This window comes from Chenopodium album, chromosome 1, assembly GCF_948465745.1.
Source record: "Chenopodium album chromosome 1, dcCheAlbu1.1, whole genome shotgun sequence".
Lineage (NCBI taxonomy): Eukaryota > Viridiplantae > Streptophyta > Magnoliopsida > Caryophyllales > Amaranthaceae > Chenopodium > Chenopodium album.
Window position 1 is genome coordinate 91,056,287 of NC_137834.1, and position 60,948 is coordinate 91,117,234.

General features: G+C 35.5%; 6 protein-coding genes, 1 non-coding gene and 1 pseudogene across 7 annotated transcripts; 2 read left to right on the forward strand and 6 right to left on the reverse strand.

Moving 5' to 3' along the window:
- Positions 1–1,270: 1,270 nt before the first annotated feature.
- LOC145626889 (L-ascorbate oxidase homolog) lies at positions 1,271–4,208 on the reverse strand. Its single transcript, XM_081679356.1, has 7 exons — positions 4,022–4,208; positions 3,831–3,940; positions 3,479–3,749; positions 2,838–3,283; positions 2,172–2,537; positions 2,004–2,082; positions 1,271–1,723 (listed from the first exon to the last, which is right to left on the reverse strand). Exons 1-7 carry the CDS (start codon positions 4,160–4,162, stop codon positions 1,526–1,528), a joined length of 1,611 nt encoding a protein of 536 aa, XP_081535482.1. The 5' UTR covers positions 4,163–4,208; the 3' UTR covers positions 1,271–1,525.
- Positions 4,209–13,692: 9,484 nt separating this feature from the next.
- LOC145626900 (L-ascorbate oxidase homolog) lies at positions 13,693–16,308 on the reverse strand. The gene is made up of 7 exons (XM_081679360.1): positions 16,162–16,308; positions 15,959–16,068; positions 15,263–15,533; positions 14,718–15,172; positions 14,230–14,595; positions 14,065–14,143; positions 13,693–13,958 (listed from the first exon to the last, which is right to left on the reverse strand). Exons 1-7 carry the CDS (start codon positions 16,306–16,308, stop codon positions 13,764–13,766), a joined length of 1,623 nt encoding a protein of 540 aa, XP_081535486.1. The 3' UTR covers positions 13,693–13,763.
- Positions 16,309–18,114: 1,806 nt separating this feature from the next.
- On the reverse strand, positions 18,115–22,057 carry LOC145563374 (protein SKU5 SIMILAR 14-like). The gene is made up of 9 exons (XM_081623822.1): positions 21,904–22,057; positions 21,576–21,734; positions 21,376–21,485; positions 20,302–20,572; positions 19,891–19,990; positions 19,434–19,779; positions 18,869–19,234; positions 18,697–18,775; positions 18,115–18,557 (listed from the first exon to the last, which is right to left on the reverse strand). The coding sequence occupies exons 2-9, from the start codon at positions 21,720–21,722 to the stop codon at positions 18,354–18,356; spliced, it is 1,623 nt and encodes a 540-aa protein (XP_081479948.1). The 5' UTR covers positions 21,723–21,734; positions 21,904–22,057; the 3' UTR covers positions 18,115–18,353.
- A 7,677-nt stretch (positions 22,058–29,734) lies between these two features.
- On the forward strand, positions 29,735–29,806 carry TRNAW-CCA (transfer RNA tryptophan (anticodon CCA)). Its single transcript has one exon. It is a non-coding gene; the product is annotated as a tRNA-Trp (tRNA).
- Positions 29,807–30,235: 429 nt separating this feature from the next.
- LOC145563384 (bifunctional riboflavin biosynthesis protein RIBA 1, chloroplastic-like) lies at positions 30,236–42,028 on the reverse strand. The gene is made up of 8 exons (XM_081623833.1): positions 41,897–42,028; positions 40,126–40,368; positions 39,505–39,672; positions 38,715–39,031; positions 31,892–32,021; positions 31,505–31,801; positions 30,901–31,117; positions 30,236–30,488 (listed from the first exon to the last, which is right to left on the reverse strand). The coding sequence occupies exons 2-8, from the start codon at positions 40,297–40,299 to the stop codon at positions 30,481–30,483; spliced, it is 1,311 nt and encodes a 436-aa protein (XP_081479959.1). The 5' UTR covers positions 40,300–40,368; positions 41,897–42,028; the 3' UTR covers positions 30,236–30,480.
- LOC145638812 (pentatricopeptide repeat-containing protein At4g37170 pseudogene) lies at positions 42,026–44,323 on the reverse strand (annotated as a pseudogene).
- Positions 44,324–45,059: 736 nt separating this feature from the next.
- On the reverse strand, positions 45,060–51,618 carry LOC145563395 (serine/threonine-protein kinase SRK2I-like). The gene is made up of 9 exons (XM_081623844.1): positions 51,140–51,618; positions 49,152–49,226; positions 48,961–49,062; positions 48,827–48,880; positions 48,600–48,692; positions 48,253–48,345; positions 46,273–46,377; positions 46,087–46,185; positions 45,060–45,891 (listed from the first exon to the last, which is right to left on the reverse strand). Exons 1-9 carry the CDS (start codon positions 51,323–51,325, stop codon positions 45,607–45,609), a joined length of 1,092 nt encoding a protein of 363 aa, XP_081479970.1. The 5' UTR covers positions 51,326–51,618; the 3' UTR covers positions 45,060–45,606.
- A 4,041-nt stretch (positions 51,619–55,659) lies between these two features.
- LOC145626911 (uncharacterized) lies at positions 55,660–60,577 on the forward strand. The gene is made up of 6 exons (XM_081679367.1): positions 55,660–56,165; positions 58,121–58,235; positions 58,339–58,501; positions 59,386–59,433; positions 59,732–59,895; positions 60,190–60,577. The coding sequence occupies exons 1-6, from the start codon at positions 55,807–55,809 to the stop codon at positions 60,307–60,309; spliced, it is 969 nt and encodes a 322-aa protein (XP_081535493.1). The 5' UTR covers positions 55,660–55,806; the 3' UTR covers positions 60,310–60,577.
- Positions 60,578–60,948: the final 371 nt, after the last annotated feature.

The following is a 60,948-nucleotide window of genomic DNA, read 5'->3' on the forward strand; positions in this document are numbered from 1 at the left end:
CGAACCCGAATCGAACTCGAGAATGACCCGACCTAATTATAATCTGCAAATTATTGACTTGAATCGAACCCGACTCAAACCCGAGAATGACCTGACCTGATTCTATCCCGCAAATTATTGACTTGAATCAAACCCGAGAATTACCCTAACCCGTTTTAACCCAAATTAAACTTGTCCTATTGTTCACTCTACCCGAATATAACCCCTCCTGTTATTAACCCGATCCAAACCCGACTCAAACCCGGTAAGATATATGACCCGACTCAAGCATGACCCAACCCAAACCCGACCTGCATAGGTTATGGAATTAATCAGAATTGACCCAACCCGAGTTGACCCGACCCACTCTTACCCGACCCAAACCTGACCCGTTTACCCGAATTGACAGCTCTATTAACGTCTATTGGAGTAGTATTTAATTGTGCTAATTTAGTACCAATTCAATACCAAAAATCTTCTTTATTAATACAAACAAACACAAAATAAGCTCTATCAGTAGCAATATACGTCTTTGTTGGTATTAAAATGGTACAATCTAAGCGTAATTCAATACAATAGATGTTATTAGAGTCAACGAAGACTCAAGCTATTAGAGGCTGAAAAGTTCTCATACAACAAAAATTTATCATGAATTCGTGGTAGTTTGCTATCATCTCCTAATTCCTTTACAAATAAAAGCAGTGGCAAAAATAATAAGCTTTGTTAGAAGTTATTTTATTATTTTTTTTTTTTTAACAAAGAGCTTTGTTAGAAGTTAGAACCAATAGATTGTTACTCTTGAGAGGTGTAAGTAAAAAGTTTTTGTGGTCTATTTATGTAATTAAAAAAAAAAATAAATTGTGGTTCGTTGATCTTTTGGGTTTATTTTTGTTCTGTACTTTCATGTTACAACTTGGGCTTTTTTGAATGGATTAGAAAGCAACACATACTGGGTCATTATATGCAGTAGAAAATAGATAGGTTGGGCTCATATTACATAATTGGACCAGCATTAAAGTGTGTTGTTGAGCCTATGAACAACCCACATGTGAGCATTCTCTTGTCCCATACTAAAACACTAAAGGGGGAGTGTAGTAGTAATGGAATCCTACATTGAAAGAATTCAAGAGTTATCATCACAATATAATGCTAAAGGGCTACTCCCCTCATTACCATATGGTTTTGAGGTGGAACCTCCTTAGTCTTATAAAGTGATGGATTTGCACTCTTTCGTGACGGGTGCGGCCCAAACCCGTAATTAACATATGCTTTCTGATCATCTTGCTTTAATAAGAAAAATACCTCAATATATTTATTATAATTTATAATTTTGGATTGAGATATATGATCAAGGTACAGTTGAATTTCTTTTCTTATCCCTCCTTATAAGCTTGTTTCCCCCTCTTTTTTTGGACAGTCATACCCTTGTGACTGATTTTTCCTTTTTTGGGAAAATAAATACCCCCACAATAGGTTAATATAAAATCAAGAAAAAAAAAAAATGAAATGAGTACAATACAAGAAAACTACAATATATAAACTAAATCTATAAATTAGCAGCCTTTCCACACTTGAGAGCATTTGGAGGGATGTCACTCTCTGTAAACAGACTTTTTTCATCGTTCCATACCCTGATATACACTTCCTGTCCCAAGTACTGCCTGTGCCATATTGCTGACCTTAAATTCCACATTCCTTTGTTGTCCAAAGATACTAATATTGCTGTCCATGAATTTCGATACACCTACAATCGAAAAATAAACACTTTTAATCACATCGAAGATAAAATACTTTATGTTTAAACTAATAAGCATATCACAATCATAATTGAACGCGCGATCAACTTGTTTGACTTGTTACATAGGCAGTTAAATACTACCATTGTTGCAAGTTATGTACAACAATTAGACATTTTTCCTCTCTATTTTATGTCAAATCGTTACATATAAACTGTATCGTAGGTAGTATAAATTGACACGAAATTTTTGTTTGTTATAGTAATACTAGTATAACTTTAAGTTTACCTGGACGGTGCTCCTCCAAACAGCATCAACCATATTGTATTTTCTTCTAACATCTGGACTCCATGTACCCGCACCAAATCTGAAATTAAATATGATCCTTGTATTAGAATCAAGAATTTCAACCTAATCAAACTTTAATTTAAGCATGGTAGATGGATAGAAGCTTACGCGACAACAAAGAAGTTATGGCCATCAAGATGCCAAGATTGGGTGTCCGTCTCATTGTTTTGAAAGATGATTTCTGCAAAATCATGTAGTTCTGTCCCATAAACCGTGGTGCCGGAGATCATAGGCCCTGGTGTTGGTTGATCTCTACTCGTGTTAAGGTCGAAAACACCGGGAATACCGTAATAGTCAGCAAGTTTTAGTGGTGTATCCGGGTTTACGTAGGAAACATTGTTGACCCCATAACGTAACTTGCCATTGACCTCTCCAACAGAATTTTCCAAAACAATTGTCTTAGTTACTTGGATTCCTCCATAACGGTAAGATCCTTGAGGGTTAGGCCTTGCAGCATTAGCTGTCAGATTCCATCTATATCAAAGAGAAAAACGGTCATAAGGTTAAGCTAGACTATGATTAATGAGAATGCCCCAATTTCTCATGGTGAGAAACAAATTTTGTTTCTCACATGACATTTTCGTAAATAAACCAACAAGTTTATTTAACTTTATTCAGCTGTGGAGCCCACAATAATGAAAAAGTTGTTGATTTATTCCCGAAAATACCCCCATGAGAAACATACAGGGAATTTCCCATGATTAATATGACCTTGAATTTTTACGATCATATATCCAGAGAGTCACAAAAAGCAATGATGGAAACAAGATTTACCTGAAAGTTCTGGCTTGCTTCATGGACCAATGAACTTGATAAGTAGGGCCAACGGGTAAAGGATGAGAAGGGCCTATATCTGAACCATTGTAATGAAGTATGGCAGTGGCGTCTATAGACGTTCTGTCAAAACGAGTTGATGCGACTATGTAGTAGTCCTTGGCCGAGCCATGGAGGGTAACCAAGAAAGCTAAAGATTGGCCTGGATGAACATCGAGTGACTCGTAGATTTCTTGGAGAACATGAGAACCCTCAATCTCAACAAGCTTCATCATATGCCCCTGAATCCTAATATTGATGGATGCCATTGTCCCTACGTTTGCCACTCGAAACAAGTAAGTTTTCCCTGCTTCACCACTGAAAACCGTGTTGCTTGGATCACCATTAATAAGCAAGCCATCTGGCATGGGCATATTTTCTCCATTGTCCAGCTTTTTTTGGAGTTCCTGTGTCAAATCATATATGCATTGAAACCGTGAGTCGATATTGAAACCGTAACATACATCTATACAAGAAAACAAATCTTTCCTAGATGAAATTTGCATTATGAAATAATCTAGTAACACTCTTTTATATATACACAAAATTGTTCTTAATTTGCTACATTTTTACTTAGTGTGACTGTGACTATGTTTACGAACCTTGTGATCAGTCTTGTACCAGTCTCCAACAAGGAGGGTGAATGCGGCTGCTGGCTCAGTGTACGGGAGGGCAATGACAGACCTTTTATTAATAATGAAAGCACCAAAACCTCCGGCCAATCGATGCAGCTCCGTGGAAGGGAAGTACATATAGGTACCAATTTGATCCTTGGCTTGCATCGTGTAGGTCCAGTTTGAGTGTGGAGGGATAGGACAGTTGGTTCCGAGTACACCGTCTTGCCATGACACCTTCCTTTGCCAAACCCCATTCCTATAACCAAGGAAGAAACCGTTAGTATATATGTAATAATAGCAAATTACAAACCTACTAAAAGGAATTGATGATACTAACCATGTCATGAGAAATGGCTCATCCAAACTATTTCTTATAGAAATAATGACATTATCATTGGTGTCACATTCAATTGTTGGACCAGGAAATTGGCCATTTATTAGAATACCCTGCATTTTGATGAAGAAAATTAGTATGAAAAATTACTTTGATTAAGCTTGTTTACAATGTTGTTATGAAACCAACCCTACCCTTTGAGGAAGTCCAAGAGGTGATATTGTTCCGTATGTTACTTCCCAATCATAATATCTGTAAGGACTTTCTGCATCAACTCCGAAAATACTTGACAAGGCTAAAATTCCGACGAAATACAAGAACGTTATACGTCCCATTGTACGAGGATTAATTACTTAATCCAACCTGCGTAGACAAAGTGAAAAAAACACAACTATTAGACTACCATCCCTGTATTGAAAAGAAAATTCATTACTTGACTTTTTTTTGCAAAAAAACTACTTCAATTTCTCTTTTAAATTATGATTATCATACATTACTATGTAACAGCTAATTATGAACAGAATGTGCGAAGTATAATGTAAGTATAAACACGCACACTCAAGCATTACATGTACGTCTAGCAACTGCGTAAAGCATCTAACTAGAGTAAAATATAGGTGATGAAATGTACGCAAATTTATCCAACACTCAATTTAAACACCATGATGCAAAAGAGCTATACATACATTACCTAGTTACAGGAGAGAAAAAACTCGATCCCCCGACTCGTAAACGAAAGAAACGAGAAAGAAGAATTATAAATGAAGTACGAGTACAAGTGTGTGTGTTTCCCAGAACCCATCTTAAATATAAAAATTATGACAAGGTGGAGTCAAAATGGACGTGTTTGGGATCTATTGCGGCGCACTTCATGGTAAACAAGGCTTATACCTATACTACAATTCCCGCTTTTTTGCTTGGAGTGTTCTTTACTTTGTATTTTTTAATGTTACATTTTTTTTTATCAATTTTCAAAATAATATACTTTAATTAGTTTCTTCAAGTTGTAGTTTGAACTTTTTTGTTTATTACTACAACTTGAAGCGAAGCGTCGGTGATGCAAAGGAAGGAGTTAGAGAATGAAGAAGACGATGTATGCGAAAGCAACGGAGCTGAGGACGGATCTTTGAATTTAATTAAGGATTTTAATTTCAATTTCCATGAAATATTTGATTAATTTAACTAAAAACAGAGGGAGGTTTTAGTGGATCCAGTTTATAAGTACAAAAACAAGGCTTATAATTTGGTCTTCCTTCTTTTATTCTTTCTGATTCTGAAATTGTAGGGTTTCGAGCCATTTTTCTACTCTGTACACACTCTGTGTTCATCAGAGTTTGAAACATAACAGAGTGATTTTCCCGCCATTATTTGCGGTCAACGCTTCTTTTGATTTCATGTTTAGTTACCTTTTTCATATGTTGAGTATTTTAGTCAACTAGATCCAATTTTACACTCGAGTTTTGCTATACCAATTAGGTGACGTTGTGCAATAGTGACTATTACTTTTAGATCTTTCAATCGTTTAAGAGTGGATATTTTAACAAAACTCATGTGACATGAGAATTTAGTTTGATTGATATTGATTATTCCTAAAATAAATCTATCTAGAATTTTAATTTTTGCCCTTTTTCCAAGATGAATCAAAGCTTCATCCTCCACCCCCATTGAACTTATGCTTAACCATTAAAATGGTGACATTTCTTTAATCTGTATACAACTATACAAGGTATACTTTACGCCATTTTACAATTTAATATGCTAGCCCTACACCGATAGCAATATCAATACCTTAAATTAACGAATAGGTTTATTTGATGGTTGGAATCTAAAAATTAGTTTATATTACATCATCAAACATGGGAGTCTTCTGAACTTAAGAGTGGATGTAATATAGATCTTTCATAGTTATCGTGTAATTGTGTTCTTGTTATGTAGTAGACTCTTAATATTATGTCAATGATCAACTCAACTAAAAATTCATTCCCGAAAATTAGAGTCTTAATGGTTAATTTGTAATCGGTTAGAGATTCACAATACTTCTTCTCCCAAGGGTACATCATAGAGTATACTTCAAACTTCACCTATATATCCTTCAAGTTTATTTAATTAGGTGATTTATCATATTGCACAGATTCACAAACTATTGAGTTTTAAATACAATCTCCATTATAATGATTTGACTTTCTACATACATTAATTATGAACATTTGACATTAGTCATTTGAAGCACCTCTGCGCCACGTGATGACTGATGAGTAGTAAAGTCACTCATGTGTGATAGTGTGAATTGAAACCAATTAATTTCCAAATAGAAAATAAAATAGTAAAATACCAAGTACTCCCTATATCACAAATTTCACCAAGTCAACTCACAAATTATCATCTTGGTAATCAAGTCAGTTTCTCTTTACCTACAACCTCAGGTTTTAATTAGCATACACACAGTATCAGTTAATCTATTATTGGATCTGTTCAAATGTACATTATCGATATATGGAGTTATCAATATACGTAGAGTTGTTAATTCGGGTAAATGGGTCGGGTAAGAGAGGGTCGGATCAATTCAGATTAATTCCATAACCTATGCGGGTCGGGTTTGGGTCGGGTCATGCTTTAGTCGGGTCATACTTCTTATCGGGTTTGGGTCGGGTTACATTCGGGTCGGGTGAATAATAGGTTGGGTTTAATTCGGGTTTTCACGGGTTAGGTTAATTCTCGGGTTCGAGTCTGGTTCGGTTCAAGCCAATAATTTGCGGGTTAGAATCAGGACGGGTCATTCTCGGGTTTGAGTCGGGTTCGGTTCAAGTTAATAATTTGCGGATTATAATCAAGTCGGGTCATTTTCAAGTCGGGCCATTCTCGAGTTCAAGTCGGGTTCAGTTCAAGTCAATAATTTGCGGGTTATAATCAGGTTAGGTCATTTTCAAGTCGGGTCATTCTCGGGTTTGAGTCAGGTTCGGCTCAAGTCAATAATTTGCGGATTATAATTAGGTCGGGTCATTTTCAAGTCGGGCCATTCTTGGGTTCAAGTCGGGTTCGGTTCAAGTCAATAATTTACGGGTTATAATCAGGTTGGGTCATTTCCAAGTCGGGTCATTCTCGGATTCAAGTCGGGTTTTGTTCAAGTCAATCATTTGCAGGTTACAATCAGGCCGGGTCATTTCCAAGTTAGGTCATTTCGGGTTCAACTAACAATAAATAGATAATTATCATTTTATCAAGTTAATTATTTCCTTTGACTATAATATATATGGCAATATACTAGGAAACTATAGTGTATAATTTAGGAAGATAATTATCTCCTTTGACCATACAACAAATATATACTATATTTAACTCTTAAATTTGAGGATGATGCTCCTTTCTTTTGCATGCCTAGACCGACTTGGTCTCCCAAGACAAAATGCTTTGATCAACAATAATAAGGTGGTCTAATTGCATTTAAGGTGATTTGAAATCAAGTCTGGAACAATTTGGGTTGAATTTGGGTCAGGTCAATAACAAGTCGGGTTGATTTCAGGTCAGGTTTATAACAGGTTGTGTTAATTAAATTCAGGTCGAGTTAGGAACGGGTCGGGTTGAATTTAGATCAAATTCGTAACAAATTAGGTTAAATTCGGGTTTTGACGGGTTAAAATGAGTTTTGGTCAATTTCGGTTCAAGTCGGGTTCGGTGCAAGTTAATTAAATTGGCCGTAGTAAATCGGTAAATCGGTGCAAGTTGTAAACCGGTAAATTGGTCGTTTAAAAGCAAATTGAATGGTTTCACACACCAATTAGAATCCCGGAGGGTATTAGGGACCATGGTAAACATTTCGGAAATTTTTATTTTCGGGGAGAAAAAAAGTCAAAAAATTCTAAAATTAAAGGCTAATATCCACGCTTTTTGAGAAATTTTGGAGGTTTCAGGGCCCGGTGTAGAAAAGTATTAATATTTTAGAGGATAAATCTAGGGGTCATATAATGCCGTTTGGAACCATATATGATCATTAAATGTTGTCATAAATGTTCGTAGTAGGCTTGAATTAATGAAATCCGTGCAAGTTGTAAATCAGTAATTAAATTGGTCATTTAAAGGCAAATTGGATGGTTCTACCAACCCAATTGGAATCCCGGAGGGTATAAGTGACCATGAAAAACATTTTCGCAATTTTTATTTCCGGGCGAAGAAAAAGTCAAAAAATTCCAAAATTGAAGACTAATATCCACGCTTTTTGAGAAATTTTTGAGTTTTCGGGGCCCGGTGTCGAAAAGTCTTGAAATTTAAAGGGATACATCTCGGGGTCATATAATGCTGTTTGGAACCATATATGATCATTATTTGTTGTCATAAATGTTTGTGGTAGGATTGAGTTAATGAAATCGGTTCGGGTTGTAAACCGGTAAATTGGTCGTTTAAAGGCAAATTGGATGGTTCCACCCACCCAATGGGAATCCCGGACAGTATTAGAGACCATGGTAAACATTTCGGAAATTTTTATTTTCGGGCGAAAAAAAGTCAAAAATTTCAAAATTGAAGTCTAATATCCACGCTTTTTAAGAAATTTTGGAGGCTTCGAGGTCCGTTGTCGAAAAGTCTTGAAATTTGGAGGAATACATTTCGGGGTAATATAATGTCGTTTGGAACTATATATGATCATTATTTGTTTTCATAAATGTTCGTGGTAGGCTTGAGTTAATGAAATCGGTGCAAATTGTAAACCGGTAAATTGACTGTTTAAAGGCAAATTGGATGGTTCCACCCAGCCAATTGGACCCCCGGAGGGTATTAGGGACCATGGTAAATATTTTGGCAATTTTTATTTCCGTGCGAAAAATGTCAAAAAATTCCAAAATTGAAGTTAATATCTTGTATTTATCGAAATTTTGAAGGTTTCGGGACTTGATGTCGAAAAGCCTTGAAATTTAAGGGAATACATCTTGGTGTCATATAATTTCGTTTGGAACCATATATGATTATTATATATTGTCATAAATGTTAGTTCGTGGTAGGCTTGAGTTAATGAAATCGGTGCAAGTTGTAAATCGTTAAATTTGTCTTTAAAGACAAATAAGATGGTTCCACCCACCTAGGGGTGCTTATCGAGCGAGTCGATCACGAGCTGAGGGGTGCTCGACTCAACTCAAAAACTTTTTACATGTGCTTAACTCGTGCTCGCTAAAATTTCGAGCAAATAAAACCTGCTCGACTCGTGCTCGTTAAAGTTTCGAGTCGAGTCGAGTAGCTCACGATCTGCTCATTAAAATTTTTGTCCTTCTATTATTATATGCCTTTATTTATTTTTTGTTCAATTTATATTGTTTTATACAGATATTATTAAAGATTTACTCTTTCTTTTCTTATGATATAAACTAAGACTTGATATGTATCAAATTTGCTTAAAAATACTAACTTTGTTTGTAAATTTTATATTAATAATATATTATCGAGTTGATCACGAGCTTATCGAGTCGAATTTAAGCTTGCTCAACTCATGCTCGTTAACATCCCGAGTCGAGTCGAGCTAACTCGAGTCGAGCTTTGACCGAGTCGAGTACGAGTTGCTCACGATCTGCTCAACTCAATTAGCACCCGGAGGATATTACGGATCATAGTAAATATTTCGTCAATTTTTAATTCTAGGCGAAAAAAGTAAAAAAATTCCTAAATTGAAGGCTAATATCCACGCTTTTTGAGAAAATTTTGGAGGTTTCTGGGCCCGTTGTCAAAAATCTTTAAGATTTTAGGGAATACATCTCGGGGTCATATAATGCCGTTTGGAACCATATATGATCATTATATAATGTCATGAATGTTCGTGTTAGGCTTGAATTAATGAAATCGGTGCAAGTTGTAAATCGGTAAATTGGTCGTTTGAAGGCAAATTGGATGGTTCCAACTACCCAATTAGACTATGGGAGGGTATAATGGATCATGGTAAACATTTCGGCAATTTTTTATTTCCTAGCGAAAAAAAGTCAAAAAATTAAAAAATTGAAGGCGAATATCTACGTTTTTTGAGAAATTTGGAGTCTTCGGAGCCCGGTATCTTGAAATTCTAAGGAATACATCTAGGGGTCATATAATTTCGTTTGGAACCATATATGGTCATCATTTGTTGTCATAAATGTTCGTATTAGGCTTGAGTTAATGAAATCGGTGCAAGTTGTGAACCGGTAAATTGGTCGTTTAAAGGCAAATTGGATGGTTCCACCCACCCAATTGGACTCCCGAGGAGTGTTAGTGACCATGGTAAACATTTCAGCAATTTTGATTTTCTTGCGGAAAAAAGTCAAAAAATTCAAAAATTAAAGGCTAATATCCATGTTTTTTTAGAAATTTCGAAGGTTTCGGGGCCGGTGTCGAAAAGAAATGAGATTTTAGGGGATACATCTCGGGGTCATATAATGTCGTTTGGAACCATAAATGATCATTATATGTTATCATTAATGTTTATGGTAAGCTTGAATTAATGAAATCGGTGCAAGTTGTAATCCGCTAAATTGGCCATTTAAAGACAAATTGGATGGTTCCACTCACCCAATTGGACTCTCGGAGGGTATCAGAGACCATATTAAACATTTTGGCAAGTTTTATTTCTGTTCTTAGAAAAGTAAAAAAAATTCCAAAATTGAAGGCTAATATCCACGCTTTTTGAGAAATTTTTTAGGTTCTGGGGCCAGGTGTCGAAAAGGCTTGAGATTTTAAGAGATACATCTCAGGGTCATATAATGCCGTTTGGAACCAAATATGATCATTATATTTTTTCATAAATGTACGTGGTAGGTTTGAATTAAGGAAATCGGTGCAAGTTGTAAATCGGTAAATTGGCCGTTTAAAGGCAAATTAGATGGTTCCACCCACCCAATTCAGCTCACAAAGGGTATTAGGGACCATGGTAAACATTTCGGCAATGTTTATTTTCGGGAAAAAAAAAGTCATAAAATTCAAAAATTGAAGGCTAATATCCACGTTTATTGAGAAATTTTGGAGGTTTCGGGGACCGATCTCGAAAAGGCTTGAGATTTTAGGGATACGTCTCGGAGTCATATAATGCCGTTTGGAACCATATATGATCATTATGTGATGTCATAAATGTTCGTGACAGGCTTGAATTAATGAAATCGTTGCAAGTTGTAAATCAGTCAATTGGCCGTTTTAAGACAAATTGGATGGTTCCACCCAAATAGTTGGACTCCCAGAGGGTATTAGGAACCAAGGTAAAAATTTCAGCAATTTTTATTTTCGGGCAAAAAGAAGTAAAAAAATTTCAAAAATTGAAGTCTAATATCCATACTTTTTGAGAAATTTTGGAGGTTTCGGGGCCCGGTGTTGAAAAGTTTTGATATTCTAGGGGATATATCTCGGGGTCATATAATGCCGTTTGGAACTATATATGATCATTATTTGTTGTTATAAATAATCGTGGTAGGTTTGAGTTAATGAAATTGGTGCAAGTTGTAAACCGGTAAATTGGTCGTTTAAAGCCAAATTGGATGGTTCCACCCACCCAATAGAACTCCCGGCAGGTATTAGGGACCATGGTAAAAATTTCGTCAATTTTTATTTCCGAGCGAAAAAAAGTAAAAAAATTCCAAAATTAAAGGCTAATATCCATGTTTTTTTGAGAAATTTCGAAGGTTTTGGGGCTGGTGTCGAAATGAAATGAGATTTAAGGGGATACATCTCAAGGTCATATAATAGCGTTTGGAACCATAAATGATCATTATATGTTTTCATAAATGTTCGTGGTAGGCTTGAGTTAATGAAATCGGTGCTAGTTGTAAACCGGTAAATTGGTTGTTTAAAGGAAAATTGGTTTGTTCCACCCACCCAATTGGACTCCCAGAGGGTATTAGGGACAATGGTAAACATTTTGGAAAATTTTATTACTTAGCAAAAAAAGAGTCAAAAAATTCCTAAAATTAAAATCCACCCTTTTTGAGATATTTGGGATGTTTCGAGGCCCGGTGTTGAAAAGTTTTGAGATTAAAGGGGATAAATCTCGGGATCATATAATGGCGTTTGGAACCATAAATGATCATTATATGTTGTCATAAATGTTCCTGGTAGGCTTGAGTTAATGAAATCGGTGCTAGTTGTAAATCGGTAAATTGGTTTGTTCCACCCACCCAATTGGACTCCCGGAGGGGTATTAGGGGCCATGGTAAACATTTCGGAATTTTTTTTTTTTGGGCGAAAAAAAGTCAAAAAATTCCAAAATTGAAATACACCCTTTTTGAGATATTTGGGATGTTTCGAGGCCCGATGTTGAAAAGTTTTGAGATTTAAGGGGATACATCTCGGGGTCATATAATGTCGTTTGGAACCATATATTATCATTATAAGTTGTCATAAATGTTCGTAGTAGGCTTAATTTAATTAATCGGTACAAATTGTAAACCGTTAAATTGGCTGTTTAAAAGCAAATAGGATGGTTCCACCCACCCAATTGGACTCCCTAGAACAATAACATACTTAAATGTTCTAGAGCATTATACATTAGAAGTTATTAGAATATAATACATGGTTCGTGAATTTTCAAGAACATTATGGATACAAGAATGATGGAAAAATTTCTGGAATATCCGTCCATTTCATCCAAGCTCCATCCACACCTATAAATGTAAGCCATGGGCATTCAATCATTTAAAAACACAAATAAAAAGCCATACTATACACTAGCCTTCATACATACTATACCTCCTTGTATTATTTACCTTCTTTACGAATTCACTACTCCTACTTTGTAATACTCCTTTGTGAGTTCTTATTGTGAGAATTTTCTTGTAATACTCACCCTTTCAAGGGTTCTTGTACTCTCCTATTTTCATAATAGTGTTTTTTTTCGATTTTTCCCGCATTAAATAAATAAATATTGTGTGTTCATTTCATTACTACTTATCTTACCTTTATCTTTATCTTAATTTTCCTATCAATCTATACGTCTTAAATTTGCTTTCGCTGCACACTCACCAACCCTAACAATTTGATCTATAGCCGATTTGAGGCAAACCCATTCCAAATGTTATTTTATGTTGTTGATATTTGAATAAAGATTACAAATGCAAATCTTTGATGACTTTGGAGGCTTTAACACATATGGTATGTGACACAAATTGTATATTGATCTAACAGCAAATCTCAAGTATTAAAGCCAAAGTAATGTTGGGTATAAAACTTTGATTATCAATTTATCATAAAATCATAAATCATTACTTAGTTAAATAGTTTAACTGTGAATTACAAAATATTCATTTCCTCTAATTTTACAAAAAAGTTTTAGTAGCTGTTAAAACTGAAAGAAATACTATTCGTAGTAAAACGGTAAAAGAAAAGTAGATTTTAAAAACGAGCCAAACATGTATTATTTTCATTTCTTTGATTTGAATATGTTTTGTTTGGAGTAAAAAGAGCTAATTTTTACAGAGATGGACATATATTAACAAACTCTGCAATAAACAATCATGAAGATGGTAAAAAAATATTGAAAAAATGATTTTGTATGTGATTATATTCAATTAATTATCAAATTAGAAATCCAATTTGTACAGCTTCATATTTAGTTACACTTTTTTTTTTTTTTTATAAAAAAAGTATAAACATATAACACAGACATACATTAGACAATGTATTAATAGAATTATTAGATAACACCACTATAGTGTAGCAAATCAAATCAATTCATATTGTTACAATACATATTAATATATCTAAATCTTATTTCTAAAATGTAATAAATACATTTTATTATTGTAAAGTGCATGAATAAATTATGACTAATAATAATATAGGCTAAATTATACATCCCAGTGTGTATGAAACCTTTCTAAAAAAAGACATTCACTCTAGCTATGGTGCAATCGGTACACAGAGTCCTCCCAAGGTTTAAAACAACACACTTAATTAATTTTCGCGTACATGAGTATAGCACTATAAGTAAAAAAAAAAAATTGATTATAGGGTAGCCTTTCCACATTTGAGAGCATTTGGAGGGATGTCATATTCGGTAGTGAGGCTTGTTTCGTCATTCCAAACCCTCAGATAAACTTGTTGTCCTAAGTACTGTCGATGCCAAATCGCTGATCTCAAATTCCACATTCCCTTGTTATCTAGAGATGCTAATACTGCTGTCCATGAGTTTCTAAACACCTGCCAATTTGTTATGTATAATAATTTGTACTTAGTATATTTGATACAATATATATGTATGTAAATGATACGTCGTAAGTTGTACAAGTGTATGTTCAAAGATTACCTGGACAGTACTTCTTGAAACAGCATCCACCAAATTGTAATTTTTCCTACTTATGGGACTCCATTGGTTTGATCCGTATCTGAAACATGTACCTTCATTTCAGTATAGATTCTTTTGATGGCTAGAAGAGCTAGTAATGTTAGATAGAGAGATCAAGAAGCTTACGCGACAACAAAGAAATTGTAGCCATCAAGATGCCAAGACTGAGTGGTAGCCTCGTTATTTTGAAAGACTATTTCTACAAAATCATGAAGAGCCAACCCATATACTGTGGTGCCTTGGACCATAGGGCCGGGTGTGGGATTGTCCCTACTCGTGTTGATGTCGAAAACACCAGGAATGTTGTAATAATCAGCAAGCTTGAGTGGTGTGGTTGGATTCACGTAGGAAACACCATTCACACCGTATTGCAACTTGCCGTTGATCTTCTCAGCTGAATTGGCCAAAACTAATGTCCTTGTTATGTTAATTTCCCCGTAACGGAACGATCCTTGAGGGTTCGGCCTTGCAGCATTGGCTGTTAAATTTCTCCTGTCGAATTAGGAAACAAAAATGTCATGGTTAATATTACACGTAACATGTTATGCTACACAAGATAATTATGTTATCCATAATGCGTACAACTTGGAAAAGTCAATATGTACAAGTATTACCTAAAAGACCTGGCTTGTTTCATGGACCCGTGAACCTCAAAAGCAGGGGGAGTAGGTGCAGGACCAGAAACAGTAATATTTGAACCTTCATAATGGAGGGTTGCGGTGGTAGTGAGAGTCGGTCTAGTGAAACGAGTCGATGCAACAATGTAATAGTCTTTGATTGCACCATTGAAGGTCGCCAAGAAAGTTAAGGATTGGCCAGGGTGAACATCAAGTGACTCGTAAATCTCTTGGAGAACATGAGATCCCTCAACCTCGACAAGCTTCATTGTATGCCCTTGAATCCTAAAGTTGATTGAAGTCATGATCCCTACATTAGCCACCCGAAACAAGTAGGTTTTCCCAGCTTCACCCGTGTAGACTCTATCAGTACTAAAGTTTTGAAGACCGTTAATAAGTAGGCCATCGGGCATAGGCATGGCATCACCATTATCTAGTCTATTTTGAAGCACCTGTGTCATAACGACTAGTCAAAGTTAGTATATGAATAGTGGGATCGGACATTGTGGACATTTAATAATTACTGATTGAAGTTTACAAACCTTGTGGTCAGTCTTGTACCAGTCTCCAACAAGGAAAGAGTGTTCACCATCTGGCTGAGGGTAAGGAAGAGGAATGACAGATCTTTTGTAAACATTGATCGAGCCAAATCCACCCGAAGCGCGATGCATCAATGTCGAAGGGAAGTACATGTAGGTACCAATTTGATCCTTGACTTGCATCGTATATGTGTAGTTTTGCCTTGGTGGAATAGGGCAGTTGGTTCCAAGTACTCCATCTTGCCATGAATTTTTTCTTTGCCAAATTCCATTCCTAAGGGTTGAACACAACTTATAATAAATAAGTTTTCACTCAGAATAAACAAAAGTGTACAACTTTCTAGTTGAATTCGGCAATGATGTCCAATTACTTGTGGTAAGGGTATGTAGAATGAGTTTAGAACCAATCAAAATAACATACAATACCTTCGTTTCATATTGATGGTGAAATAATGTAATCATGTGAGGTTTTGCTGTGTTTTTACAAGTATACATTTAGAGATAATAATGTTCAAACATTTACATTGACAAACATGAAAAAAGTAAAATGCTAATGTCGTTATAAAATGTAAGTAATGCAGTAATTTTACGTTTAAACAGGGGACAAAGCTTAAAATAAATTTAGGCGCATTAAAAAAATTAAAAGGAATAATTGAATTGAATAGTGAATACTGAGTAGTGGATATAGTGAATACTAACCATGTCATGAGGAATGGCTCGTCCAACTGATTAATAATAGTGACAATGAGATTGTCATTGGTGTTGACCTCAATTGTTGGACCCGGAAATTGGCCATTAACAACAATACCCTACAATTGAGTATGAATATATTACTTAATTGCAAAAGAAAATACATAAAAAACTTTGGAAATAAAATTAGTGGTGCAAAGTATTTAACAAACCGTTTGTGGAGGGAAATTCCCAGGATATATCGTTGCATATGTTACGGTCCAAGTGTAGTATTTATACGGACTTTCTGCATGAATTCCGAAAATACTTGACAAGGCTAAACTTCCAAGAACCAAAGATAGGACTGAAAAATGTCCCATTTTATGAGTTTTGATTGATTAATAAACCTGCTGAGGAAAAATGCAGAAATTATCAACTATTAGACTTTGTAGCAATGCCTCATAGAATATAGTAATACTTCGGTTTTCATTAACAAAATCATCAAAGCGGATCAAAGTTGAGAGTGAAGTCAGAAAGTATTTGAGAGTGAAGTTGTGTGTGATCTATCAAACTAATTATGATTTGGAACAAAAATAAAGGGACAAATTAAACTAAAAAAAAGGACACAATGGATGATATTAGAGGGACGGTGAGAGAGTACTACACAATACAACTGAATGAAGAGACGTCATACTCATGTAGGGATCGCATGCCTAGTCTAAAAATAGGATATTTTAGGCAATTCAAAAGTGTGTGGATAGTGAGATATACATTAATAATAGCGAGTTTAATAATATTGGAAAACTACCCAAACTAAGATACTTTTCTAAATAATCAGCAAATACTTTTAAAAAAAAAGTGAAAGCAAATAAGCAATACCTTAAGGTAGGAGCATAGTAGTAGAGTAGAATGTCTCTTGTTTATAAAAGAAAGAAGAGATGTAAAACAAGGATATATGGGGATTGCAAATTAAGGGTGCAGTTTCCCGGAAGTTGTACAAATTTCAGTGAATTAAGTATAATGCCATACTTGAATTTAAAGGTGTCAAAGATCTATTGCGCCGTACTTCATGCTATTATAATAAAGTCAGCGTCACAACTCACATTATAATACTTCAATTGGTTGGAGTCGTAGTAGTATGAATTGCTTGTAAGTTGTAATAGTGTAACAATATTGCCAAATTTGCAATATTTTAACGTTGTTATCATGCTAGAAATTGAGTATGATGCTTCCTTGGTGCAAATTGTAATAAGATAATAAGAGCGAGAGCGGCGGAGCTTAGAACGGATCTTTTAATAAAAATTGCCTTATTTTCAATATCAATGGAAGATCATTAATGTCTCACACATGGAAGTACACAACTTAAGAATGGAAGATCATTGGAGGTTTTGGTGGATCAAGTTACTATATTTTGTGTTCCCATTATCTCTATTTAAAAACAATATAATAATGCAGTTTTCCTTTAGAACAACAAATAGCGATGTAGGGAGTACATTTGAGACACGTGGTAGATTTTCGAAGAGATCTATCTACCAAATACCAACTTCTAAGCTTTCTACTAAACTCAAGTTGAGACTTTTCATCCTTGAAACACAAGCGATTTTAAGTTGAAAAGAGTAGAATTTTAATGCCAGAGATGCATATATATGGAGTACATGTCAATGAACTTGTCTGGTGTTACAACGTACTTTGTATCTCTTATGCCTCATTAACCACATATCAATCTTACGACGGAGTTCTAAAAGACATTAAAAAATTAAATTAGGATCATAGTCCTACAGGGCTACAGATACAGTCGATAGATTGTTTTTTCAGTAGATTACTTGTAAGAATTAGTAGGCTAAATTTTAAATACTCTGCACCCCATTTAGCCTGCTCGTATCTTGATGCATTGATTGGATCCAATGTCATTGAATATTGTTCTACATAAGTACATAAAATACCTCATTCAATAAAATTGCACTATTTAATGAACGAGGAATTACTAACGATTTATTAATCATGACCTTAATATGAATTTTGAAATGAAATACTACTCCGTACGTAGTATCGAGTTGAGCTGAGAATGGTGAGTTCTACTCACGTAATTCTCTTAACAAAAAAAAGTGTGTAAGAGTACGATTGATGTTGGTCTGAGCAATAAATTGCTGCTAACTGCTGTTGTCTGTTGAGTGTTGACAAAGGAGTACTAAACAACTTCAACAATGGTGAAGTAATTTCATTCTGATTAAAGAGATAAATTAATCAAACAAACACTGTAATTTCCAATACAAATCAATATACAGACGATTTAAGGGGGAAGAGGATGAAAAAATCAGAATATTTCCCGCTTCAACTTTCTAACTCACAGTCAAACTCTGATGACTGATTAAATCTATAGTAGTAGTATTATGATTAATGAACTAGACTGGTCGATATGTGTTGTTTAAGGATGACGTCCAACTGCTTTTCCACAGAGGAGAATGTTAGTAGGGGGGTTGTACTCATTAGCAAGGCTCTGGGCAGAGTTCCACACGCGGAGATAGAGTTGCTGTCCAAGATATTGTCGCGACCACATTGCAGACCTCAGGTTCCACATCCCTTGGTTGTCTAATGATACCAATATTGCAGTCCAAGAGTTGGGATAGACCTGTAAAATTCATCCAAATACAGGCAAGTCGCAAAGATGATCAGAATCTAATTTTCCGAGGGGGAGAACAAACAACAGCAGAGTATATTTTACTAATTAATCAAATTTCCCAGGTCAGTATGCATGCAGTATGCTGTACCTGAGTGGTATGTCTGGTGAGGGCATCCTTTAGATTGTAATTCTTCCTACTGGCTTGACTCCATCTACCAGAACCAAAACTGCAACAATTTCGAGTCAAAAAATGAGAACGCCTGCTTAATAAACTCATAAAAATGGAAAATACGAGAAAATAACAATGTTATGAGACGTACCCAACTACCCAGAAATCATAACCATCAAGATGCCAAGACTGCATGGCATTCTCATCATTCTGGAAGACAACCTCAATGAAGTCGTGGTGAGTTGCACCCAAAACAGATGTGCCAAGCCTTGCAGCACCACCAGATGGGCTACTTTGGATGGAATTCAAGCTGAAAACTCCAGGAATATTGAAGTAATCGGCGAGCTTCAGAGGAGTATCAGGGTTGATAAAGGAAATCTGGTTAACAGCATAACGTTGCTTTCCGTTGATAAGAGGTGCTGAGTTGGCTAATACAAAGGTTTTTGAAATTGGGATTGTTCCATAGTGGAAAGATCCCTGAGGGTTGGGTCTAGCTGCATTTGCTGTCAAGTTCCACCTACACAATTAAGAAATTGAAATAAAAGGTTAACCATATGTTACCAACCAAAACAGAATTTTTTCGCGCTAAAGCATTCAAACTAGAAAATCCAAGGTCATCTCAACACTATGTTAGTATCAGGTGAAACGCTAACATCAACAAGGTTGCCATCGACATCAAAGATATTGAGGTTCAGCATAGACATCCAATTCCATACCTGAAGGTTCTGGCTTGCTGCAAGGACCAATGGAATCCGCCAGCAGGGGCAGCAGGCAGAGGTCCTGAGACTTGTGAGGCAGAGTTTGAGTAGTGGAGAGCTCCAGTGGCAGTTAGAACTGTCCTTGTGAAACGTGTTGATGCAACTATGTAGTAATCCTTGGGAGCCTGATCTAAGGTCACGAGGATTGAGAGAGACTGACCAACGTGCACATCAATCGAATCGTAGACATTTTGAATAACATTAGATCCTTCGACTTCTACCACCTTTAATTTGTGACCTTGGATCCTGAAGTTGAATGATGTCAACAATCCAACGTTTGAGACTCTAAATTTGTATGTTTTTCCTGAAATTTGACAAGCAATTAATGTTAAGATATTGATGTTATTGCTTAAAACATAAAAAACAAGGCAATGATGTCAAACTTAGGGGAGTATGAATGATTCATGAAGGTAACCTTGTTCTCCGGTGAAGGTGCTCCGAGTCTGCTGGCCATTGATAAGCAAGCCATCAGGGAATGGAAGAACCTTTCCTGCATCCAGACTTTGCTGCAGGGTCTGCATAAAACATAATTTTGTATATAGAATTAGATTTCAGGAAGACTACTTGTAGCAATAAGTTCCAAGTTCAAAATATGGAATTGAAGATTCAAAAGATAACGAGAGTCTTTGTGATAAAAACACTAGCATAATGGTTGGTTTTCTCACATTTGTAACGAAAACAGTATTTTAATAAACATAAAAAACCAGCAACATATGAAAGCCTCATGAAGTCATGATAAGTAACTAGCAGTGAAATTTATACATTGGACTTAAGATAATACACTTTAGGGGTAACATTATTTCTTGATACACAATAGAATACTGACCTTGTAGCTGGCTTTGAACCAATCGCCAACAAGCAAAGTAAAGTCACCAGCAGGGTCGGCATAAGGAACAGGAATGCGAGGCCTAGAGTAGACATTAAGGGCACCAAACCCACCAGCAGCGCGGTGCAATCCAGTTGATGGGAAGTAAGTGTAAGAACCAATCTGATCTTTAGGCTGAAAGATGTAAGTGAAGTTCTTGTTTGGGGGAATTGGACAGTTGGTCCCCAATACACCGTCTTGCCACGAGTTCTTCCTTTGCTTAATTCCATTCCTATAATTATTGAAAAAAGTTCATATTAGATCAGTCCTTCATCCATACTTGGAAGGCCAATGTTGGATATATGAGTCTAGATTAGTCCATAAATTTCCATTCATATTTCATTATCCATGTGCTTAAGCAAATCACATTTGCATAATAGTTTCAATCCATCTTAGCAAAACCATATTTGCATTTCATTTGGTTCTTTTTTAATAACAGAAACACCAGTATTTCTATGTAACACTGTTAAAAAAGGATTACATACTCTACATCTCTAATTAGAATCACGGTTTTCAAGTAATGGTAATTAGCACATTGGTGAAGTATCAAATTGAACTAGTGTAAAATCGGTCATACATTAGCTGATTTTGCAAAAGATTATACGGAGTAAAAGATATCCAACAGCAAAAAGCAGTCATATAAAAAACTAATCAATAAATAAAAGTCAAATTAAGCGGTATAAATAACTTTTGTCGGTAAAAATTATATCAGTTTAATAAATATTTGTTGACAGGGTGTGGGACCTTAGAATTAGCGGTCAATTGTTACGTTCTTCCTCCTTTTATTTTTAATTTGCAAAAGTTTATAAAATACTTTGAAGCAACATTTAAAAGATTATAGATCGATTTGGTACAAAATAAATCCGATTAACTCCTAATTAAGAGACAAAAAATAATCAATAATGCAACATCGATATAAATATAAATCAAGAAAATGCCTCATTTTCACTTATAAACTTGAAAATTGAATTGAGTAATTAGTTATTTAAAATACTGAACCAATCAAAAGTATAGGAGAAAAGAAAGGAAACATACCAAGTGAGAAGGAAAGGCTCATTCAATTTATTAATAACATTGAGGACAATGTTGTCATTTGTCACACAATCAAGTTTTGGTCCAGGAAATTGACCATTGATGAGAATAACCTTGCCAAAATAAATATAAATTAGATCTTAATTGTGAAGGTTTTAATAAAAAATGAAGTATTCTATTACAAAAGAAATAAAAAAACCTACCTGTTGAGGAACACCCAAAGGAGCAATGTTTCCATAAGTTACAGTCCAAGTGAAAAATTTATAAGGGTCATCTGCTTTTGCAATGGAAATACTCAATAATGCAACTATTCCAAATAATGTTATGTTTATCAAACTTCTCCTCTCCATTATCTTCTATTCCTGTAAATATATACCACACAAAAACACATTAGAGTTACATAAGAATAACGAGTGTCATTATAAACAACCCCGGCATGACACGGGTTAGATGTACGCAACCTTATCCTTAACAACTAGTCCACTAGACTAAGGAGTGGTGGAATATAGAGGAAGGTGCAATGGTGCATACCTTAAGGAGTGAAGGGAGGCAAAGATTTGGTTGGAGATCTTGCAGGAGGACTGTCAATGAAAGAGAGGGTGATGAAAGCAGAGGATATATATAAATAAAGAAAATGAGGCAGGAAAATGTGTAATTTATTAACTCCTGGAAAAGGCAGTTTTCCTGATATCAATAATTTCAAATTTTCTTGGTTTTTTCTACTTTTGTGTGTACTACTTCTCCTTAAGAGCTGGCATTCGGTGCTTCTTTTACGCGGTTTCGCTTTCGCGTGAAGCTCATTATACCTTTATCCATAATTTCTATGGACCTAATTTCCAATTTATACTTGATTTTGATTTTCATTATATGATTAATGTACAGTTATTTGATTAATGTACATATTGTACAAATTTGTGATTACAATGAGTTGGTTGAAATGGCTAATTTAAATTTTAAATGGACTAGTGTATTTAAAAATACTAAGTCTAATGTAATTTTGTCTAATTTTTTTGTCAAACTAATATCATTACAGATTTTGCTTCACATCCACACTGCGAAGTACAACATAAATTAATTTTAAGACCTTGTTGTGTGCAAAGGTCAGTGTAGTGATAATAACTAAGGGCATGTTCTCATTGACTGAACTCAGCTGAACTGAACTGAATATTTTATAAGAGAAGGAAATTAGGAGCTGAACTGAACTGAACTGAACTAAACTGAGCTGAGCTGAACTGAACTGAACTGAATTTCAACAAAAGAGAACAGGCCCTAACTTGATCAAATGTAAAGATGAATCCAACTTGATTAAATAACTAAACAAGACGTATTTTTTCTTGAATATTAATCATAAAAAGTAGTCAAAACATAATACATGAGTAATGTAAAAGTCGTGATAAGAGTGTAATTAATCGTAAACATGGAAAAAATATAATCAAACAAATTTAAATATGTTTTAGTTGAGAGAAATAAGGGAACTTCTACTTCACCTTTTCTTAAATTTAAATTCAATTGAAATAACATACATATTTAATCGGTGTCTAACAATTTCTTTAATGAGCAATGGATAGTCGGTGCAAGCAATATTTAGTGCTTAAAAAATGGATTACATTGACACTCACCAACCCCTTCGAGTTAAAGAAATGGGAACAAAGATACTACTGTACATTAGTATTAACTTATTAGTATTACAGGATTCCTTTAATCTCGGCTGGACTAAAGTCAATTTACTGATCGCTGTCCTCCATTGGACACAAGTACACAATACCCTTTTTTCAGCTCTATTTTTTATTTTCAATTGTCAATTAAGTATTCTTTTTTTGAAGGCAAGTGCATAACACTAATTTACAAATGCATATCGCAGAAGTATCATTGTCTATGAAATTTATAGTTTGTAGTTTATAGTTACTATAGTCTATAGGAGTACTGGTTGTTAGTTTGTTACTGATGGATATTTAAAGGTGAAAAAAATAGAACACTATTGACATATGAATTTCTCATGGGAAGTATCTTATTAATACTCATACTTCCTTAGCTTCATTCCAGTTTAGTTGACGTGTTTTGATTATGACATATTTTGTTAATTAGAAAGGATATAAAGGTAAATAAATTGTAAAGTATTTTAGTATAGAAATTGACAATTATTTAAAATATTACATACGTGACAATGCCAATTTTTTAATCATTAAAATAGATTAGAGAGGTTGATTGCATGTTTTGTTGAGCTCCTCGGTTTTAAACATGATGGCTTATAGGGCCGAAACCTCCAAAATTTCTCAAAAAGTGTGGATATTAGCTTTCAATTTTGGAATTTCTTGACTTTTTTTCACCCGGAAATAAAAGCTGTCGAAATGTTTACCATGATCCATAATACCATCCGGGAGTCCAATTGACAGGGTGGAAACATCCAATTTGCCTTTAAACGACCAATTTACCGGTTTACAACTTACATCGATTTCATTAACTCAAGCTTACCACAAACATTTATGACAACATATAATGATCATATATGGATCCAAACGGCATTATATGACTCCGAGATGTATCCCCTAAAATCTCAATGTTTTTCGACACCGAGCCCCGAAACATTCGAAATTTCTCAAAAGCGTGGAAATTAGCCTTAAATTTTGGAATTTATTGACTTTTTTCGCCCGGATATAAAAATTGCCGAAATGTTTACCATGGTCCCAAATGACCTTCAGGAGTCTAATTGGGTGGGTGGAACCATCCAATTTACCTTTAAACGGCCAATTTACCGATTTACAACTTACACCGACTTCATTAACTCAAGCTTACCACGAACATTTATGACAACATATAATGATCATATATGGTTCCAAACGGCATTATATGACCGGGAGATTTATTCCCTAAAATCTCAAGGATTTTCGACACCGTGCCCAACCTAAAAAAATTTTCAAAAAGCGTGGATATAAGCCTTCAATTTTGAAATTTTTTGACTTTTTTTCGCCCATAAATAAAAATTGCCGAAATTTTTACTATGGTCCCTAATACCCTCCGGTAGTCCAATTGTGTGGGTGGAACCATCCAATTTGTCTATAAACGGCCAATTTACCGGTTTATAACTTGCACCGATTTCATTAACTCAAGTCTACTACGAACATTTATGACAACATATAATGATCATATACGGTTCCAAACGACATTATATGACCCCAAGATGTATCTCCTTATTCTTAAGGCTTTTCGACACCGGGCCACGAAACCTCAAAAATTACTCAAAAAGCGTGGATATTAGACTTCAATTTTGGAATTTTTGGACTTATTTTCAACCGAAAATAAAAAATTTCCAAAATGTTTATCATGGTCCCTAATACACTCCAGGCGTCCAATTGGGTTGGTGGAACTATTCAATTTGACTTTAAACGACCAATTTACCGTTTTACAACTTGCACTAATTTCGTTAACTCAAGCCTACCAAGAACATTTATGACAACATATAATGATCATATATGGTTCCAAACGGCATTATATGACCCCGAGATATATTTCCTAAAATCTCAAGGTTTTTCGACATCGTACCCAACCTAAAAAATTTCTCAAAAAGCGTGGATATAAGCCTTCAATTTTGGAATTTTTTTGACTTTTTTTCGCCCGAAAATAAAAATTGCCGAAATTTTTACCATGTTCCCTAATACCCTCAGTAAGTCCAATTGTGTGGGTTTATCCATCCCATTTGCCTTTAAACGGCTAATTTACCGGTTTACAACTTACACCGATTTCATTAAATCAAGCCTACCACGAACATTTACGACAACATATAATAATCATAAATGGTTCCAAACGGCATTATATGACCCCGAGATGTATCCCCTAAAATCTCAATGTTTTTCGACACCGGGCCACGAAACCTCCAAAATTTCTCAAAAATCATGGACCATAGCCTTCAATTTGAATTTTTTTTACTTTTTTCGTTCGAAAATAAAAATTGCCGAAGTGTTTAACATGTTCTTTATATCCTCCGGGAGTCCAATTGGGTCGGTGGAACCATCCAATTTGCCTTTAAACGGCCAATTTACCGGTTTACAACTTGCACCGATTTCATAAATTCAAGCTCACCACGAACATTTACGACAACAAATAGTGATCATGTATAGTTCCAAACGACATTATATGACCCCGAAATGTATTCCCTAGAATTTCAAGGCATTTCGATACCGGGCCCCGAAACCTCCAAAATTTCTAAAAATACGTGGATTAGCCTTTAATTTTGGAATTTTTAAACTTTTTTTCGCCCGGAAATAATAATTGCCGAAATGTTTACCATGGTGCCTAATACCCTTTGGGAGTCCAATTGGGTGGGTGAAACCATCCAATTTGCCTTTTAACGACCTATTTACCGGTTTATAACATACACTGATTTCATTAACTCAAGCCTAACTAGAACATTTATGACCAAAAAAAATTAACATATATGGTTCCAAACGTCATTAAATGACCCCGAGATTTATCCCCTAGAATTTCAAGACTTTCCAACACCTAGCCCCGAATCCTTCAAAATTTCTCAAAAAGCGTGGATATTAGCCTTCAATTTTGAAATTTTTGACTTTTTTCGCATGGAAATTAAAATTGCCGAATTGTTTACCATGGTCCATAATACCGTCCGGGAGTCCCTTTGGGTGGGTGGAACCATCCAATTTGCCTTTAAACAACCAATTTACCGGTTTACAACTTGCACCGATTTCATTAACTCAAGTCTACCACAAACATTTATGACAACATATAATGATCATATATGGTTCCAAACGGCATTATATGACCCTAAGATGTATCCCCTAAAATTTCAAGACTTTTTGATATCGGGTCCCGAAACCTCCAAAATTTCTCAAAAAACGTGGATATTAGTCTTCAACTTTGGAATTTTTTGACTATTTTCGCTTGGAAATAAAAATTGCAAAAATGTTTATTATGATCCCTAATACCCTCCGGGAGTCCAATTGGGTTGGTAGAACTATCCAATTTTCCTTTAAACGACCAATTTAATTGCCGGGTTACAACTTGCACAGATTTCATTAACTCAAGCCTACTACAAACATTTATGACAACATATAATGATCATATATGGTTCCAAACGGCATTTTATGACCCCGAGATGTATCCCCTTAAATATTAATACTTTTCTACACCGGGCCCCGAAACCTCCAAAATTTCTCAAAAAGCATGGATATTAGCCTTCAATTTTGAGATTTTTTTTTTTGCCCAGAAATAAAAATTGCTGAAATGTTTACCATGGTCCCTAATACCCTCCGGGAGTCCAATTGGATGGGTGAAACCATCCAATTTGCCTTTAAACGACCAATTTACCGATTTACAACTTGCACCGATTTCATTAATTCAAGCCTACCATGAACATTTATGACAACAAATAATGATCATATATGGTTCCAAACGATATTATATGACCTCGAGATATATCCCATAGAATTTCAAGACTTTTCGACACCGGGCCCCGAAACCTCCAAATTTTCTCAAAAAGTGTGGATATTAGCCTTCAGTTTTAGAATTTTTTACTTTTTTTCGCCCGAAAATAAAAATTGCCGAAATGTTTACCATGGTCCCTAATGCTCTCCGAGAGTCCAATTGGGTGTGTGGAACCATTCAATTTTTCTTTTAAACGACCAATTTACCAGTTTACAACTTGCACTGATTTACCGGTTTACAACGACCAATTTAATTAACTTGTACCAGACCCGACTTGAACCGAAATTGACCCAAAACCATTTTAACCCGTCAAAACCCGAATTTAACCCGGCTTGTTACTAACATGACCTGAATTCAACCCGACCCGTTCCTACCCAGACCCGAATTTAACCCAACCTTTTACAAACCCGACCTGAAATCAACCCGACTTGTTATTGATTTGACCCAAATTCAACCCAACTTGTTATTGACCCGACTCGAATTTTACCATAACTATTACTTACCTAGCCAAAAAATTCAACCCGACCTGATTCTAACCCGCAAATTATTGACTTAAACCGAACCCGACTTGAACTTCAGAATTACCCTAATCCGTTTTAACCCGAATTAAACCCGACCTATTGTTCATCCGACCCGAATGTAATTGAACTAAACTCGACCCAAACTTGATAAGAAGTATGACCCGACGTGACCCGACTCAAGCATGATCCTACCCAAACCCGACCCGCATAGGTTATGGAATTAATCTGAATTGACCCAACCCGAGTTGACCCGACCCAAACCCGACTCGTTTACCCGAATTGATAGCTCTACTTAAAACACACAAAAAAAGGAAAGATGAGACGGAATCGATGTGAAATTCAAAAGGCTATATTTAGATGAAATTAAATAGAGTAAGAACATGGTCATACATAATTAATCGTTGAATTGGAAATCAACAGTATTCAAAATCTATTTTAATGTATTTAAGAAATTTTTTCTATTATACTCACTCAATTTTAATGAATATATACATTTTGAATCTTGGCACTTTCACAGACTATTATTTGCAATCTATATGTAAGAAAAGAAAGAAGAAAAAAAAACGTGAAAATTTGTTTAAGTATTGACTTAAAATGTAGCTTCCTAATACTCTTATATCAATTAATTGTCGATTTTTATAAATATATAATAACATATAGTTTAGAGTTTTACATTGATATTAAAACAAGGTAAAATTAACATATACTCCAATTAACAAATATATTACCTCCGTTTCATATTATGTGCAACAAAGGGGTATTATTTATGAGACATAAAATATTCTTTTGTAGCACATAATAAGAAACGGAGGTAGTATAACAAATTAACCATCATATCAAGACGGAAAGATAGAGTAAGAAATAACTCTTCATTCACATTGGGTAAAACAAACGAAAAACTTTTGACTTTTAAGAATAGGTCCGTAATGAGAGGATGCCTTGAAAAGTTGTAAAATTCTGCATGCACATCAATTAATACTACAAAAGTGGTCAATTTCTCCACAATTAGTGGCTAAAAATTAAGAAGTTACTAGAGAAAGAATAAAGATAGATAAGGCTACAATTGGTAAGGTGGGACTACAAGAGGCTTTGCATGCAGTGTAAGCAATGGCATGTACAAAAAAAAAAATCAACTTTAATTTATGTTGTTAATTAAGACTACCAATCGAGATTATGGCAAATGATTAACCAATATTTTAAAATGTTACAGTGTAGTTATTTCGGTAATGATGGAGGCTAACATGGGTTGTCTTTGGGATCTTCTGAAGTTTGTAGGGTCCACACGTTTTTATGAGCCACTAGTCCACTTACTACCAAATTGAATGACCACCGTTAGTTGTTTATGTTCAAGGCATCAATTAAGGGAAAGGTCACCTACATGACCTAATGCCATCACCATGCATAGTCTTCAATTTGCACTTTACTTTACACTACTCTTAATGCTCATGCATGTAACATGTTGCAATTTCTTTCAATTTCAGGACTTGCACCTATACGCCATGAAAATGTATGTTAACGGTTTTACAGAAACGAAAGTAAAAACAGACTTATTTTGGCAAGGTATTTGTTAATATGTACAATTCAAAGTTTGTGATCTTCGAGTTTAAGATTATCGAGTACAAAATACAAATAATTATACAGCAAATTGATTTTGCTTACAAGTCAAATGAACAGTGATTTTTTATTTTTGGCGTTTGAAACTAAAACGATGGTGAGAGATGCATCCCAATTTTATACAAATAATAGGTTGTTCGGATTTCGGAACCATTAGTCGCTTGTAATGACCTTGAGTCAATGATGAGATTGTGATTTGTAACTGGCTAAATTGATTGTTAAGATACAAATTTGGGGGGAGGGGGGTGGTAAAACTTTCTTCGTGTTATGATTTTGGTCTTCCGGTACCTTATGCCCTTATGGGGAGACATGAGGCATTATACATGATTATCCTTCTATATACTAATAGCGAGCAATTTAATTGTCTCTGTCAATAAATTTAATTGTCAAGTTTCAAAAAGTAAAAATATTAATATAGTTTTTGCAAGAATAACGTAGGGAATGGGTCTTGTGTCTATATTAAATAGAATATGCTATAAAGATATAAACAAAAAAGTTGAGAGATCAAAGCACAAGAAGTCAAGAATACTGAATACATAGTTTGTTCCTATGGTTGATGACAAGGTATTTTCAAAATAATATTGCATAAAACGAAAATTAGTACAGTATAAAAAAAAATAGAGTAAAAAGTTTGATAAATAATTAGAGTGTTTGAATAACATTTTAGTAATGTAGAATTCTAATTTCAGATTATTTTCTTGATTAAAAAATATATATTAGCAGCTGTTTTTTGCAAGTTTGTAACTGATTGTATATGTATATATTTTGAGGCAAACTACCAAACCTGAGGATCCGTGGCGCAATGGTAGCGCGTCTGACTCCAGATCAGAAGGTTGCGTGTTCGATTCACGTCGGGTTCAATATCCCGAACTTAGGTCCTCCTTTTTTTTTTTTTTTGGAATGCGTTAAACTATTTTTCCCATTTCTGCTTACTGTTTAGATATAATGGCTTATGCTTATCAGGTATGTTACAAGTTTATATCTTCAACTCCCATGAACTGTGAGCACTCCTTGAGCTCGATTCATTGGAGACTCGGTGTTCGAGCTGGAGCTTTTGTTTCATCTTCTACTCAATACTCTAATATACTTCGTATACTCATACTCTAGTACATGAAATCTCTAATTTTCCCCGCATAATATAGATAAGAAATATCGAGATCATCGTAGAACGCAGCTGTGTAAAGCTAACAATAATATTTTGCAGTGCTGGATCAGCTAAACAATGTGCAAGTATAACTCTTCTCACATTGACAGTCAAACTATCACTAGAAGGAACCTTAACTCAAATAACTCAAAACCTGAAATCGAGCTGAAATTAAACCAGGATTTGCGCAATCTGCCATATCTAATTATAGAAGCCAAAGAAGAACAAATATATGCATGAAGCACGTACAGAAGGCAGAAATTTAGCTTGCATAAACGAAACAATATCCTGGTTCTTTAATTGATAATACCGGTCCATTATCATGAAAAAAAGCCGCTTCATCAATGATAATGAAAAGTAGCCAGTGCATTCCAGTGCTCAGCAGGCAGCTTAACTACCTGAAATTAGGACATACAAATTACAATGTCAAACTATACATACTTTTCCCAAATGAAATGCGGAGGATTCTACTGCCACCACAAAAGAACATCCACGATTTGGACATCCAATAGATGAAAAGAGAAAAGGACGAATATTCTTTAGAGGGCAAAGAGCGAAAAACTTATCAACTAGCCTAAGTGCCTGGGCACAAAAAAGTCATCTTTTTTCCAATTGCTTGAAGTAGAGGACAAAGTTGTATATGGTTCGGGGACAGATACATTGGCATATTTTCGTGGATATGTGCATGACACTTAAAAATATTACTTGCAAAACCATTATTGTCACTTTCCATCTATTTATACCAAACAAGCCCCTACAGTATTAGGAAAGCAGGGGGAGGGGGTGGAAAGTGATCATGACATTTCTTACCATTGATAATGTTACTCGTACATATATCAGATCCAAGGCCAAACACATGGTTCATCTTAGCACGTTTTGTTTCCAGATATCTCTCATTCTCCTTTGTGATAGCAGTGACAACTGGTATTCTCTCAATAACAGCGAGACCATAGTTACGGAGCTCAACACATTTCACAGGATTGTTTGTCAGTAGCCTCAATGATCGAACTCCAAGATGCCTCAGTATCTGCAAGCTTACCAAGGCATAATTAACGTACCAGAGTAAATAATTCAACTGAATTACATAAGTTTTGACTTTTCAAGTAGAATTGGTTACCTGAATTTCTTTTTATCTAAACTCAAAACAAATAAAAGCCAAGTACTGTAACATAATTAACCATTAACCCTGACGTTGATCTGGTTTTAGAATTCGACACACAATATTTGGGAGGAATTTGTTCATTTTTCGCGCGGGCGAGGGGGGGGGAGGGGGGGGAGGGGGGGAAGACTGGGAACAGTCTTCATGTAAAGAGGAGAAGCAGGGAGAGAGCAAGAGCAATGTGCTGAAAAGAGTGGGAATATGAATGTTCATTTATAATGGCCATTCCATCTTCCATGATAGGCTTCTTAATACCTGTGCACTAATGTGATACTCGCGTGAGTCCACAGGTAAACCAAGCTCTATATTCGCATCAACAGTGTCCAGTCCAGCGTCCTGTAAAGTATAAGCACGAAGTTTGTTTCCCAAACCAATGCCCCTTCCTTCATGCCCACGATTGTAAACCAATACACCTCTGCCAGCTTCCTCAATCAGCCGCATTGCAAGTGCAAGTTGGTTCCCACAGTCGCATCTGGCTGATCCAAATATGTCCCCTGTTAGACATTCAGAATGTACCCTCACAAGGACATCTTGGCCATCTCCTATTGCACCCTGTTTTGATCATAGTCTTTTATTAGTTGTAATTATAATAAGGGTTACAGCAGAAAATATATCTAGCAATGATACATTAAAATTGCACACCTTGACCATTGCAATATGCTCAATGCCATCCATGATTGACAGGTAACAGTGAGCTGTAAATGTCCCCCATGTAGTAGGAATACTTGCACTAGCAGCACGATTAATCAATATATCATTTACCCTTCTATGCCTGTGAGATCATCGAATGTATTCAGTCATCCACCTACTTTAAAGTACAGAGTACAGAAATGCAGAAACTCGTATATAACACCTCAAGTCTCAAGGACCAAGGATGCTTGAATGAAATCTCCTAATCATTCCTCTGGTAAGAACCTTGTGTCAAATTTTCATTAAACCATCCCTCTTTGCTATTAGGATTGGACCTAGTTAATAGACATGGTAACTCAATGGGCATAGGGTTAAAGTCGAGTTTAAAAGGGTCATATTTAGAGCTGTCAATTCGGGTAAACGGGTCGGGTAAGAGTGGGTCAGTCAACTCGGGTCAGGTCAATTCGAATTAATTCCATAACCTATGCAGGTAGGGTTTGGGTTGGGTCATGCTTGAAACGGGTCACGACGGGTCATGCTTCTTATCAGGTTTGGGTCGGGTTACATTTGGGTCGGGTGAACAATAGGTCGGGTTTAATTCGGGTTAAAATGGGTTAGGGTAATTCTCAGGTTCGGTTCAAGTCAATAATTTGCGGGTTAGAATCAAGTCGAGTCATTCTCGGGTTTGAGTCGGGTTCGGTTAAAGTCAATAATTTGCGGATTATAATCAGGCCATTTTCAAGCCAGGTCATTCTCGGGTTCAAGTCGGGTTCGGTTCAAGTCAATAATTTGCGGGTTAGAATCAGGTTGGGTCATTTCCAAGTCGGGTCATTCTCGGATTCAAGTCGGGTTATGTTCAAGTCAATGATTTGCACGTTATAACCAGGTCGGGTCATTTCCAAGTCACGTCATATTCGGTTTCAACTAACTATAAATAGATAATTATCATTTTTATCAAGCTAATTATTTTCTTTGACTATAATATATATGACAAATTAGTGATATACTAGGGAACTATAGTCTATAATTTAGGATGATAATTATCTCCTTTGACCATTTAACAAATATATATTATATTTAACTCTTAAATTTGAGGATGATGCTCCTTTCTTTTCCTGGCCTGGACCGACTAGGACTCCCTAGACAAAATGCTTTGATCAACAATAATAAGGAGGTTTAAATTGCATTTAAGGTGATTTGAAATTGGGTCAGGAACAATTTGGGTTGAATTTAGGTCGAGTCAATAACAAGTCGTGTTAATTTCGAGTCGGGTTAGTAACAAATCGGGTTGAATTTTTGGGTCGAGTAAGTAATAGGTCTGGTAAAATTCGGATCGGGTCAATAACAAGTCGGGTTGAATTTGGGACAGGTCAATAACAAGTCGGGTTGATTTCGGGTCGAGTTTGTAACAGGTTAGGTTAAATTCGGGTCGAGTTAGAAACGGGTCGGGCTGAATTCATGTCAGGTTAGTAACAAGTCGGATTAAATTAGGGTTTTGAAGGGTTAAAACGAGTTAGGGTCAATTTCAGTTCAAGTCAGGTACGGTGCAAATTGATTAAATTGGCCGTTATAAACCAGTAAATCGGTGGAAGTTGTAAACCGGTAAATCGGTGGAAGTTGTAAACCGTTAAATTGGCTGTTTAACAGCAAATTGGATGGTTCCACTCACTCAATTGGACTCCTATAGGGTATTAAATTGGCCGTTATAAACCAGTAAATCGGTGGAAGTTGTAAACCGGTAAATCGGTGGAAGTTGTAAACCGTTAAATTGGTTGTTTAACAGCAAATTGGATGGTTCCACTCACACAATTGGACTCCTGTAAGGTATTAAGGACCATGATAAACATTTCGGCAATTTTTATTTCCGGGAAAAAAAGTCAAAAAATTTAAAAATTGAAGGCTAATATCCACGCTTTTTGAGAAATTTTGAAGGTTTCAGGGCCCGGTGTAGAAATGTCTTGAAATTCTAGGGGATACATCTCGGGGTCATATAATGTTGTTTGAAACCACATATGATCATTATTTGTTGTCATAAATGTTCGTGGTAGGCTTGATTTAATGAAATCGGTACAAGTTGAAAACCAGTAAATTGGCCGTTTAAAGGCAAATTGGATAGTTCAACCAACCCAATTAAACTCCCAAAGGGTATAAGGAACCATGGTAAAAATTTCGACAACTTTTATTTGCGGGCTATTAGGGACCACGGTAAACATTTCGGCAATTTTTATTTCCGGGTGAAAAAAAGTCAAAATTTTCCAAAATTGAAGGCTAATATCCACACTTTTGGAGAAATTTTGGAGGTTTCGGGGCCCGGTGTCAAAAAGTCTTGAAATTCTAGGAGATATATCTCTAGGTCATATAATATCGTTTGGAAGCATATATTATCATAATTTGTTGTCATATATGTTCGTGGTAGGCTTGATTTAATGAAATCGGTGCAAGTTGTAAACCGATAATTGGTCGTTTAAAGGCAAATTAGATGGTTCCCCCCGCCCAATTGGACTCCCGGATGATATTAGGGACCATGGTAAACATTTCAGTAATTATTATTTCTAGCGAAAAAAGGTCAAAAAAATTCTAAAATTGAAATCCACGCTTTTTGAGAAATTTGGGATGTTTTGAGACCCGGTGTCGAAAAGTTTTGAGATATAATGGGATACCTCTCGGGGTCATATAATGCCGTTTGGAACCATATATGATCATTATATGTTGTCATAAATGTTCGTAGTAGGCTTGAGTTAATTAAATCTATGCGTTTTCTCAAAAAAAATAAAAAAAATAAAAATAAAAAAAATAAAAAAAAAATCTATGCAAGTTGTAAACCGGTAAATTGGCCATTTAAAGGCAAGTCAGACGGTTCCACCCACCCAATTAGACTCTCGGAGAGTATTAGGGACCATGGTAAACATTTCGCCAATTTTTATTTCCGGGCGAAAAAAAGTAAAAAAATTCTAAAATTGAAGGATAATATCCACGTTTTTGAGAAATTTTGGAGGTTTCGAGACCCGGTGTCGAAAAGCCTTTAGATTATAGGGGGATACATCTCGGGGTCATATAATGTCGTTTGGAACCATATATGATCATTAGATGTTGTCATAAATGTTTGAGGTAGACTCGAGTTAATGAAATCGGTGCAAGTTGTAAACCGGTAAATTGGCCGTTTAAAGGCAAATTGGATGGTTCCACCCACCCAATAGAACTCCTGGAGGGTATTAGAGACCATAGTAAACATTCGGCAATTTTTATTTTCGGGCCAAAAAAAGTCAAAAACACGCTTTTTGAGAATTTTTGGAGTCTTCGGGGTCCGGTGTCGAAAAGTTTTGAAATTCGTGGGAATACATCTCGGGGTCATATAATGTTGTTTGGAACTATATATGATCATTATTTGTTGTCATAAATGTTCGTGGTAGGCTTGAGTTAATGAATCGTTGCAAGTTGTAATTCGGTAAATTTGTCGTTTAAAGGCAAATTGGATGATTACACCCACTCAATTGGTGTCCCATAGGATATTAAGGATCATGGTAAACATTTCGGCAATTTTTATTTCCGGGTGAAAAAAAGTCAAAAATTTCCAAAATTAAAGGCTAATATCCACACTTTTTGAGAAATTTTGGAGGTTTCGGGGCCCGGTGTCAAAAAGTCTTGAAATTCTAGGGGATATATTTCCGGGTCGTATAATATCGTTTGGAACCATATATTATCATTATTTGTTGTCACAAATGTTTGTGGTAGACTTGAGTTAATGAAATCGGTGCAAAATGTAAACCGATAAATTGGTTGTTTAAAGGCAAATTGGATGGTTCCACCCACCCAATAGGACTCCTGGAGGGTATTAGAGACCATGGTACACATTTTGGCAATTTTTATTTCTGGGCCAAAAAAAGTCAAAAATTTTATAAATTGAAGGTTATATTCACGCTTTTTGAGAATTTTTGGAGTCTTTGGGGTCCGATGTCGAAAAGTTTTGAAATTCATGGGAATACATCTCGGGGTCATATAATGTCGTTTGGAACCATATATGATCATTATTTGTTGTCATAAATGTTCGTGGTAGGCTTGAGTTAATGAAATCGTTGCAAGTTGTAATTCGGTAAATTTATCGTTTAAAGGCAAATTGGATGATTTCACCCACCCAATTGGACTCCCGTAGGGTATTAGGGACCATGGTAAAAATTTCGGCAATTTTTATTTTCGGTGAAGAAAAGTCAAAAATTTCCAAAATTGAAGGCTAATATCCACACTTTTTGAGAAATTTTGGTGGTTTCGGGGCCCAGTGTCAAAAAGTCTTAAAATTCTAGGGGATATATCTCCTGGTCATATAATATCGTTTGGAACCATATATTATCATTATTTGTTGTCATAAATGTTCGTGGTAGGCTTGAGTTAATGAAATCGGTTCAAGTTGTAAACAGATAAATTGGTCGTTTAATGGTAAATTGGATGGTTCCACCCACCCAATTGGACTTCCGGAGGGTATTTGGGACCATGGTAAACATTTCAGCAATTTTTATATTCGAGCTAAAAAAAAAAGTCAAAAAATTCCAAAATGGAAGGCTATATCCACGTTTTTTGAGAAATTTCGAATGCTTCGGGGTCTGTTGTCGAAAGCATTGAGATTTTAGGGGATATATCTCGGGGTCATATAATGCCGTTTGGAACCACATATGATCATTATATGTTTTCATAAAGGTTCGTGGTAGGCTTGAGTTAATGAAATCGATGCAAGTTGTAAACCGGTAAATTGGTCGTTTAAAGGCAAATTGGATGGTTCCACCTAGCCAATTGGACTCCCGGAGGGTATTAGGGACCATGGTAAACATTTCGGCAATTTTTATTTCCGAGTGAAAAAAAGTCAAAAAATTACAAAATTGAAGACTAATATCCACGCTTTTTGAGAAATTTTGGAGGTTTCAGGTAGAGCTGTTAATTAGGGTAAACGGGTCGGGTTGGGTCTGTAAGAGTGGGTCGGGTCATTTCGGATTAATTCCATAACCTATGTGGGCCGGGTTTGGGTTAGGTCATGCTTTAGTTAGGTCATGTCGGGTCATACTTCTTATCGGGTTTGGGTAGGGTTAATAACAGGTTGAGTTACATTTGGGTCGGGTGAACAATAGGTCGGGTTTAATTCGGGTTTTCACGGGTTAAACGGGTTAGGGTAATTCTCGGGTTCCGGTTCAATTCAATAATTAAAGGTTAGAATCAGATTCGATTCAAGTCAATAATTTGCGGATTATAATCAGGTCGGGTCATTTTCAAGTCGGGTTATTTTTGGGTTCAAGTTGGGTTCGATTCAAGTCAATAATTTGCGGTTGTAATCAGGTTGGGTCATTTCCCAGTCGGGTCATTCTCGGATTCAAGTCGGGTTATTTTTAAGTCAATAATTTGCAGGTTACAATCAGGTTGGGTCATTTCCAAGTCACGTCATATTCGGCTTCAACTAACTATAAATAGATTATTATCATTTTTATCAAGCTAATTATTTCCTTGGACTATAATATATATGACTTAGTGATATACTAGGGAACTATAGTCTATAATTTAGGAAGATAATTATCTCCTTTGACCATACAACAAATATATACTATATTTAACTCTTAAATTTGAGGATAATGCTCCTTTCTTTTGCTGCCTGGACCGACTTGATCTCCTTAGACAAAAATGCTTTGATCAACAATAATAAAAATTGCATTTAAGGTGGTTTGAAATCGGGTCTGGAACAATTTGGGTTGAATTTAGGTCAGGTCAATCAATAACAAGTCGGGTTGATTTCGGGTCGGATTTGTAACAGGTTGGGTTAAATTTGGGTCGGGTTAGGAACGGTCGGGTTGAATTCAGGTCAAGTTAGTAACAAGTCGGGTTAAATTCGGGTTTGGACGGGTTAAAACGGGTTTGGGTCAATTTCGGTTCAAGTCGGGTTCGGTTCAGGTCAATAATTTCGAGTTACATTCAGGTTGGGTCATCTCCAGGTCAGTTCATGTTCGGGTTCGGGTCTCACATACTCGGGTCAACTCGGGTGTAGGGTTGGTTTCAGGTCGGATCAGGTCGGGTTTGGGTCACCATTTTTTCGGGTTCAGATGGGTCAGTTAATAATCGGGTTTGAGTCGGTATTTCGGGTCAGGTCAATTTTTGACAGCTCTAGTCATATTGTACACGGCCTTTAATAGACAAGGTTAATGGGGCTAAAATAATAGCCCGATAATTTTGTACAAAAACTACTCCCTCCATCCCCAAATAGTAGTCCTGTTTGCTTTAGCACAAGTTTTTAGAGAGGTGAATTTTTTTTAAAAAAAAAAAGGTAATGGAGTTTGGTAGAGAGAGAGGAGAGAGAGGGGGGGAGGGATTTTGTTGATTAAAAGTGTTTTAAAAAAATGAAAATAGTGGGGTTTGGTAACTTTGTTTGATTCCAAGTGAATAAAATAAATAAATTTGTGAAAATAAGACTTTTAATTTGTGAAAATTAAGTTTGAAGTATAGATTTGTATTCACTTGTGTTCACTTTTGTCTCTTTCCTTTTACATTTTTCTTTGCTCTATTATTGACATGTCTATTATCGGCCTGCCATTGACTTGTGGCCTGCTTTGTTTGAGCCAGATTAACTCACTAATGACCAAACCTGCCCTTGACCCACACCGACCCCTAACCTGACCCGCCCAATAAGCAGGAATAAGGATGGGTATATGTCAAATCTAACAGGACTGAAACAATGAATCCATAGAATCTAGTATGCACAAACTTACAACCTTTGAGGACAAGTTCAAACATGTATTGTCATTCTAAGAGTTTATTGAGCCAGAGGGTCACTAGGATGTATCTTTTTAATTAAAGTGAGACTTACCGTATGAGATCAGTGATAGATATGGTTTTCAGTTTCTCCTTGTTAGCAAATTCATGAAGCTTGGCAAGTCTCTCTGTTGAGCCATCTTCACAAGAAAGCTCGCACAAAACCCCAACTGGTTCTAGCCCAGCAAGCACAGCAAGATCTACAGCAGCTTCTCCGTGCCCGGCTCTTTCCAGAACCCCTCCCTCTCTATACTTTAGCAAAGAAACAGGACCTGAACAGCAAAAATCCTCAATTTTGGATTCCGTTGATGCTAAAGCCAGGATAGTGGTTTCCAAGTCATTACTGCAAGCAGTTGCGGCGCGTTCCACATTCTGTAAAGCACATCATAAAAAACTGTCATGAAACCCTTGTAATAGATGATACCATTAGGAAAACTTTATGCAGTCATTGGATGACTAATGTATAACAGCATGCCAGCATGTTAACGGTTAACATTGATCAGAATCATTCGCCTCAAGCACACATACTTATTATAGTTCATAAGCCAGATTATCTCATTTATACCATGTCCTACTGTTCTCATTGTCCTGAGACTAATTTCAATCATTACAAACTGAAGCATTGAAGCATTTAATAGAGAAGCAAACAACAAGACCAAGAAATAAAATCAGATTCTCAAATACTGCATATAATACATTCACAGAGTACAGAAAAAAGAAGATTTGTTAGATATCCTGTTCAATGGAATTGAATCAATTTCTTCTAGTCTGTAAGTTTGTATGCATAGAATGTTAAATAGATCAATAATATCACATATCATTATGTATATTTTCTTAGTTCTTACCATACAGAGGTCCTGCTGTCTCTCTAAGTCTTCCTCTTTCGTTGTCACATAGATGATCCCAGATCCTCGCCTCATAAAATAATCTATAGCTTCAGGTGATATATGTGAAGCTGCCACCATTAGATACCCTTTATTTTCTCGCTTTTCTTTACCTAAAATGATCACCATCTACAAAGAACAGATAGAGATGAAGAGAATGACTGTCTAAGTTGCCCAAAATCCAAATCAAACCTTGAAACAGAAAATGATAGATATTCAAGGAGGGACTATTTAATAGTTTTAATTATTAATTTTACTCCCATAAACATGTAGAGGATAGTACCCATTGTCATATATTTCCAGTTAAAGTTTAAAATTCATTTCGAACTCAGTTTTCCAACTTTATCTTTAACAATACATTTCTGCAGACACTGGATCTAATATGAAATATGGTGGCTACAGAGAGCATTGCATAAGCACACTCATATATGTTTAAAGATAGACGATTGAGAAAGGTAGAAAGTGAAAATACTACAAGGTGAATTGCAGATAACCCTCTACACCTCTCAAACCTCCCAAATTAGCAATATAGAGAGAGATAAAGACTATAGAGAAGAGAATAAAACAAAATAAAGAAACAACCTTCCCTTGACGGATATCATCAATGGCATCCAAAATGCAAGTAAAACCTTCTGTAGGACTGCTTACAGAACATTTACCATTACTACCACAACCTGTCCCGGAATCAATATTTATAGCATTAAGGATACTGCAGATATCACCGTCTTTGGCAACTGTTGCAGCAACTTCTGTCATTGCAATTTCCTTCTGTGACTGAGACACTGTCAATGCAAGTCTCTGGAAGTACCGAAGTTAATACACGCTCTGCATAAGAATGAGGAGAGATTGTGAGAGAATTAGACATAATATAAGAAGACTAAAATAAAATGAATGATGCAAGGAGAAAAGGAGAGAATGCTAGGGCAGAAATCTCAGCAGAGGGAATGTTCAGTCATAACTCATTACCAGCCAAAATGCGGTACAGGAAACTTATATACAGCAAAAGCAAGAAAAAGGCATATTTCACTGAAAACAAAATAACTGCTACAAAGTAACCTTCCTAGCAAAACACAACAAATCCGTAACATGTTGCAACACACAACAAATCCGTAATTCTGTATCCATAAAACAAAGCATGACAATTTCAAAAGCATATACATGAAACAGCAAAAGAAAGCAAATGAGTGAGAGACTGAGAGGGGTATGTGTGTAGGAGGCAACCAACCGAATTACAGAGAACGAGCACAACCAGAACTAATCGAAAAATAATTCTTAAGCAGTTAAGGAAGGCAGATGATGGTGCAAAAAGAGGAAGATTCATGTATATATGCATATTCAGACAAAACACGTTGAAAATGTCAATGATCTATAAGAAAAACACTGGTAGTGGGCAGCCTCAACAGAATTAGCCAATTAGGCGCCAATTTGCAAACCCACTTGAGAAAATTCAATTACTCATGGACTCAACATGTGCAGATGATATGCTCAACTTTATATTTTCTTGCTTCAATATATTTCAAGATCAAATCTGTTTATTTTAGTTGCAAATGGTACAATTTTTTAAATACATCACATGATTGAAAATTAGTCAATGAAGAGAGATAAATGGGTATTGAAGAACACCAAAATTCTATAGACCAGGGACACCATACTGCATATAACAAACAAGTCTATGAAATAGCTTTTAGACAACAGGAAGCTAATACGTAATAACAAATCGCGAGCTTAGCAATGTCAAGATATCTGACACTCCAACACAATTGAAACAAAAGTGTTTAAGGAAAATTCAATACAACTTTCTGAGTAAAGAAAATTTGGGAAGGTTGACAGAGAAAAGGGGGTCTCATACAAAGAATGATCCTCAATAAATCATTAACAGGAATCTATATAGCATTAATCAGCAAGCATGATATTCAATTTGGCTTAATTTCCAAAGGCAGATACATACTAGGCAGTATATATAAACTTATAGCCATTAGGGGAATGTTATTGAAGTTAGACGCAGTTATGTCTTGAGAAAGCAGTTTGCTAAGCCTTTCTAAAAGTAGATCAACCAGTATGATCAAAACAAATTCTCTGTTTATAGCATTTTCCTTCAGCCACAGGAAACATGCTACAAAAAGCAGAAGCATCAGTGGTTCCATGCTCTTATTGCATTCAGAAGCAATAGCCCCAAACAAATTAGGACAAAGAATTCGTATAGATTACGTTAAATGTGGATTAAAGTTATTTCAGATATAATTGGCATAACTAGTAAACTAATATAAGACAAACATACATGAATTTATATCATGCAGAAAACTTTTTTTGTTTCCTTTTTTTTTTTTTTTTCTGAAAGTCGAATACTATGTACCTGAGAACTGATAATACACTACTGATGATCATGAGGATTCCAGAATGTATCAGCTCCAGAATGGTATAGATGACATTTCTGCACAGATCATATTGTGTATAATAAGGTCATTAAAAGACCAGATTTTTTTTTTTTTTTTTTTTTTTTTTGTCCATTTCTAGTGATTGGCACTGGTAAGATATACCAAGGGTAGCTACCATTCTTTGACAAGAGGCACAGTACAGAGAGAAGTAGCAGCTGAAAATTCTTAAACCGCAACTGAAGCGTAGATAACCCAGACTAATGAATCAGGACTTGTGGCCTGGGATGAGAAAAATCCAAGAATTCACTTAACAATATATTTCACCAATAGTCACTACAAGAGCAGCTTCCGTCCTCAAAAAAGTGAAACCTGTTTGAATCCCTCACAATTATTTTTCTTTTGGTAATCCTAGAAATAAATTTGATTGCAGTATGACAGTCTACACAGGTCCTTAAATTTTTATACACCTTGATTGGTGTCCCAGGTGGAGTAGAGATGATTCCGAAAGCAACTGCAAGCTTCTCACTGTGGTAGGATAAATTCTGCTCCTTTTGCTCTTCTTCTACATCATGCAGTACAAAGTCAGTGTCTGGCACATAGCCTTCTTGCTTCATTTTTTTTGAGACCTCTGTCAAGAATGCATGGATTTGATTGTAATTGGGATGAGAAATATCACCCACAAGAAACCTGTGGACCTCTCTATGGACCTCAATCCAACTCAAGCCTGGCTTCTTAACCACCCCTCTATTATCCATCATTTTTCTGACTTTTTCCACCTCCTCCCATCGATCTGCAGTGGCATATATGTTGGCCAAAGTTGCATAAGTAGCAGCATTTTCAGGCTCTATCTCAAACAACGCTTTTGCTGCTTGTTCTGCTAGTTCCACGTTTTTATGAATTCGACAGCCACCAAGAAGAGAAGCCCACAAAAATTTGTCAGGCTTCATAGGCATTTTACTAATGTATTCTTCAGCTTCCTTGAAACGGCCAGCTCGGCTCAGTAGATCAATGAGGCAAGAATAGTGTTCTACAATTGGTGTTAGTCCATGGCGATCCTTGATTGAGTGGAAATATTCAATTCCCTTCTCGACTAATCCTGCATGAGTACAGGCAGAAAGAACTCCAACAAAAGTGACATGATCAGGCTGAGTATCTGATCTGAGCATCAACTCAAAGAGCTCCAAAGATTCCTCTGTATGACCATTCTGTGCAAATCCAACAATAAGTGAAGTCCATGATACTAAATCAGGCGTACACAGTCCTTCAAAAGCCTTTCTTGCACTCCTGACATTCCCACACTTGGAATACATATGAACAAGTGCACTTGCAGCAAATGAATCTGGATTAACACCAATCCTGATCATATTCCCATGGACCTGCTTCCCTACATTCTCCAATGCTTGATCTGCACACGCGTTCAAAACCCCTGCAAATGTAAACTCATTTGGTCTGATTCGACACCTCAACATTTCTGCCAACAATGTGAACCCGTCTCTCCACTTCCCATCCTCAAAATATCCATCAATCATTGCTGTCCAAGAAACAACATCTCGGTCCACAGTTTTATCAAATATACGCCTAGCTCCTTCAACACAGCCACATTTAGCATACATATCAGACAGTGCACTCCAAACTGCGGAATCAGATTCCAAACCCAACCTCACTATACGCCCATGAATCTCTTTCCCAGAAAGTAAACTCGGTACAGCAGCAGAAGCAGCAATCACACTTGACATAGTAAATTTGTTAGAATCAAAATTCCCAATACTCTGCATTTCCCTGTACAAATTCAATGCCTCCATTGGCCTCCCATGTTGAACATAACACGATATCATAGCAGTCCAAGAAAACCCATCTCTCTTCGGCATTTCATCGAACAACTTACGTGCGTTTTCGACCTTCCCTATTTTCGCATACCCTTTAATCATAGTATTCCAAGAACATAAGTCTCTCTCAGACATTTCATCAAACACCTTCTGGGCATCCCTCAAACTCCCACATTTAACATACATATCCATCAAACGATTCGATATAAAAATCCCAGGAATAAAATCCGAAGCATTGATATGACCATGAACCCTTCTTCCCTCTTGAAGAGCTCTTTGTTGAAGACATGAAAGTAACAGAGAAGAGTAAATAGAAGCAGAAGGACGATGAATGTGACCCAGCAAATGAACAGCTTCTTTAAGAAGCTTTTTCTCGCATAGTATATCAATGGCTTCCTTGAATCTTCCATTTCTACATAATTGGTTTATAATTTCCTCATTGTGAACTGGGTGATTAAACTTTTTCTCCAAAAATTGGTTTTGAGTGTGTTGATTAGTGTTGATTGAAGAAGATGATAAGAGTCTCCTTTGAAGATTGATTCTGAGGAGAGAGAAACGAAGAGGAGTTGTTGCTGCCATTGTTTCACAGTGTTGAGTGCAGAGCTCAACGACAAAGATGAGTCAATATGAGAGGTTTTACCAAAACCTCGGGTGGGTCAATCAGTAACCACCCATTTACAAAACGGATCATGTTATTAGCCCAAAAGTTTTTTGTAGTTTTCCAACATAAAAGAAAGAAACACACACTCTATTGAGATTATTAAATCCTATTATTAATTAAAAATATAATTTTTAAAATTATAATTTTTAAAAATTAAGCACATATTCATCATAACAATCTCATGCAATAGAGATTATGTTTACCATATCTATAATAAATAACGTATTTAAAGAAATAAGTATTTACGACACTCATGATGCACGGAGCAGTGTATTTCCAATAGGATCCTAGATTATTTCAATTTCGCTTGAACTTTTTTGACTCATAGTTGCATGAGAGTTGAGACTTGAGACAAGTTTCTTAAATGGAGTTTTTGACCTTGCATGATGTAAATTTGATCCAATCAGTTAAGTGACTGTGAACCCTAAATCGCGAGTTTGATCTACACAGAAATGACAGAACCTAATAGAACCCATGATCATTGGAATAATGCATACTCCACCCTAAAAAGAGTGAAAACCTACAGCATCCAACAACCACCTGAACAGCTGCAACAAGCCTTCTGATACAAGTCAACTGCACACTATCATAAACAAAATCTCCATCTACAGTACACTGTATGTGATAATCTCCCTGTATTAGATGTGGTAAGACTAAACAAACAGTATAAATACATCTCTGATGCCTAAGCTTGCCCAGGATACAACCACACAGTGACACAGGACTTCAGAATATACTGTACAATGTAGACAGACAATAAGTCATCTACTCCAGACTTTGATTTTACAAAGGAACATAAACTACCCTGAAATCTGTTCTAAGCTCTACTCATGCCAATGTCCATTATTATAGCATAACAAACATGAAGCTTCAACAATTTCGACAAAGTACATGAATAATATAAAATACATATATTACAATCCTAAAGGACCAGGGGAAACTTGGATCTTAACACTGTAAGTGGGGGGCAGAATCACCCAGCAACACCTGACCCCGCAAGGCCTCTACCCTCCCCATTTTAATATATTTTTTTTTCTTTTTCTTTCCCTATGACTACATGTATCAGCTGGAGCACAAAAGAAGAGAGGATAAAAGGAGCCAAAACATTTCAATCATGACTAATGAGCAACCAAATTGCCCAGAGTAGCAATGGGGATAATGTTGGAACCTCCACCAAACAGGAAGCAAAACATTTGGAGGATCACATTGCGTAAACTATCTCTCCGCTACTATCAATATCAATCTCAGAATCTGACAAGTCGTCAATATCTTCATCCATATCGAGAGTATCTGAGAGAAAATTGAGTGCTGATGACCCAGCAGCAGGGATGGTTGCCTCTGAAATGATTTGCATGATAGCATCAATGCTTTGCATGGGTTGCTCCAGCTCTTGAAATTGGTTGCTCATTGTATTCTCATCCATTAGATCGGTGGGAAAGTTTTTGATGAACCACTCATGCCTCTTAATCTCAGGAATTGAGATCCTCTGGAATGCACACTTACAAGTATAAGCTAAATCTAGCAAACGGTGATAGTAAACCAGCTAAATAGGAGAATCTCTTTTCCCAACATGCAAAAGAAGGAACATATGCCATCCCTCACAAAAGCAATAATCATTCTCAACCCCCATCCCCTGACAAAAACAGGGAAAAGGCTATCAATGTCAAGAAAGAATACTTACCGACTCAGGTTCTTGAACAAAGATCCTGGAGATAAGATGGCGACATTCTGGTGATATGTTTATGTTGTCAGGAATTGCATACTGCACACTCAATATTCTCTGCAGAAAAAGGCGACACAGGAAAATACATATATTAATCGTAAGTATGTCAAACAAATCACCAAGGATAATAATCAGAGTACACACTTGAATCATCTTCCGAAAATCCTTTGGTTCCTCAGGGTCCTCAAAAGGGTATGCGCCCACCAACATTACATACAAAGTCACTCCGCATGACCACACATCTGCTATCTGCAATTCTCAGCATACTTCCATGTCAGTAAAAACAGCATACCACTTAGACATAGGGGCACATTGCAGTATTGAACTAGGATATGCATATGCAGAGCAATTATATTCTTAGAAAGATAGATAACATGCAACATACCACCAATATTACCAGGGAAAGTAGTAAAATGTCAACTATCCCTCTCAAGTACTCAAACTCAAATACTAGGAGGATTAAAGCATAAATCAAAAAGTGGTTTCTGTTTGGAGAGCAATACATTTTCCATATTTCTATCAACCCCTAGCTTTTCTAACAAAGACTTCAATTCTGTTATGATGTACAATTACTGTTACAATTACCTTACCTCAAACCCAAAAAAAGGGGCTTTGTTTGCCCATTAGGACAATTGCCTCCCAATGTAAAAAAGATTCTTATTTTCCTATCATGCTCTCAATTTGTTATTGCAGTTACAGAAACACTTGGCCATTTGAAACAACCGCAAAGGTGAAGTGCCCCCCGCCCCCCTCCTCTCTCTCCCTTGCAATTCAACCTTGATCCCAACCCAGCTATTTAAGACCTCTGCTCTCCTCCGGCCCATAAAACATTTTAACAAATATTCTCTATTTCCTATCATGTTCTCAATCAGTTATGCATATGTAATCTTCACTTTACTGATAGCCACCAGAAAACAAACTCAGTCTCTGATGCACACAAGCATGAAATCAGGTGGATTTTCAGTAACATAAACCTTTTGCGACTTGAAACATCCAGAAAAGGGAAATGTTGCCTTTTCAGAAACCCAACCCCTCATCCTTGATTCAACCTTGATCATATCCCAACCCTAATTTTCAAAACCCCTGCTCTCCTCCAGCCCATTGTCACAGCCTACTATCTCCAGTGGAATCCACCACCATATTGTTTGCTCATTTACAAATTTATGGTGACTTTATCAATAAGTTTGAAGATGCCCAGATAAATACTGCATTAATCAAGTTTAATGGTCAAGAATTTTATCATTGGTGATTGGTGAAGTTTGTAAAGGAATGCTCATAGAAGCCAAGAGGAACCAAAAGCAATAAAGTTTTGCTAAAACACTCAATAGCCTTGGAACGGATGGTATGCAACAGATGAAAGTTGTACTTCATGGAGTCTTTTTATTTAGGTCCAGTTGTTGCAGTTGTGCAGCCAGTCGCTTTACGGAAAGTAAAAAGACACTATGCCACTAGCACTACAGCTAAACAAAATTATTGTAGTTCGCATGTAGTTGATACTAAGCTTCACTTCACTTACAAAGTAAGGGCGGGCTATAATAACTACTTGCAACTGAGCTGACTTTTAAAATAATCACAGGTCAAAAATCTTCTTCAGATAATCCTTTGCCTTTCAGATCTAAATCCTGCTGAGCATCACCACTTTGTCCATTCCTCTCCAGCATGTATTCAGAACAGAGTTCAGTTGATAGTCAAGTATTAGCCACAATCAGGGAAACACAAGGGAACTCAAATAAGTCTTAAAAATCGAGGTATCCCCATAATATGTAAGCAAAGTGTCACAGACTCACAGTTCTAGGTTTTAGAACATATCAAATCCTATATGAGGCAACTCCCTTGTATGCTCGTACTAACATATATAAGTGCATGTTGAGTTCCTTGTATTTAGTTATGTTCTATGCTAAAAAAGATTGCAATAACATGTTGCGGGATGTAATGAAACAGTAAACAATTCCTGTTTAACATTAGCATTACTAGTTGGCAGCAGCTGTTCTTTCTATAGGCTCATTCAACAATTTCTCCATACGGAATTTATAAGATGGTTTTAAAAGCTCTCTAAAATACAGATGCCAATGCCAAAATGTTCACATGATGCCAACAATCAAACAGGAAAAAGAAAAAGGATACCTTTCCATCATATTCTTTCCTCAGTAAGACTTCTGGAGCAATGTAAGCAGGTGTCCCCACTGTGGATTTAGGCTGTGAATGATACACAGAAGACTGGGAGAAAGAGGCATAAGGTAGGTCATTAGCAATCCATGATAACCTAAAAGGTCTCTTCCAAAGTACTAAAAGTGTCTACATATAGCCTCAAACTAAGACATGAAAAGAATATTAATCCTCCATAATACAAGTGAAGCAAATAAATACTTATTTATGAAGCAGAGCACTGTATTCAATTGTGAAAACACAAATCTCTATGCACTGAAACACAAAAGAACGAAGAGGGCCAATAACAGAGTCAAATGTGGTACCTTCGAGTAGCCAAAGTCACATATCTTCAAACGAGGAGCTGGACTTCCATCCAGTAAAGTATTTTCCAACTTTAGGTCTCGGTGACACACTTGCTTCATCATAAAATAAGACTTATAAGTAAGAGCCATAAAATTATCCTATTTGTGACTACAGATTTTTAATTTCATTAACAGTAGCATCTATATAGAATGTTGAAAGGCAGATACAGAAAGATTGCACTACAGACCATTGCATGACAATAGCTAACTCCTGAGATAAGCTGTTGGAAAAAGAAGCGAGCCTGCAGTCAAGCTAGTGTCAGTAGAAATTGAATAAAATAGTAATTAATACGAGAAGGGAAAAACAGTTGAAATCAAGAACCTCATCCTCACTAAAACGGCCTGCATTACATATTCGCTCAAAGAGCTCTCCTCCAGATGCATACTCCATCACAATTGCCAGATGGGTAGGTGTTAAAATGACCTATTCAGAAAGAGTGAAAAAAGCACTAAGCATCTCTAACTGGAATTGCTAAGTAAGAAAAAAAAAAAAAAAAAAGGTTCCGAATAAACCTCTTTAAATCTAACAATATTTGGGTGCCTTAATGACCGGTGATTGATGATCTCTCTTTGAACATTCTCATCTATCTGCAAGAAAACATAGCGAAAAGAGATAGCCGTCTCAAAACCCTTGTCAAGATTTCCTAAAACCATACTAGCATAGCAACAACGATTTCCTAAAAAAGGGAATTATATCACTAACATACGACACTCAGAACATTGGTCAACCATAATATCAGAGTATAATAAATCAAACCATTTACCTCTTAGCTATAATAATTTTCCTAACTTCAATTAGTTTTGGGTATCTCCTTCATAACAATCATGAAACCATGACAGTGGTTAACTCAATTCCAATTCCAATTCCAATTCCAATGAAACTGAAAGATTCACTCAGAATTATAGTATTCAAGATAGCTCGTAAAACTGGTCATTTGCTTTAAATCAAGGGTTTAATGAGAGCCTCTTTTGTCATGATACGCATCATGACATTCATCATTAGGTTAAGGCTGCTTACATCCAACTCCATCCTGGATGGGAGCCATTTCAATAGACATCGCTGCTGCACTGATGTTGATAAATGATGACAATGGTTAATACACAGTTTAAAATATAAAAGAAAATAGGTCCACAGGACCAACTTTTGAACCTACTTCGCATCTATTTGCATGTGTGCCTTCTCCTGAACTCAAGACAACCAAGCAACTAAATAAGTAGAAACTCTTATATTTCAGCATACAGCTTATGAAAACTCTCAATATTAAGACGCAATTTCTTATTGTACCAATCTTAGGAACACAACTTGATACTCTCTAAGTAGCAAATCCCTACACCATAGCCTCAGTCAAAGATTCATTCGAAACACCTTAGAGTCTCAGACATGTTATAAGGTATAACTATAAGTTAGTTAAGGTTTTGAAGCAAAAATATCCAAGGTTTTGCATTCGAATAAGAAAAGAAAGTTAATATCGTAGAAGCTTTTGTCCTCAACATTCCAATGTTTGCCTACAAGGATACTACATATTTTGACTAATTTTGCCTCTCTAGAGTCAAATAAAATAACTTATACGTTCAACTAACATATTAACAAGTAACACCCCCATCAAGCCGAATTCTCCAAGAGTCACATATCATACACCATCGACGAGTCAACCAGAACCTATTGTAAGTTAGATTAACATGCTCTTAACAATCTTCCGTTCTTCACCAACAACAGCATTTTGCAACCAGCACACAGATATGAAACACCTCATACTCTTCATATCAGGTTCAAAACTCAAACACTCAAATAGTATCAAATTCCACATTTGCTATGACCGCTATGCTATATTAAATGTCTCACTTTCCAAACCTCACCCTGCATATAAATGCATATAACCTCCATTAATAATAAAAGTCTCCCTATTTTTGCAGGGCATTCCAAAAACACCCTTATAACCATTTCTAAAATCCCAAAAATAACCCCAATACTGGTCTTTTAAATGCATATCTGGGGAAAAACCTTTTTACTTAAAATAGTTGCACTTCTACAAATAGCATCACTACTACTAATAGCATCACAACGCCGTCATTACTCATTTACTCCCAGTCAATCTTTATGTCTAATAACCATAAGCCCAAAAAAATCACTGCATTAAAACTTATACCAAAAAAATTAATAAATAAATAAAGAGAGCATTGAATATCACAAAAGTAGAATATCTGCGTGAAATAATCAAAGATTCCAGTCAAATTTATACCAAAAAAACGAAAGATAACCATCAAAACTCTTCGAAAAAACACCATTCACGTGAAATCCCAAGAAAAAGTTTATCTTTTTTCCGAAACAACTCCAACAAAAAATTCCCAATACAAGAAATAAAACCCCACAAAAAAACAAACAGCTTGCAATCAATACCACAACAACGGATAAGAATTCAAAACTCCTCCAAAAAAAATCAAAAAAATAATTAAAAAAATTCCAAAAAAAAAAAGGAAAAGAAAGAAAGAAGAAGATGAACCTTATCACCTCGTTCGATATACTTGACAGCAACAAGCTCTCGAGTGACTTTATCTCTCATCAAACGAGCAACACCAAAGTTTCCAGAACCAATATCTCGAACAAAATCATAACGGTCACTATCGTGCATAATCGGCATATCCATGGCAGGATTTACCGACGCTTGAGCTCGACTTCCGGCGTCCATTTTTTAATTAAAATTTTCCGACACCCCTTCTTCAATCGACGGTCGCAAATTCGTTCTTATTCTTCAACAATCTAGCAATTTCAGATCTTCCGATGACATTTACAGCAATCAAACGAAACGGTGTCGTATAATTTGAATTGATGATTTATAAAATTAAAAACCCTAGATCGGCGAATAATTTCCGATTAATCGGTCAAAGCTTATTCAAATGAGTGAGAAAGTAGAGAGAGAAATAGAAAGATAGGTAAAGAGAGAGAGTGATGTATGAGCAGCAAAGAAAGAGAGGATTTTTGATTAAGGTAAAAAGGGAAAGGACAAAGAGGCAAAACGGCGTCGTTTATGAGCCGGTTGCCTTACTGGGGACAAATTAATATGGTTTATTGATGATATTTTTTAATTAATTAATAATTAACCGCGTAAAATGTGTTTGGTTAAGTGATGCAGAAGATATTTTGGGAATTAAAAAATAGAAAAAATAAAAAAGACGGGTGTTAGAAAGTGATTGGGTAAAAATGTGGGTAGCCCATGTGGAAGGGGTGGAGAATCTGCAGGTGGGCGGTAAAGTCGGTTACCCAAAAAAATGTTGTTATAAGGCCCAATTATTTGTGCTTTCAGATGCTTTGGTATGGGTATACCACTTATAAATATCTTGTTTAATAAATTAATCATCTTTAGTTATTAGTCTACTACAACCAATATTTCTTAAGATCTAAGCTATTCGTTATTTTGTGCGAAGAATATATATTGAGGTGAACCTTTTTGTGATCTTCATGTTTTAATTTGTGTTAGCATTTTGACCGTTCACCTTCCTGCATCTTTGAAGACTGTGTCCTGTATTTTGCAGAAATCACAATAGTAATTGACTTTTCCTGTTCGGGTGGTTATAAGAATTCTGCCTTTTATTACCAAAATTCCCATTAAAATTCTGTTGTATGTTCTTTTCAAAGTTATTGTAAATCTCATTATAACTTCTTTTATTGACAGCAAATGCCATAGACTCTGAGTCTAAACTGCTTTTGTTCAACTGCTTATGTTTTTCTTCAATAGTAGGTAATGGTTGCTGCAATAACAAACCCTTATATCCACCATTCAACTTCATCAAGAACACAATTAACCTACTATCCTGCTGAGGTTTCAAGAGTTTTTGTGTGATTGAACATGTACAATTAGCACAAGAACATGTAGGAAGGGGATCTAACTCATCAATTTGATCCCATACCGTTTAATTTTTGTATAGAAAGTTGAAATGTCATCCATACCTTGCTCAATATGATCCCTAGATTGTTGTAGAGCATAAAGAACTGTACCAGAAGAAGCACCAAATCTTTCTTCAAGACTCACCCATATTTCTCTTGTTGTGTTGAAATACAACACACTTTTAGCCAAATTCTTATCCAAAACCCCCGGAATCCAATAAATCATCATGCTATTGCACCTATTCCAAGCCTTGTAAACCCTGAAGTCTGACCAGGTCTGCTGATTGAACCATCAACAAATCCTACTTTGTTCTTTGCCGACAAACTGATTAGCATTGAACGTTTCCAATCATTATACTCAGATCCATCAAACTTCTCTGAAACCAATTTAATGTCTGGATTATCAGATGGATGAAAGATAATAAGGTGAAATTGGATCTTGTGAAGGATCTAATGCAGACATTGCAGCCATTTGATCGAATTATGATGTTTGTATTTGAACAGAAAATTGTAAGATTATAGAATTTTGCAGGAAAAATGCTCGACAAATTTGAACTCAAAATCGTTTTATGTAGGCTCTGATACCATGTAAGAGTTTAGAACTCAGAGATTAGAGAAATTTAGAACAACAGAACAAGGAGAAAAATTAGGGAAGAACAACAGAAATACTTGCTGTTTGATTTCTATTATCAGCTCAATGTTTACAATAATGTGTTTGTAAAAATATGATCGAATGAATGAGTAAAGCGGTAGAATAGCATATTTTATACAAGCTAATTATTATAGCTACACAATCTAATTATTACAGCTGTTAGTAACAACTAAGCATAACAGAATTAATTAACCATTAACAGAATTAGTTATTCTGTTATGACTTTGAGCTGACGTGGCTTCTTGTAATCTTGAAAACAGTCGGCTGCTGAACCTTATGGAACATTATTCTCATCACGTGTTTATCTGTTTTTTTAGAAAAAAAAAATGAGAGTTTAGATGAATTGAAAGTAGGTTAAAGTACATTTATACTAGAAAAATACATGCAAGTTAGAAAAGTGAAAAAAAATAAATTTGTAAACAATCATTTCAAATTACTTTTCATTTTTACAAGAATTTTAGTTCTTATACATTAATTGAAAAAATTAGAACTAAATAGGTAAACAAATAATAAATAACCCTCTAATAACAGATGAAATAATTGTGTTGATTTGTAAGTGTATAAAATTAATTTGTGACGAATTAAAATATGTTAAAATGCGACAAATCTAGAGTATTTTTTATACTCGTAATTGTTTCATTACGATTAAAGATATTTAGCGATTAAAAATATCTCGTACTCAATCTGATCCAAACTTTATTTTTCTGATTAATTTGATTTAAAGTTATTTTTTCCGATTTGATTTAAAATAGAGTGAATATCTTATTTAGTAATTTATATCTTGATAAATAGATTGATATATCCAATCTTTCAAATAAATATGACACATTACACAATAATATTATTGTGGAATTAAGGCTGGCGCTATATTTAATAGAATGACCTTAATTTTAACACAATAACTTTATTTTTAACTAGTAATCTTAATTAAAATTTGTGTGATCTTTGATGTTAGTGTGAACCTAAAATACAATGTTAAGTTGAACGTACAACGCTAATTTTAACACCTTTATTGTTTAAGTTGACTAGCATGAGTATATTAAAATTTTCATTTAAAAAAACCTCTTATAATAGTTTTATAATGTCACAAACACACAATTATTTTTCTTTCAACATAATAATCTTTATTTTAGTATAGTGACTTTGTTTTTATTAATTAAATATCTAATGTTAATTTTCTACTCTATATGTGACATGCCAACAACGATAATCGTGTCCATTATACTTAATTTTGTTTTTCAATCCTTTTGCAAGATAAAGAGCACACTAAATCATAAATCATTTACTTTTTTTTTTAATTTTTTTTAAACACCATTCACTCATTGTAATATAGTAAATTTTTTTTTATTTTATTATTATTAATAAAACAATTAGTGTTCCTAATATTAAAAGGGTGTTAAATACCGCCATTTAAATTTATCAAAATCGTCATCATTTCAAGTAAAGTGTCAATCTTGCCCATACTAAACCCCCCACCACCACAACCAAATATTAGAGATTACCGACAGCTGTTCGTGGCGGAGGAAGGCAGCGGCGACTCGAAACCAGCCAGGGGGCTGATCAGGTGGGTGTCAAATGTCAAGGGGTAGCGAAATGGGTGGACATGAGGAAAGTTTTCCAGTTTGATTTCGTTTTTTTCTTTTACAATTGTTAGCTGGTAACCAGAGCTGAAAACCAGTTGCCTGGTAACCGGCGGTCATAACCGGTTAATCGCAGCGGTCAACCGAATTTGGCGTCCGGTTATCGGCAGCAGGCAACCGATTTTAAACTTTGGTTACTAGCCACCACTATTAGTGGAGTATACACAGGTTCTAATTCGTAGACATATGAGTTTTTTTTATAAATAAAACAATAAATAAAGAATAAACAATCCTAAACACATCCCAGAAAGAACCAACTACTGGTCTTGTACAAAGTTATTTACGAGTATCGTTTTGTTTAAGCACTTCATATAGTTAGTTTTCCTGTCAATCTATCTACCGAGGTAAGCACTCATTAGTTCAATTTCTTTATATTTTTACAATCTATAATCTTAAATTTCATTAATTTTTCGTCGTCGTTGTAGTTGTCTGGTGTAGAAGGTAGAGGTTACGTTGACACGGTGGTTTTGGGTTGTGGTGGTCGTGGTGGCGTGGGTTGTAACAGTGTCGTGATTGGTGGTGGTTGCCTTAGTTGTGGTTGCTATTAGGAAAATGGAAAAAAATTTAGTAAGGGCAAGAAAGTCTCTTTGCTTAAAATGATGGCGGTTTGATGACGGTATTTAGCATTTCACATATTAAATGGTATATTTTATAGTATGTGACATGTTAACAACAAGTTAATGATTCGTGTCCAATTGTCCATTATACCTAATCTTGTTTTACAATCCTTTTGCAAGACAAAGAGCATTGCAGCATTCTAAACCATTCACTTTTTTTTCCTTAGAAAAAACCATTCACTCATTTTTTTTTTTTGAATGCATTTAAAGCACAAAACATTAAGGATGTACTAGGACGGTAGGACCCACAAGTTGTCACACATTTTGGCCCTTATTACCCCGTAACCCTTTTTTTTCACCTTAAATTCAAAGCAAACCCCGTAAAATTATACAGTATTCTGTATTCCAGTTGGTATTACAAACAAATTTGGTGAAAATGGTTTCAGATTCTGAGCTTGCAGAGAAAGTGCATGAATTTTTAAGTGGGTCTGATTTGAAGAAGACGACTAATAATATCATTAGAAAAAAATTAGAGTCTGATTTTGGGGTTGATTTATCTCATAAAAAACCTTTTCTCAGAATCCAAGTTGACCGCTTTCTTCAAACCCAGTACAAATTTTCTGAAGAACAAGATGATTATCTTGATGCTGCGGTTGTTAGGGGTGATGAAGGAAACGACGACGTTTCAGATTCTGAAGACGATGAGTATTACGAGGATGAAGATGAGGGTGAATTTTCTGTAGGAGGAATTAGAGCAGCAGCAGATACTTTCAAGGGTATTAGCAAATTCAAACGGTAATTTCTTTTGAAATATTTAGATTATTTTTCTGGGGTTTGATTATTTTTATGTTAGCTTTATTAATTTTATTTTTATGATTGAATTTGGTGTATTAGTTACTTTTTGTACTGTACATGCATGGTTTATTTTATACAGTAATGAGGGTTAAAAAAAAGTTTAATTTGATTTAGTAGTAGGATATTTGAATTTCTGTATAAATGTTTTTGCAAGTAATGGGGATTAATTATGTTATGGCCAATTAAAGACATGGGATCCTACATTTCAATGTATGTCAGTAATTCAGCAAAAACTGACTACTTAAAGTATTGAGTAAAGATTAAGAGTTCATGTACAATTGTAGAATTTAAGAGTACACATAGAATCCTCGATGTTAGTACTCCGTTGTATGAGTACTGCATTATGAATTTATGATTAGATGGTATATTGGTATGTAATTTTGTTAAACAAATGGCTTATTTGTGTAAGACCAGCTGATTTTGTTTGGTGGATTGTATTAACTGATTTATTTGCTAAGTGATTGTATTAGCTTATTGCATAAAAATGTTTGGTAAATAGGTGATTGAATGCCGTGCCACTTGCCGAGGATAAAAATTGAGACTTTGAGTATGTAAAATGACCAAAAAAAAAAAAAAAAAAAAACATTGACATATTTTATTGTGAAGGATTGGCTATTGTTATAAACAACATTATTTGTTGGTTTTTATTGAAAATTTCAAAATTGTATAAACATATCATGTAAATTAGACTTTAATTTTAAACAAATTTTTTTATGAAGTTAAGGCTAACCAAGATTTATTAATGCACATCAAGTTCAGCCAAATAATTTTTTGAAATAATTTTTTGGGGCAAAGAGTTAATACAAATTAATTCGTAACAATAATTAGTATCTCATCTTGGCACTACATAATAGAGTATCCTATTTTAAAACAAATTTATCAAGAACCGAAGACAGCCTCATACTATCTTCATAGATCAATAAATTGCATCTTCAGTGGGGATGAAGTCTCATTTTATAAAATAAAATTAAAAAAAAAAAAAAAAAAAAAAAAAAAAAACGTTGAGAAACCATGGATGAAGAATATATTATGATAAGGTCATACGTATATATTATTTTACAGATCAAAGTAAAAGAACATACATTTAAAATGATAATAGAACAATATACTGTTCAAATTCAAAGATCATGTCTAATATCCATATATAAAAGAGCATAGGTCACAATGAAAACATATTCTAAAAAACCATACAGTATAAAGAACATATACTGATGTTCTTTTGAAACTAAATGTGTATCAATCCATTTTAAGTTTTTAACTTGTATGGTTCAAACTAAACTAAGTTAGGGTTCCAAGATCCCAAGTGACTAAGTGTCCCAAACTCTATTTAGGACCTTGTCCATGTCCATTACTGTTTTGGTCACTGATATTGACATGGTCATGGTTTGTTCTTGTCAAGAATGTCAACTCCTTCTAGCTCTATGAGACTGTAATGTTGTTGAACATGGCAAGCCTAGCATAATTTGTGCAATATGTTATGGTTGTGGACTTGTCCTTCACATTTCTACGAGATTGTGATGTTGTTGGATCAGGCAAGCATAGGATGAACATGCAATGAGGGATATTTGGCCCTTGGATGAAGCTCAAAATGTCTTATGCAATTTTTTGGACGGAGGCAAAATATATAGGGGATAGAAACGAAAATAGAGAGATATAAGGCAGAATTTGCTAATAGTCATGCAACTTTTACATGAAGGCATATTGGGAAAATTCATTTCGGTTTCTTTTAACTGGGATATCTGTGATTTAGATTGTTAGTAGTGTTGTACAAGGTTGACATAAAGATATTTCCCCACTCAGTTTTTATTTACTTGAGTGATTTTCTCAAAATGACCTGTGTAAAAGTTTCATAATGCAAATTTTAAAGATATTAATAATCTATATATTAATTCCAGGTCTCGCCGACAAAATAAAGTGAAAAATAAAAGAGTGTGCGAGTCTGGCAAGTTCTGTACGCTGTCTCCTGCACTCCAGAAATTCCTCGGAGTACCTCACTTGATAAGGACAGAGGTATATGCTGAACATTCTCTATGTCATCAATCATCATCAATTTTTCCCATGCTGTACAATACACTTCCGGGGATGTAATCAGGGAAATGTTTGCTGATTGCAGGTTGTCAGACGATTGTGGAGCTATGTTAGAGATAAAAGGCTGCAAGATCCTCAGGATGGAAAGACTATCATTTGTGATGAAACATTACATGAACTTTTTGGCGTTGATTCCATCAACATTCTCCAGATTCATAGTGCCTTAACAAAACACATTTGGCCGTCAGGTACATATTGATACTTCTGCTTCCTTTTGCAGTGTGTTTACGCTTAATTTGGTGCAACATATAAATTCAACTAGTTGCATAGGGCATTGCAGCTTTCCTTGTTCAATTGGCTCCTACTTCTTAAAGAAACTCTGTAGTTAAGTCCCCTATTAGTTATCAATAGGTTTGCACTCCGAGTCTCTGACAGTCTTACCTTCAGTTGCCTGGGGCTCTGTGCAAGTAAATGTTGTTTGGGTCAGTCCTCCCCCCCCCCCCCCCCCCCCCCCACATCAGGATTATTTTTTTTTTCCAATCTTGTCAGATCATCTTTGGGTTCATTGCAGCTTCATTTTTTTCTCCTCAATTTCCCTAATCTGATCTTATCTATACTTAGCATAACTCATCTGCACTTATTTTAGCTGTAATACTCCGTATGATTTTGGTATTCTTGTCTGAAAGTACTCTCTTAGATGAGAAAAAGCAAAGCTTGTGTATCTCTGCCTCTACTTACTGAAATGAAATTTGCATGGACATCTTGTAATTGCCAATCTGTTCATGATACATTGATACTTGCCCTCTGTCTGGAGATCTTTGATGTTGAAGCCTAGTTATCCCTGATCACTTTGTTGATATGTTGCCATAACGCCTGAATGCCTTAGTCTATTGTCCTGACACAGCATATGCAGTTCTTTTGTTCTGAAATTCTTTATTCAGTGATGGTGATTGATTAAATGATTAGTAATACCCGTTATTGGGCTTCTTATTTCATACGCGCTTTAGTGCTGCAAAAAGATCGTTTAATCCATTGTTCATAGGCTTAAAATTGATTTGTATGCTGAAGTATTACAATATTCTTCCAGAATAACTGAAACCGATTTAACATGCATTATATTTTGCAATTTCAGATAAGTCGGTCAGGAGAGAGAAGCCACGGAAGCAAGAGAGGGAAGAAGGTGAGGACAACAGTGTGCTTTCAAATTTCAAGTTAATTGCTAATGTTAGAAATTGTAAGAAATCTGGCTGGCATACAATTGGTACCAATCATCAAGCCATTTTGCCATGAGTTAATATGTTATTTCTCTCTTAGTATGTTCATGTAGATTTTATTTATTTTTTTAATCCAGTTACCTCGTGATGCCTGAGGTTTGCAGAATCTGAATATTGAATTGGTGAAGTTTAAGTTTTACTCATACTAAATCACCTATAATCCATGTTTCTGATCTTATCCTTATCGCTGTGTTCTCCATTCAGATCCATTTGAAGCAAAGCCTCCAAGGAAAGTGTATTCTGGTTTTCTTGCCCCTCTTCCGCTCTCAGACGCTCTTGTAAAATTCCTGGGCACTGGAGAAAGTGCACTGACTCGTGCTGTTGTTATAAAGAGAGTATGGGAATACATAAAAGAAAACAATCTCCAGGTATATATTTCATTGATCTCATAAGTGCATTAATGTGTGATCTTCTCCCTCTTTCTTTTTGTCTTGTTAAAAATTTCATCATCATCTATGTTGATGGATCATGCTATGACTGAGCACAATTAATGGTAAAACCATAACATTGGCTCAGTGTTAAGCATCATTGAGCTGCAACTGCAAGAGGTGCTACATTTGTAGCCGCAAATTCCAAATTTACCTAGCCTTTTCTTACGCTTGCCATAATAAAAGCCTACTACTCCCTAACTATTTTCATGAATGTTGTGGTTTTTCTTGAAGGATCCATTTGCGAAGAAGACAGTAATATGTGATGAGAAGCTGAAGGAGCTCTTTAATGTCGACTCCTTTAATGGATTCATGGTCTCAAAACTCCTCTCTGCACATTTTCTGAAATTGTGACCATCTGCATTTGCCGAAGCCAACCTTTCAAGCTGTTATTGACAGAAGTTTTCAGATTCTAAATGATTATATTGTAGTTTGTATCATCATGTAATTTAGGAAGGGGGGGGGGGGGGGGGGGAACTTGGCGAAGGAGTGGAGGAAAAATCAATCAATTAATTGTTTGTACTCCCTCCGTCGGTCCATCCTAGTATGCTCTAATTTCATTTTATGGATGTCTAGAGAACGTCTCATTTCTTGGAAATAAGCATGTGGTCTCATTACTTTACACTATCGTCATTAATCATTATGTGCTCTTCCTAACTTATTTTTTCATTAGCTTCATTAAACCACATATAAAAAGCGTGTAAAATGCTCCCGGTTCTTAATTATTTGGGGTCGGAGGAAGTATAGGTTGCATAGCTACATAATTCCAAGTATCCAGAGATTAGGTGGTGGGCTTTTATCTTAGTGGGTCAATTTAAAAATTGAGGTCCACTGGGCCTTGCAATGCTAGAATCTGGTGAATGCTAGAATCTGGTGAAGTCTCACATGATGACTGAGGATTCCTTTTGAGTATTATTAACGATATTCAGAAAACTATAAAATGTTACGAGTAATATTTTAGAATTACATATTGAAAAAATATAATCAATTTTA

Bases quoted from the DNA above. Each gene is read 5' to 3' on its own strand.
- LOC145563395 (XM_081623844.1), bottom strand. From the start codon at position 51,325: ATGGACGCCGGAAGTCGAGCTCAAGCGTCGGTAAATCCTGCCATGGAT. The intron at 46,378-48,252 runs GTATCCTTTTTC...TGAGAATTGCAG, and splicing joins GGAAAGAATATGATGGAAAG to ATAGCAGATGTGTGGTCATG. The intron at 46,186-46,272 runs GTGTGTACTCTG...CTTTTTCTGCAG, and splicing joins ATTTTCGGAAGATGATTCAA to AGAATATTGAGTGTGCAGTA.
- LOC145563374 (XM_081623822.1), bottom strand. From the start codon at position 21,722: ATGGAGAGGAGAAGTTTGATAAACATAACATTATTTGGAATAGTTGCA. The intron at 19,235-19,433 runs GTATGGAATTGG...TTAATTGTGTAG, and splicing joins CAGCAAGCCAGAACCTTCAG to GTGGAACTTGACAGCAAATG. The intron at 18,776-18,868 runs GTACGTCTCATA...AAATTGTTGCAG, and splicing joins TATGATTTCTGGGTAGTTGG to TTTTGGTTCTGGTAGATGGA.
- LOC145563384 (XM_081623833.1), bottom strand. From the start codon at position 40,299: ATGACAGAAGTTGCTGCAACAGTTGCCAAAGACGGTGATATCTGCAGT. The intron at 39,673-40,125 runs GTTGTTTCTTTA...TGTTCTTTGTAG, and splicing joins ATGATATCCGTCAAGGGAAG to ATGGTGATCATTTTAGGTAA. The intron at 32,022-38,714 runs GTAAGTCTCACT...ATGATCTCACAG, and splicing joins TCTATCACTGATCTCATACG to GCATAGAAGGGTAAATGATA.
- LOC145626900 (XM_081679360.1), bottom strand. From the start codon at position 16,308: ATGGGACATTTTTCAGTCCTATCTTTGGTTCTTGGAAGTTTAGCCTTG. The intron at 16,069-16,161 runs GTTTGTTAAATA...ACTCAATTGTAG, and splicing joins GGAATTTCCCTCCACAAACG to GGTATTGTTGTTAATGGCCA. The intron at 14,596-14,717 runs GTAATACTTGTA...CTAATTCGACAG, and splicing joins AAACAAGCCAGGTCTTTTAG to GAGAAATTTAACAGCCAATG.
- LOC145626911 (XM_081679367.1), top strand. From the start codon at position 55,807: ATGGTTTCAGATTCTGAGCTTGCAGAGAAAGTGCATGAATTTTTAAGT. The intron at 56,166-58,120 runs GTAATTTCTTTT...TATTAATTCCAG, and splicing joins GGTATTAGCAAATTCAAACG to GTCTCGCCGACAAAATAAAG. The intron at 58,236-58,338 runs GTATATGCTGAA...TGCTGATTGCAG, and splicing joins CTCACTTGATAAGGACAGAG to GTTGTCAGACGATTGTGGAG.
- LOC145626889 (XM_081679356.1), bottom strand. From the start codon at position 4,162: ATGGGACGTATAACGTTCTTGTATTTCGTCGGAATTTTAGCCTTGTCA. The intron at 3,750-3,830 runs GTTAGTATCATC...CCTTGGTTATAG, and splicing joins GAGCCATTTCTCATGACATG to GAATGGGGTTTGGCAAAGGA. The intron at 2,083-2,171 runs GTAAGCTTCTAT...ATTTAATTTCAG, and splicing joins CATAACTTCTTTGTTGTCGC to ATTTGGTGCGGGTACATGGA.